The 72,089-nt window shown below is 45.2% G+C and overlaps 1 long non-coding RNA gene across 1 annotated transcript; it reads right to left on the reverse strand.

The window, feature by feature from the left end:
* Positions 1-20,105: 20,105 nt before the first annotated feature.
* Positions 20,106-38,947, reverse strand: LOC309646005. The gene is made up of 4 exons (XR_014255159.1): positions 27,583-38,947; positions 27,050-27,095; positions 25,397-25,571; positions 20,106-24,323 (listed from the first exon to the last, which is right to left on the reverse strand). It is a non-coding gene; the product is annotated as an uncharacterized lncRNA (long non-coding RNA).
* Positions 38,948-72,089: the final 33,142 nt, after the last annotated feature.

Raw genomic sequence — 72,089 nt, forward strand, 5'->3', positions numbered from 1 at the left:
CCATTACTCCTTTCTCTTAGGCTTTTCACAGCTAATTTTCCTCCTTCTACGTGACTAACAATCGCCAAGGGGATTAGAGTTTTTGAAGAATTTTACATCTTGACATGCAACCTGACTTCTGCACCCAGGATCTGAAGCAAGAACTATCATCATTCCTCCTTTACAAACGAAGAAGTTGAGGCTCTCAGAGAAGAACTTGGAACCATCTCCCAAGTAGGTGTCAGACCCAAAACGCTGACAGCGAGACCCTATAAAATCGGTGCCATGAAAGCTCATGATAACTGAGGGTAAACGGCAAAGAAATATCCCTACCTGTTGCATCAGTGAATCAAGTCTCACTTTCACATTTTACAAATATCCACTGTCGACCTATCCTGTCCCAGTTTTGCAGACAGCAGGGACACAGACACCAACTCTACCTTCCACCCTCTTCACACTGTCGGCTTCTCCATCAAGGCCTGGAACACATTTTGACTACTTCCTCCTTCCGCCCCTCCTCTAATAGTCCATGCATATCAGCTCGAGGAAACAGAGGCCTGGGAGGATCACCATGCCACTGGTTCTGCCACCAGCCTGCCTCCAGGGCAAGTTTGACCTCCGTTGGAGCCTTCCTGCTCTATGCTGCTATAAGGAAAATCTTTGCAAAGCCTCAGGGAGCCTCCGCCCTCTACAGGTGGAGGGATGGGGACACTTAGATCCAAGACACCAGCGACTCTCATTTTCCACTCTTGACTCACAGTGCCCTGCCCAGAAAGGCCACTGGGCCCCAGACTACCCACAGGTCAACATGCCAGGATTTAGTAAACATGTTTGTCTGCGTAAGATAAGCCAAAGAATGGAAACTCTGGGCCCATCTAGGGGGAAAGTCTATGAGAGACGTGCTTTCTCTGACTTGACCTGATAGAAAAAGTTGGGAGAGGTCAGAGCTGGGAGAGGAGAGATCATGATCTCTTTAGTCAGAGAAAGCAGCTGTACATATGCAGAGAAAGCCAGCTGCACCATCACCAAGAGGAGGGTGGACCCATGGCAAGGGAAAGCAGGCTGCAGAAGTTACCTTCATAAATTCCTTTGTTTTCACTCGGGGTTTTAGCAACCAATGATTAGTTTTATAGAAAATGGAAAAATCCAAGTTCAAAGACTCTAGTCCTCCTACAGCCTGCTTCAGGCAATTCTAGTCAAGTAATAAGTGAAAGAATTAACATCAAAAAGGGCTAGGAAGTTCAGAATGGATTCCAGGTTGACCTGGAAAAATCTTCTGCTTCCCTTGAACTTCACATAGTACTTTCATTTGCTACTCTTAGCTCTGAACCATCCTAACAGTCTTTCAAGAGATGCCCTATTATGCCCATTTTGCAGATGAGGAAACTGAGGCTCAAAGAATTGAAGTGACTTACTCAAGGTTACATTTTACTAAGCATCATAACTGAAATTCTATTCCAGGTCTGCCTAAACCTAAGGCTTCTAGCCACCATACCACATGCCTCAAAAGAAACCAGAGGGATTTATTATACCTCTGATTCAAAGAGGTTAGGTAATTTGCCCAAGGTTGCACAGAAAATAAATTCAAATACTAGGAAGTGAACCCCGGTCTCTTAGCACCAGAACTAGGGCTCTTTGTGTCATGCCGCACTGTCCTTATCACGTCTCTCTGCTCTGATCCATCCCTCCCAGCTGCCAAAGCAGCATCTGGTATGTAATAGGTGCTAAGTAAATATTTGATGGATAAACGAGTCCTTCTTTGAAGTGAGATTTTATTAGGAAATCAGATAATGCTCTTAACTAAGTGAGATAGTGATTCATTTTGCTCAAGGCTTAAATCTGAATTTGGAGAAAAGCTCTTGACTTAGCTGTAAAATATGTCCCTGGGCTCCTCCCCAATTAAGGATGGGAATGACTGGAGAAAGAACCCACTGTTCCTCTCTAGTATGAGAATAAAACTGTAAATGAGGCTTTTATGTTTTTCTTTTCCAGGACAATCAGGGAATAAAGACAGTTCTTGACTCCACTGTAACGTCCAAGAGAACAGGCCTCTAAGCGTCCAAACACTACTTTTCTTCCCATTATCTGTCATTTTGTTAAGGTGTAGTGATTCACCGACTGAAAATTGTAGAGCAAGAAACTGCGGCGCTTACCTCTAGGGAATATTCCTTATACATCTATCTTACACATTCTCTCAATTACTGGGAAATACATGCAGGGGAGGCAGGGGAGGGTAAGGGGCTGCCATGTGCAGCCTCTCCTCCAGACAGGATCCTGGGCGTCCTCTCAGTGAGTCTGCAAACGGGGATCCCCAGTCTACAGCGGAGGAAACTAAGGATCAAAGTAAGTGACAGAGACAGGATTTGAATCCAAGATTTCCCCAATTCAGAGCCTGTGTTCTTTCCGACTTACCACAGTTAGAGTCTTCTAGTGAAAAGTATCACTGCAGAGGAAACTGCTCTACAAAGAGGTCTCACTTGCTTTATCTCGCAGTATGTGAGGATCAAACAAGAGGGACAGAGCAGGATGATGCCCATTTTATAGATGAGGAAACTGAGGCTTAATCTATGTTGAAAAATGATACATGTATATACTATATACTACATATAATTCTTATTTTACAGAAGAGGAAACTGAAGCTCAGAGACAACCAAGTTACATACATATTTACATATAATAATATTATGCTTCTATGATGTACAGGTTCCAGCCTAACATTTATATCTCTCCAAACCTCAATTTCCTCTTTTCTAAAATGGGGATGAGTGACTGAACTAAAAGTGATCATCTGGAGAGCGTTGCATTTGGAATTAGAATCTGGTCTTTCTGATTTTAGAACTTATTAAACTGTTGTCTGTTACAAGGATCTCCAAGTCTTTAACTGAATCTTTCCTTCTACCTTGATGTCATAAAATATGTGGCTCTTAAAAGCATCTAAATGTAGAACATTTTACCAATTGCTAGCCAGGGTAGATACTTAGACAAATACCTCACTGAATCTGTGCAAAAAGTCACCTCTGACGTTTATATGAATAATTCATTTGTGGAGACAAAACTATACATTTTACCAGTGTAGGAAGATGGCATCTAAATAAATCCTGTCTGGCGTGTCACCCATGAAATGGTGGGAGGGAAAGAATTTGTTATTAACTTCCACCAAGAGCTGGACCAGGAGGCCCTTCATCAGTGCTCTATACCAAGTGCTTAAAATTAAAATGGCCTTTGTCCTCTTGAAGTGCAAGAAATGCTATATCGGACAAAATCATGGAAGATAGAGAACACTTGGCCAATCTCTGCAGAAAGGTTTCTTTCCAGCCAAGATTGTTGAGCACCAACCCCGTGCTTAGGGAAGGTCAGTAGAATGCCTGGGTGAGCACTTCTCCATGCCAGGGCCCAAAAACAGAAGAGGGTGGGGCTACTTCGCTGGGCCTTGAAGAGGAGCTGCATTTCAGAAGTTTCAGAGAAGCCCAGGCAGAAAGTCTGGTCTGAGAAAAGACTTGAGTTTGGAAACTGAAATTGGAGGCTAGGGCCACATTGGGAAAGATCATAAATGTCTGCATCAGAAATTTGGACTTAACCCACTAGACAATGCTGAAGGTTTTAGTAGCAAAGAAATACAATCAGAAAAGTTTTAGGAAAACCAGTCTTTTATTCATTCATCAGACATCTATGGGGCACATGGCTAGCCATGGCATCTTTTTGTTACTGCTTCGCAGGGACTGGCATGCTGGAAGACTAGTGCACAAACAGGCACTTGATGGTTTTAAATGTGGTTGCAGTGGAGATGCATGCCAGCTGCAACAGGAACCAAGGACGTGTCTCAGGCTGTGCTCTCCCAGAAGCAGATCCAGAGACAAGGGCTTGAGGGCAGGTAGTTATTTAGGAGATGATCTCAGGATGCATTCATGGGGAATTGGGGAAATGAGACAGGAAAAGGAAGCTTATACCACTGGGGCAACTGGGGCTTAATCTCACTGGATGCTCCTGGGAGACTGTGTAGAACACCTTTCAGAGTTGTTCCACCTAAAGAATGAGCAAGCTGGGGTATTTACCTACCAACTCCTATATTTCTTAGCTGAGGGCTGCTCCCTAGAGACAGGACCACCCAGGCTACCCACAGGCTATGTTCTGTGGCCAGAGCAAGCCCTGAGGCAGATGGTCCCAGAGGCAGTGTGTATGGGATTGGGAGTCCTGAGGGGATCTGAGCAGCAAAGGGGACAAGTCCCTCCATGGTTCCCAGGGCATCACTGCACAGGTGGTGCTTGAGCTGAGGCCAGGAGCACCAGCACAGCAGGGTCCCCAAAGGGCAGTAGAGTAGATAGTCCCCTGTGTCCGGTAGGTGAAATGAGGGAGACAAGGAGGAAGAGTGATGAGTGATGTAACAGAACAAGCAGGCAAGAGCCAGATCATGCAGGACCTTGGGTTCCCTATAAGAGTTGTAGATTTTCTGCTGTGCCCAACAGGGAGCTTTTGACAACGTTTAACTAGGATGTGACATCATCCTAACAGCATGCTTCTTGGAGGAAGCATGGGGAGGCCAGATCTGGAGGTAGAGACCATTTAAGAGGGGGCAGTGGGAAGGGTTCTACTGAAAAACCCACATGAGAAATTACAGGCTTGAGTTAAAGCAGGGCCTGAGGGATTTGAAACAAGGGAACTGACAAGAGAGAGATTTAGGAAGAAGATGCTATAGGTTGCCCTCCCTGAGTCAACCTGTAACTATCCCAGAAGGATAAGTAGAGTTTTCTGCTGGACAAGTTAGGGAGGGGGAACAAATTCCAAGTAAAGAGATATTTGGTAAGAGTATAACAAGTAAGGAAAGGAGCTGTGGGTTAGAACCCAGAGGCTCCACCACAGCCACATCCAGGGCCTGGAGGCACAGGAGCCAGCCACAGAGCCAGTGAGTTTTGAGGACACCCCAGATGTGTCCTTACCCAGAAGCCAAGGGAGGAATGCAGCTCAACCAACACCACGAGTCAGCAGAGCCCAGGGGCAGAGCTCAGGAAGCAAGAGGCCATGCCAAGAATGCAGGTGGTGGTCATTGGGAGGGAGCTCACAGATGACTCTTTTACTTCTTCAGTGAAAGATCAGTCAGGTGACAGCCTGGTAGCAGTGAAGATTGGTGAAGATAAGGAAGCCAGTACAAGCAACCAGATGGCAAGAAGTGTGGCAGTGAGTAGACGAAGAGAGGCAGGTAGCTTTGGGGGATGATGCTGTAGGGTGGGCAGGACAGGGGAGGTGTGGCAAGTACCACAACCTCACATGAGGCCTCTTCAGGCCAAGGAGTGCAGACCACGCTGTGACCTGAGGAAGAGACCAGAAGCAGAAGGGGTTGAAGATGATGAAAAAGGAAGGACTTCTTGCAGGGGGAATCAGTATTTTAATAGAAAGAATTAGGACTCTTTTAGTAAAGCCATTACTGTCATTTACTCTCTGGGTGACCATGGTAACCAGCCTCCAAGATGACCACCAATGATCCCTACCTCCTGGTACTCACACCCTTGTGTGGTCCCCTCCCACACTGTACCAGTGGTGGTCTGCGTGACCAATAGAATATGGCAGAAGTGATGGTATAGCATTTCCAAGATCAGGTTATAAAAGATGCTGTAGCTTCCCTTTAGTGCTCTCTCTCTCTCTCTCATTCTCTTGCTCTCTCATTCGTACTCTTTCTCTCATCACTCACTCTGGGGGAAGCCAGCAGTTATGTCAAGAGCAGCCCTACAGGGATACCCACATGGGAGGAATGAAACCTTCCCACCAACAGCCCGGTGAGTAAGCTTGAGCTTGGAAGTGGCCCACCCCTCCCCCACCGATGGCTTAACTACAGCCTCATGAGAGACTCTGAGCCAGAACGACCTAGTTATGCCCCTCCCAGGCTCCATAGCTTCAGATACCGGGGGGCGGCATTGGGGGGTGGGGAGATAATACCTGCTTGTTCTTTTAACAAACACTGTGTCTTGGGGTAATTTGTTACACAGTGGTAGGTAACTAGTACAATGATCATCCGGGCCTGGTTAATGGGAGGGTAATATGAAGTAAAGAATGGCCTGGCATAGAGATTCATGAAAATACAGAGGAGAGAGGCAGAGGCAGACTCAGAAGCTTAAGTGGGTGGAAGGGCCACCTCTCCTTCTGACCTAGGAGGGAAGAGCAGAAGCTCTCCTGAGCGCCGTCCTGGCCGGGCCCAATGACACCTTATACAGAGCACCTCACTGCACCCCAGGTCCTCCCTGCAGGACGCACACATCACACGGCTTTTCCCAGAAAGAGACCACAGTTGACAGAGGTCTGTTTACTACCTGCATGACAGACACAGAACTGAGAGGGGAGAAGGGGAGAAACGGAGGTGCTCGGGGCTTGCTCTGGACAGGGAGGGGGTAGGGGGCCTTGAGGAGAGGTGAGAGGTGTGGAGGAGCCGGGGGAGGGCATGAGGAAAGTGAGCGCGGATCAGCCAGCCCGGGCAGGAGGCCTCTCCGCCCTCCGGGGCAGCTGGCTCCCTGAGGCAGGAGACTTCCCACATGTCTCTGATTGAAGGTCTGGCTCACTTTTTATCCTTTTAAAGTAAAAACTCAGGGAGGTACCCAGGCCATCTGTGTTTCCCAGAAAAGGCCATTTTTTTTTTCCATCCCCCTGACGGCCAGGAAGGCGTTCTAAGGAGGACCAGAGCGTGCCTCCCCCCCCCTTCGCCTCCTCCTTGCTGGCAGGCCCAGCCTGGATCCACGTGCCTCGGTCCAGAGACTACTAAGTGCCCTTTGTAAAGGGCTGACATAGGTCTCCTGAGGCATTCCACCTAGTCCTGGAGACCCCGGAGATGGTGGCTGCAGTCTGAGATATTTCCCTTTTTAAGTAAAAATGATGTTCCCCAAGACTAACTGGACATGTTAGTTCCTGTCTTCTCTAGAAAGCAACCAACCACATGAGATACCTTTAGTTAACAAACACATAATAAGAGCGAAAAAAAAAAAAATCAGCTGTTAAATTGACTCATTTCCAAATTGTCTTCGTTTTTTTAACGTTATAGAAATACAAAGGTACTTGTGGCTTAGGCATTTAAGTAAATGAAACCAAAAAACCTAAGGATTTTATTTTTATAAAAATAAAGCAGGTTTCATTTATTGATACTCTTTTTCTATCTGGAATCATTATTTTTCTCAATGATAATCACACCTGACAAGTGTGCATTTGTATGTGTTTTGCAGTTTGCAAAACCATGCCTTACTTAAGCTTCACACCACCCATGTACACACAGCAGGGCAAGGTCATCCATCACTCCCTGACCAAGGAAGGAACTGGCACTCTGGGAGTCAAGATGGTAGTAAGGTAGTATGGTATGGAGCTGGACAAGCCTGGGCTTGAATCTGGTCTCTTCTAAACGCTGGCCCAGGTGAGTTTCTTAGGCATGTTCAACTTCAGTCTCCTCATCTGTAAAATGGGTGTGGTCATAGTACTGGCTTCAACAAGTTAAAATTCTTCTCATAGTGCTTAGAATGTAATAATTGGTGACATTTGTTTATGAGTTGTTGTTTAATCTAGTCTGTCAGCCAACGAGGATTAGAGGCAATGTTTATTAAAATGCTGAACACAGTGCCCAGAACAGAGACAGCATTAATTTTGAAGAGGTAAAGCTGGGATTGTGAGTCAGCAGCTTCCAGTTGCTTAATAATTAATTTTTTCTCTGTATCCCAGTTACCTGGCCATGGGGTCAATGAGACACATCTCTTAGCTTTGAGAATAAGTCAACTAAATCTGTGTTGTAAAATAAATAAATTAATTAAAGGAAGGAAGGAAACATTTTACTGTCAGCCCTAACATAATACCTGGCTACACCCATGTTTTTGAAGATTCAACGCATTTCCCCATAGGAGCCCTGAGTAAAGCAGGGATCATAAATCTGCAATATGTCAGCATCTCCCCATCCCCTTAAGGACAGAGCCATCTCCTTATCCTACTCAAGCTCTCCCTAAGTGGCTCCAGCCACAGTCCCTCTGGGGAAATCTCCCCCCACCCCGTCTCACCCTCCACCTTCTCAAACCTCCACACCTTTGCCCAGGCTGTAGCCTCTGCCTAAAATGCCTTCTGTTTTTCACCCACTGAAAATCTACCCACTCTTCAAGCTCTGCCTTTTCCCGGGGACCTCCAGATGGGGCTACCTTTGAGGAGAGGGGCAGCACCTCCTCCTCTCTGTCCCTTTAGCAGCCAGACCTGGTCTTGAACTAAGGAGATGCTCCGTGTGTTTGTTAAAACACACCACCGGGAATGAAGCCATTGACTGGAGTTCTTTTCTGGCACCGGGGGTGGGAGGGGCCAGTCCTGCAGCGCTGGAGGGAACGCTCTCCTGGAAGAAGGTGCTGGAGACAGCACGGAACACTCTGTTCCTCTCTTTGCTCATCTCCCAGATGTCAGGAGGATGGAAAAAGTGGATCTCATCCTCGTCATCACAAATCATCCGGGTGTTGCTCTGGTTTTTCTTCAAAAGGATTATGAAAAGGGAGGGACCCTCCAATTTCAGCCATGTGGGGAAAGCATCACACATTTCAAGAGAAGAGAAAAAGTGCTCTGGTAACTGGCCTGGCTTTGGTCCACAGCCTATCTCCCTCCAGGTCCTAGAAATGCTGCCACATGGGGAGGCAGGTCAGGCAAGTGATGCGCATTGGCTCCTATGGCACACAATGCAGCTGCAGGTGTCGAGCAGGGACATGAAAGCATCATGGAGAAGCTGCTCCCAGGACGCCTGCCTCCTTGCTTGCAGACCTGGTGGCCTTCCCCACTCAGAGTCTCTCTCTTTGCTGTTTGGCAAACACTGAGTTAGTAAAAACAAACTTTCTGCATTGTGGTGCAGATTAAAGGAGACCATCAGCTCCACGAGGACAGGTAGTTTGTGACAGCTGACAAATTGCCTCCTTCCTGGTCCTCAAGGAACAGTTGTTGGATGCGTGAATAAAGAAATCATGGTAGCCCTAGGCCCATAACCATAAGTTACACTGATGCTAGTTTCCCCTTTCTCTGCCAGGAAAAAGTGGAGCCCAATAAATACTTATGAAGTATTTGTCCTGAATGTGCTCAGTGTGGTGGAGAATACAAAAGAGATACAACGTGAGCCCTCCTCCAGATGCTAAGATGATGTCAACATCAGTAAAACACAAGATAGAATGAGGTAAGCGGACGAAGAAGGCTATGGGAAGTTGGCTTGAGTCGGGGGTCAGATCTGGTTGATCCAGCTGGAAAAAAAGAAGTGAGGAAAGGCTTTCTGGACAAGGCTGAATGCCAGTGCACACACAAAAGATGGCATTAAGAATGATTGTGGGGTTCACTTGTTTTTTATTAGACTAAGGGATCCAGGATTGCCTAGGCTCTCTTACACGTGAAAAACCAAAGCCGATATTAATAGCTGGACTTGGACGCAAACCCTCCAAGGGGAGTTTGCTGGAGCTTTTTCTGAAGCTCTTGAGCCCAAATTCAGATCTTGGGATCATACCACCAGCCAGCTAACTGTGGGGGACAAGAGGCCAGAGTTGAAAGTCCTCGAGCATATGCCTGAAGGAAAGGGGAAGAAGCTGGGTCTCCTCGTTGCAGGCTGGGCCCTGGCTTCCCTCCTGCTCCTGGATCTAGGAGGGCAAAGCAGAGAGCCACACTCCCATGCATGGCCTTTTCATATACAGTGATCCCCCCAGCACTGTTCATCAGTTTACCTCCCTGTCTTGGGATCTGAGGAGTGGATGAACAATTTACCCACAATGCTTGGAGAGGGGGAGGAGAGGAGGTAAGGAGGAGGGGAAGAGAAGAAAGGTCTCCCGGCTGAGCCTCACCCCCACTTGGGGTCTACAGTTGGGTGGGATACATCTTATTGTTTTCTGGCTCTGTGCTTTTGTACCTACCGTGTCCTCTGTCTGGAATTTCCTTCCCCTTTGTTCTGCTAACACCTACTCATCCTTCAAGACTCAGCCAGGATCACTTCCTCCAGGATGGCCTCCCAGGTGCCCTATCTGAGTCAGCTGCTCTCTCAGAGAGGAGCACAGGGCACCACCATGCCCAGGCAGAGCACTTACTGCATTGGCTTGTCATCTTCTGTTTACTTATCTGAGACCCTCAAACATCAGTGAGCTCCTTAAGGACAGGGGACCCACCTTCTTTTTCTTTTCTAATCAGGCACGGGAGCTATCACATGTTGGTTGCTCAGAGGATGAATGTGGAAAGGGGAGGGGAGGGAGGAGGGTTTTCCAACAATGGAAAGTGCTCTTCTAGATAACAGTGAAGTCTCTACCACTTGCAGTGGGCAGATATCCTGTGCATCTTGTGGAAGAGGAACCTCAATGGGGATTCCTGCAACGCTAACCCCAGCCAAGACTTGAACCAAAAACTTCTAGGAAAGGCAAGGTCTAGAGTTAGGGACCCACACAGCAGCTTATGTGCTTGCTTCTCTCTCTCTCTCTCTCTCATACACACACACACACACACACACACATACACACACACAGGCATCACAATATATCCAGATGGCCCCTGATAATGAGAACTACTTTTCCTTGCTAATATCTTACCCCTTATTATGCATCTTCCCAGATATTACTTTGTTCAAGTAGTGTAACAGTACTGCTCTGAGCAGAGGCAGGTCTCATCCTTGCTTCCTACATGGGCCAGTTTAATAAGATGGGAAAGATTCTTGAACAAAAGTCAGAAGACTGAACTTGTATATTTGGAATCTATTGAGATGTGCAACAGATTGAATGTTTATGTCCCCCCCCCCAAAATCCATATGTTGAAACCTAATCCCCAATGTGATAGTATTTGGAGGTGGGGCCTTTGGAAGATAATTAGGTCATGAGGGTGGAGCCCTCATGAATGAGATTAGTGCCTTTGTAACAGAGACTCCAGAGAGCTCCCTTCCCCCTTCACCATGTGAGGACACAATGAGAAGATGGCCATCTATGAACCAAGAAGTTGGTGCTCTCCAGACACCTAATCAGGACAGCACCTTGATCTTGGACTTTGCAGCCTCCAGAACTATGAGATAAGTTTTCTTGTTTATAAAACACCCAGGCTGTGGTGTTCTGTTATAGCAGACCAAGCGGACTAAGACAAGATTCAAGGCTGAGAACTTTAAAAAAATTACCTACCCTTTAAGGCCAAAGCAGGAGTTCCTGGGAACGTCAGAACTTGCCCCTTGTGGAAGGTCTGTGTCTCCTGTAGACTGTAAGCTCCCTGGAGCAGGGCCTATACCTGCTCTGTTCAGCACTGTATCTCCAGGACCTAGCCCTGTGCCTGGTACATGATCAGAGCTCAAATTAATGAACAAGTAAGTGAAAAGTGAACGTTCTTCTCTGAATTTCAAGTGGCTGTGCTTAGCAATGTCGGAGGCCCAATGGAGGAGCAGGGGTGTGGTCACAAGTCCTTCCAGGCCTGAACTCCATGAGTTACCTTCACCGCAGACATGTACACAGCAGGTTACATGAACCACAGAGAGCCTTGATCCTCGTGGGACCTCATGGGTGAATGATTTATCCCACACTAGATGCCAGGTTCATTGAGGACAGAATCTTAATTATTTCTGTGTCCCAGGACCCCGCCCCTATTCTGGCATATGACAAATTCTCAGTAAGTTCATTCAAATAGGACTAACAAAGTAATGACCTGATGCTCAGAGAAGTAGCTTGTTCTGGTCACACAGCTTTTTGGTGACGGAGCCAATGCGATGCCCAGGTCTCTGTACTTTCTACCATATTATAACAAGTACTGTGCAATTTCATGCACGAGGCTGTGAGCGACACTCAGAAGCAGGACCTCAACCCCCTGCCTTACTGGCCACTTTGCTCTTCAAAGGCCAAGAGGACAGGTTTCTGCCCTGCTCGGGCAGGGCTCCACTGGGACTGATGCAATGGCTTGCTGCAGGTGTCCTTGGGAATATCTGAGCTTGGAACACATCTGCCTCCAGGTGCAAAGAACATAAACTATGGGGACTGTTGTGGGATGAGTCACGTCCCCAAAAGATAGGTTGTAGATCTAATCTCTAGTACCTGTGAACATGACCTTATTGGGAAATAGGGTGTTTGCAGATGTAACCAAGTAGAAATGTGGTCACACTGGATTATATCCAACTGGTATCCTTATTAGAAAGTCACGTGAAGACAGGAGAGAGAGAGAAGGCCACATGACAACAAAGGCAGAGATTGGAGTGATGCATCTATAAGCCAAGGGTGGCCAGAAGCCACCAGAAGCTAGCAAGAGGCAAGGAAGGATTCTTCTCTAGGGCCTTAAGAGGGAGTACAGCCCTAATGACATTTTGATTTCAGACTTCTAGTTTCCAGAACTGTAAGATAACAAATTTCCATTCTTTTAAGCCACTCAACTTGTGGTACTTTGTTACAGAAGCCATAGGAAACTAATACAGTAACAAATGCTTGAAGTAAGAGGTGTTTCTCTGCAGTACAAGCAAGAGGAAAGGACATGAGAAGAGGGTTAGTGGAGAAAATAAAATGAGATGGAGATATAATTCATAGTTAACATTTGAAGAACCAAAGTTAGATTCTTGTTACATACAGTTTTAGAAGGTTTACATGTTTATCAACACCATCAGATGATATCGGCAGAGAACTGTGTGTGTGTGTGTGTGTGTGTATACTTTATATTTACACAATTAGGGAACAGTGTTCTTTTCAGATCAGAACAGTCATCTGATTTGTTTGTTCACAATTTGGAGAAAGGTCCATCCAGTCAAATGGTCAACAAGTGTTCACTGAGGCTGCTCCCTGGGGCTGGTACACAGAGACTCAGTATAAATGAGGGCCCTGCCCAAGGGGGCTCACAATTTACTTTGGGAGACATTACATTGGATCGGGCACACACACAAGCATTTGACAGAACTCCTTGGGGCACACAGAGGAGGCCGGGCAGGAAAGTTTAACAGAAGAGGTGTTCATGTGAGCTGAGTCATTGAGGAGAAATGCACTGTGGGGTTGCTTAAAATACAATCAAAGTGATAAATGAAAGAGCATTCATGAAACAAGGAAGCACACATGCAAAAGCCAGAGCAGGTCCCATTAAATGGTATCCTTTGATTTGGCTGGATCCAGCAAAAAGGAAGGAGGCAGATAAGACTTGTTGATTACCTATTTAGTATATGTGAATTTCTTACTTTATATATTCAAGTGTATAAGAAATGCAACTTATTTTTCTACAGAGTACCCTATTTTCTCTTCTAAGCCCATATTCTGCCCAAGAGCAGAAATCCTAGTATAATCAAACTGAGGTTTTTCTTAAACTAACTAGGTTTTTCTCAAATCAAAATTTCTTCTCTCCCAGACCAACCCCAAGATGCCAACTTAGTCCTGATGCAGTGAGGAATGTTGGAATGGAGGGGCTGGTACGTGGTGTCAAGGCACTGGGGAGAGGGCCGGGGAGGCAGATATCTCATCCTCAGCACCATCCTCCGTAGAGACAAGTGTTGCCCATGTGACCCATGCAGACCCTGCTGCCCTTCATCCCTGGCCCAGCCTTGCAATCCCCAGACCTGCTCCATGTCAATGTCATATCAACCTCCACTGCTCTGGACAACATGAATGTTGTGGTTTGTAACTGTGTCAACTTGACTAAGCTACAACTACATTTCCCAGAATAGCTTTCTTATACAATTTCAGGTTGGAATTGGTCAAAAGAGAAAAGTATGCAAGATTTAGAAGTGGAAGTAAAGCAGCAGCCATCACTCTCTTAAGGTTGCCGTATTTAGATGAGGTGAGAGACAGATGAGAGGTCCTGAAGATCTAGCACATTCTCCCTCACTGGTCTGCCTCCACTGGTCTCAGAAGTGTTGGTTAGAGACTTTCCTCTAATCCTCCAACTTCCCAGTTCAGACCTTTATTTCCCCAGCTTCTCCCCCAATTTTGTAAGGTCTTGTTTCTAAAATAAATCCTTTATTTCATAACAGTTATAACGGTTCTGCTTCCTTGATTGAACCCCGCCTGATTCAATGGGGAAATATCTGCTGTTTTATGTGGGTTCTCTGTAGCAGGATTACTAATTGTCCCCAATATCCATTCTACCCTGATTCCTATTAATTATAAGGTCCCACACCTATAAGTTTCAGCCTGTCTAATAACCATGCAGCTAGGGAATCCATTTCCAAGCCTTTCTTGCAGCTGGGGATGACAATGTGACAAAGTTCCAGCCAATAGGATGTGAAAAAGACATATAAAACTTCTGGTCATGCCCTGAAAAGGAAGCAGCTTGCTTCTCTTTCCCCCCTTCTTCTTTCCCCCTTCCAGCTCACTGAAGTGCAGATGTGGTAGAGGAGAGCTAACCACAGCTCTCATGGTTGAGATGGTTCGAGGAGACCGAACCATCACCCTAGGACATAGCAGAGTAACAAGAAAGAAGGACTCATGGAACAGAGCTGCCTTTCCTTCCTGGACCAACTAGTCTAAACTTCAGGTGACAGAAATAACCTTTTATCTCATTTAAGTTACTGTTATTTACCTGTTGCTCAGTTACAGAAGCAAGCAAATATCCCATTACATCTTCACTCCACTCATCCAGGACAAAGTGAAGGAAGATCCTTGTAGGGCTCACGACGTCCCAGAATGAGGAGTCAGATGCTGGCCAGAAGCTCCCAGGTCTCCCTTCTTTGGGATTCATCAAACACATCTGGGGATGCATTCACTCTCTGTCTTATATCTTCAACAGGGACAAGTTAACACTTGGACCAGAGACTCATTCTATGGCCCTCCTCTCCAGCTCTTCCATCTTTCTACGCACTCAGAAAGGTTTGAGCTCTTTTTATGTAAGACAACAGCACCACCCCTGGATCCTCAGTTGTTTAACGCGTAAACTGCAGGCCCTGAGTTGGTCCAGGTTTTGTCCTCTGTATAGACTCTTTGCTGCTAGGAGCTTCAAATGCTTACTTAGAAATCCTAATGGTGACTTTTTAAAATCAGTGTTTCTTCCCTAACAACCATGCTTCAGTGAGTCTACAACGTGCTGGCTGCTCTCTGAAAAGAAGAGGGGACAGCAATTAATACTTGACAGCATCATCTCCAACACCTGTGATGTGCAGAACATCATGCTAGACCTGATTCATTTCTTCTACAACCCAGCCCTGAGGACTAATTTCTTCATTTGTGACATGGACATAATATGACACAGACCAATGAAGTAACTTGCTTGAACTCACACAGATAGGAAGTTGTGGAACACAACCTAATCTGAAATTCATGCTTTTGCAGCTACACACCTTTGCATAGCTTGTGTGAGCCAGCTGGTGGGAGATGTGGAAGGCACTCTGGGCAAAATCTAAGTGACAAGTAACCTTGAAAATCAAGGAAAATGGACTTTGGTTTCTCTTTCAATTTTTTTTTCTTTTCAGTTTTAGTTTATTTTTGATGATTGCTTTTCGTTCATTTTTTTAACTAAAGGGGGCTTATATTAAATTCATGTTTAAACCAATCTGTTAATGTTTAACTACTTTTTATGTACTAGGCAGAAATCTGACCAATAAATAACACAAATATTAAAGTCATATTCTCTTTCAGAATAATGAAAGATTAAAACAAGCACGGAGAGATTTTTCAAAGACATACTCCTTAATATTCTTTGGACTTCTAAACTAATATTTATTGTTTTGCATTGATAATTTTCATGATTTAACTATAAATATTGAAATCTGTTTTCTTGCATATTAAATGAACCTCAAGAAAAGGAATTTGAAAATCTTTGAAAACCTTTGAAAATTTGTGAATTCTACAATTATATAGAAATGTTATTAAATGTTTTGAATGTTTTTCTGTTGAACTAGAGTTCTATTACTCTTCCCTAAAACCTCCAAAATGATTCCTTCTTCTTCTGCAGATTTAAAGGTGAGGGTAGGAGGGAGTCTTCGAAGCAGGGTGTAGTAATTTCCATTTGCTGCTATAACAAATTACCAAAAAATTAGTGGCTTTAAAAACAAAATTATTCTTTTACAATTCTGGAGGTTGGAACTCCAAACTCAGTTCGACTGAGCTAGAGTGAGGGCGTCAGCAGGGCTGGCTCCTTCTGGAGGCTCTGATGGTAAAATCTCCTTGCCTGTTTCAGCTTCTAGAAGCCATTTGTATTTCTTGGTTATCAGCCCCTTTCTCCATCTTCAAAGTGCGTCACTCCCATCTCTGTTCTGTCATATTGCTTTCTCCATGGACTCTTAACTCCTCTGTCCCTCTTTTTTTTTTTTTTTAAACATCTTTATTGGAGTATAATTGCTTTACAATGGTGTGTTAGTTTCTGCTTTATAACAAAGTGAATCAGTTATACATATACATATGTTCCCATATCTCTTCCCTCTTGCATCTCCCTCCCTCCCACCCTCCCTATCCCACCCCTCTAGGTGGTCACAAAGCACCGAGCTGATCTCCCTGTGCTGTGCGGCTGCTTCCCACTAGCTATCTATTTTACATTTGGTAGTGTATATATGTCTATGCCACTCTCTCACCCTGTCACATCTTACCCCTCCCCCTCCCCATATCCTCAAGTCCATTCTCTAGTAGGTCTGTGTCTTTATTCCCGTCTTGCCACTACGTTCTTCATGACCTTTATTTTCCCTTAGATTCCATATATATGTGTTAGCATACTGTATTTGTTTTTCTCTTTCTGACTTACTTCACTCTGTATGACAGACTCTAACTCCATCCACCTCACTACAAATACCTCCATTTCATTTCTTTTTATGGCTAAGTAATATTCCATTGTATATATGTGCCACGTCTTCTTTATCCATTCATCCGATGATGGACACTTAGGTTGCTTCCATGTCCTGGCTATTGTAAATAGAGCTGCAATGAACATTTTGGTACATGACTCTTTTTGAATTACAGTTTTCTCAGGGTATATGCCCAGTAGTGGGATTGCTGGGTCGTATGGTACTTCTATTTTTAGTTTTTTAAGGAACCTCCATACTGTTCTCCATAGTGGTTGTATCAATTGACATTCCCACCAACAGTGCAAGAGGGTTCCCTTTTCTCCACACCCTCTCCAGCATTTATTGTTTCTAGAGTTTTTGATGATGGCCATTCTGACTGGTGTGAGATGATATCTCATTGTAGTTTTGATTTGCATTTTCTAATGATTAATGATGTTGAGCATTCTTTCATGTGTCTGTTGGCAATCTGTATATGTTCTTTGGAGAAATGTCTATTTAGGTCTTCTGCCCATTTTTGGATTGGGTTGTTTGTTTTTTTGTTATTGAGCTGCATGAACTGCTTGTAAATCTTGGAGATTAATCCTTTGTCAGTTGCTTCATTTGCAAATATTTTCTCCCATTCTGAGGGTTGTCTTTTGGTCTTGTTTATGGTTTCCTTTGCTGTGCAAAAGCTTTTAAGTTTCATTAGGTCCCATTTGTTTATTTGTGTTTTTATTTCCATTTCTCTAGGAGGTGGGTCAAAAAGGATCTGGCTGTGATTTATGTCATAGAGTGTTCTGCCTATGTTTTCCTCTAAGAGTTTTATAGTGTCTGGCCTTATATTTAGGTCTTTAATCCATTTTGAGTTTATTTTTATGTATGGTGTCAGGGAGTGTTCTAATTTCATACTTTTACATGTACCTGTCCAATTTTCCCAGCACCACTTATTGAAGAGGCTGTCTTTTCTCCACTGTATATGCTTGCCTCCTTTATCAAAGATAAGGTGACCATATGTGTGTGAGTTTATCTCTGGGCTTTCTATCTTGTTCCATTGATCTATATTTCTGTTTTTGTGCCAGTACCAAACTGTCTTGATTACTGTAGCTTTGTAATATAGTCTGAAGTCAGGGAGCCTGATTCCTCCAGCTTCATTTTTCATTCTCAAGATTGCTTTGGCTATTCGGGGTCTTTTGTGTTCCTATACAAATTGTGAAACTTTTCATTCTAGTTCTGTGAAAAATGCCTCTGGTAGTTTGATAGGGATTGCATTGAATCTGTAGATTGCTTTGGGTAGTAGAGTCATTTTCACAATGCTGATTCTTCCAATCCAAGGACATGATATATCTCTCCATCTATTTGTGTCATCTTTAATTTCTTTCATCAGTGTCTTATAATTTTCTGCATACAGGTCTTTTGTCTCCTTAGGTAGGTTTATTCCTAGGTATAGAGAAGACTGTAGGCTTTGAAGCTGCTCACTTAGCTGTAGGGCCTTGGTCACGTCATGCAAACTCTCTGAGCCTCAGTTTCTTCATCTGTAAAATAGGGATAATAATATTGCTCACATCCCCATCAGGGAGATTCTACATGAGATGAGATAACACATGTGAAGCACTTGGCACCAGGACTGAAACAAGGAAGGTCTGCAACAAATACTCCCTTTCCCTTTCAGGTCGGTGTTTCAGAAAGAAGGCCCTGAACATCCTAACACTCAGTCGCTATATTATATGACACTCGTATTCCCTAAGTCAACTTTCACCAGAGGCTAACAGGCTGTTTTCTTTCAGTTCAAGCAAGATATTTTCCTGGCTGGGTTGTAGGTGGAAAGAAAAGCAAGAAATATAGGATACTGTGAACTTGGGAAATCTTTCCTGTAAAAACCCTGGCAGATTTATCACAGATGTCTGGCCTACTCATGGCCTCCTCCTGAATTCTATTAAGAATAATAACAAACAATCAGGAAACTGAACCCCGAAGCCCAGAAAACAGTGTTCTGGGTCTCTGGCAAAGTGGGGTCATGTACACACACAAGAGACCCGAAGCCCTCCAGGCACTCCTTGGTTGCCGGGACCAGGAAGTCGGCAATTACAGAGCACCCCTGACGGACACTGTGCTGGGCCCTTTCACATGCATAAGCTCTTTTGGGTCCTTGAAAAGAGCTCTGGGTCCCCCGTTTTTCAGATAAGAAAGCCTAGGGCTGAGAGAATGTGAGTTTTTTATGCCAAGGTGTTCAAGCGTGCAAGCACACCGGAATCACTTAGGGAGCAGAATTTACACAGAGGTTCTGATTTGGCAGGTCTAAAGTGGGGCTCTGGCATGAGTAATTTTTATAAATGTCAGAGGGGATTCCAATGTATACATTCTGCTGACTAATAACCTCTATAGCACAGGCTCTGAGTCTGCAAGACTTGGACTCTGTCAATATCTAACAAGCTCTGTCAATATATAACAAGGTAGCACTGGGCAAGTTACTTAATCTCTCTGAGCCTCAGTTTCTACCTCTGTCAAATGGGGATAATTAAACCCAATCCATAATGTTATTTTAACCAACAACCTTACCATAATAATATTAGTGGCTAATTCACAGGAAGTGCTCAATAAATCATAGCAAGTAGTATAATTATTGATTAGTCGTGTGGCCTTGAGCAAGTTTCTTAACTCTTAGACTTAAAGTTCTCTTCTGTAAAATGAGGACTTTAGGATAGAATCTTTTTTTTTTTAATATATTTTTTAATGTTTATTTATTTATTTATTGGCTACATCGGGTCTTAGTCGTGGCACACGGGATCTTTCGTTGCAGCTTGTGGGCTCTTTGTTGCAGTGCATGGGCATCTCTCTAGATGTGGCATGCAGGCTCACCAGTTGTGGTGCCCGGGCTTAGTTGCTCCGCAGCATGTGGGATCCTAGTTCCCTGACCAGGGATGGAACCAAAGTCCTCTGCATTGCAAGATGGATTCTTAACCACTGGACCACCGGGAAGCCCCAGTATAGAATCTTTAGGAAACATTTTGCCCCACGTAACCTTGATGAGTTCCTATTAATATATGGCCCTCCTCCAATGAGGACAAACCCCACTGGCCGTTTAAGAGATGAATCAATTCTGGACAAAGAGAGTAAGTTGAGCAAGAAAACAATGATTTCTCCAGGCCACTGTGTTTTTGTTCTGTCTTCTGAAGAGCTGGCTCATCTACCCCAGGCTGTATCTGTAGCCGATGCTTGCTGAAAAGTCTCCCCATGACTCCCAACTTGCCCTTCCCGTAACACTTTCCTCATGCTGCCTGGAGTTACATAATGAAACCTCATGAAGCAGGAAGGAGCACGACTGAGCCTGCGATCATGACAGTGAGCTCTGGTGCCTGGTTTTTTTCCTCCAATTTGCAGCTATGGGTGAACGAAATGTAGGACCAGCCATTCGTTCATTGCTTCAATATGAATGGAGCACCCACTGTGGGCCAGACACAGTGCTGGGAGCTGAAGATGCTGAGACAAGACACCAGGCCTGTACTAGTGCTCACGATCAAAGGAGAGAGGAACAATCATGATGTGGGGCCAGTGCTGTGACTGAGGGAAGGACAGATGCCTGAGGGTACACCAAGGGGTTCCTGGAAGCCAGAGCCCTGGGCTGCTTTACTCACTGATTCCTTCACGCATAAGCATTGCTGTGTGCCAGGCTCTGGGCTAGTCACTGGTTCTCTTAGGTCATCATCACATCTGCTCTCAGGGTTTGAGCTGCTTCCGGCTCCGGTCCCTGACTCTCACGTGCAGGACACAGCACTATCCCAGGAGTATAGCTCTGTACTCCTATGCCCCTGCAGCTCTAGGCCTCTGTAGGTAGAGCTCTATACCAAAAGCTGAGAACACCCGGGGTGGGGGGGGGTTGGTGATTGCGCCACAGACACAGTAATCTCTATCCTGAACCTGAACCAGGCATAGAAGAAAATGGTGAGATGTGGCCAGCCAGTTGACAACAAAAAGCAGGGAGCTCGGAGACTCCAGGCATCCTACGAGAAGGAGGGAAGGTCAATTTCTTTCTGTCTGACAGATTCTCGAACAACGCTATGCCAGGCACTCTGAGGAATAGAGACACAGCCCCACCTAAGGAGGTCAGTCTAGGCCTGGCCGGGGGCAGCAGCTGAGCTAACCCATGACCTGTCTCAGAGGGGTCAGGAAGGACCTTGGCCCCAACCCCCAGGCCCAAAGGGCCACATTAGATGTTCCATGTAGGTGCCAAAGAGGTGATATGTACAGCCCCTGACATGCTCCAGCAGGATTAGAAACAGGGGATGATCATTGTCTGACTTTAAGCACATCCTATTTTATAATGCTGTTTGTCTTTTTTTTTTTCCATTTTTTATTGTAGAAACATCTCAGAGAATGACAATAATTGAGGCCCCTTGGAATCTCTGCAAAACTGCATCTATGAGCAGCTCTCCACGTCAGAGACCCCTTGAGCTGCCCAGCCAACCACGAGGCTGTAAAGATGGTAAAGGCAGAGGGAAACGAAACTCGAGGAAGTGATGGGACTCGCCTATGGCCACACAGCTGCCAATCCAAGACAGGAGGCAAGCCATGGAGTCGGACAGCAGTCTGTGTACATGGGGCCATTTCATCCAGCCAAGAACGCTGGCCTTGGAGATGGGATGGTGGACTCCAAGCTTGTCTTAGCACACTGGGTGCCCATAAGGTAGCCTTCTCACTGATCTCTCCACACTCTCAATCAACGGGGAAAAGTGGGCGACATTTCAAGAAAGAGATTTCAGATGGAGACTGAAAGAATTTTAGAGTCAGCCTGGCCCAGGAGAAAGCACAAGGTCTTTGGAGTTAGGTTATCGGGGTCCACACCTAAGACCACTGCTCTCTGTGGGAGAATGAGTTGCGAGGATTTAATAAGAGATCGATGCATGTAAAGCACCTGATACACAGTAAGTATTAAATTATAACAATAATAATAACAACATTTATCTAGGGCTTGTTATGTGCCAGGCACTGTTCTGAGCATTTCCTGTATAGGCCTCGCATCAACTCTATGAGGCCAGTGATAGCAATATTCTTCCATCTGACAAATGAGGAAAGAGGCACAAAAACGATTAAGAGAATTGCTGAGGGTCACACAGTTAGTAGGGAGCAGAGTGGCTAAAATGTGAACCCTGGCTCAAGAGACAGGGCCCTAAACCAGTGTGCTATATCATGCCCTTTTGTAAGCTGCATCCCTGGTAAAATAGAACTAACTCCCTTTTACTTCCCCTAAAACCGACTTTAGCAAATTTCAGAAAGGATCCTGGACCTAATACCGCAGGCTTTGGTGGCTGCTCCCTAAGCCAGAGTCTTCTTGACTTCCCCTCTCAGCCTCACCCGTCTCAGCTGAGGCCATCCTGGTGCCCCCGGCCCACCCACCGCCTACCTTTCCCAGGCTGGTACAGAACCCCTCTCAAGCCAGCCTGCCTGGATTCTATTTGGACATTCTTCTCGGAAGCAGATAGCACAGATGCTTTGCTGAGTGAGAAGCAGGTACGAGTTTACCCCAAATGTCAAAGGACAAGACAGATGGGTGCCCCTCAAGGTACTCTCGTCCCACCCAGCAGCAGGCCACCCACCAGCCTCCCATCCAGCCCTAACCCCCTAGGGGCCCCACCAAGCTGGTGATTCTCTCTCTCTCCTGGTCATCATTTCTCATTTCTCACTCTGGGGGGGAAGAAAGGTCAGTGTTGGTGGGAGATAAATTTCCATGCAGACATCTCCATTAGTCACTGCGCCCACCCAGAGGACTGAGGGAATTAAAATGTATTGAGCATCTTCTGAGAGCAGGTCTCCAGGTGTGGTATGTATATACTCATGTATATTCCCCATCCATAAAATGCAGATACCTATTGTACAGTGCTGTTTGGGGATGAGATCAAATAAAGAGATATTTTTATGCAGAAGGACAGCCTTTGTCACTCACTCTCCTCAGATAATATGCTTTTTTAAAAAAATTTATTATTTATTTTTGGCTGCTTTGGGTCTTCATTGCTGTGCGCGGGCTTTCTCTAGTTGCAGCGAGAGCGGGGGCTACTTTTCGTTGTGGTGAGCGGACTTCTCATTGCAGTGGCTTCTCTTGTTCCAGAACACAGGTTCTAGGCACGCAGGCTTCAGTAGCTGTGGCACGAGAGCTCAGTAGTTGTGGCTCGCAGACTCTAGAGTGCAGGCTCGGTAGTCGTGGTGCACGGGCTTAGTTGCTCCGCGGCATGTGGGATCTTCCCAGATCAGGGCTCGAACCCGTGTTCCCTGCATTGGCAGGCGGATTCTTAACCACTGCACCACCAGGGAAGCCCAATAATAAGCTTTCTATTGTGTCTTAGAACTGATCCTAAATCAGAGTTCAAAACGTCAGTCACTGGATAGAAAGAAAGCCCTCTGAGCCCTCCCCAGGGCAGCAAGATGCCTTGGAAAGAGCCCTGGCCTGGACCCAGCCCAGTTCAGCCTGTCACTGGCCATGTAACTGGGCAAGTCCCCTCTCTGCCTATAAATACGACAGCACTAATAACAACAATAGCAAAGGCTCGCCCGGCACCTGCTATGTGCTCAGCACTCTTCCAAGAGCTCTCGTATGTTAACTCATTTAAATAAAATAAATAAGATAGGATGAAGCCCGGATCTCCGCGTTTCCTCCCAGCTCTGCCTGTCGGGGACTAACAGGCTGCTTTGGGGTTCTGTAATTAAGAAAGGTGTTAATGGCCCTTATCTGTCCCCCGATCATCAGAGCAGATGGAGTCCAGCTCTGCGTTGTCTGCACCGGCCACCAGGGGTCCCTGCAGCAGTGTGGTGGGCCTTCCTCCTAGAGCCCAGGGTAATTGACGAGGCATGGAGGCAACGACTGGACAAGGAACCAATGAGAGAGCGGATGGGGCGGGTGATTTCACAGGCAAGGAGGGGCGGGCCACACTCAGCCTCCTCAGAAGACCCCTCTTTGGAGGCCGTCCAGATGGGATACATGATCCTCCCTGAGCCACCTGCCAGCTGGGTCCTTTCAAGGGCAAACCTGGTTCAAATGGGAAAACACTTTTCAGTGGCCTCTCTCTTCTGATTTTTAGATTAGAGGGAGACAATGGACTTGCCCAGGGAAAAGATAAAGTTTGTTTCGTATATGAAGTCAGGTCTAGTTGCTAACGTTCTGCCTGCCTTCTCCCTCACACTCTCTCCTGCTGCCATCCTAGACCCCTTACGTTCTGCATGAGCCACAGACCTCCGTCCCTCCCAACTCTTGTCCATGCTGGTCCTTCTACCTGGAGCACCTTCCGTCTCCTCTCCACCTGGAGAGCTCCTTCTTATTCTTCAGGACTCCAATTAAAGAACACCTCATCATCCTTCTAGAAGGTTCCAGGACCCTCCTCTGCAGGCTTACTGAACCAAAGACTTAGGTTGAATCCTAGCTCTCTTCATACTGTGCCCTAATTACCTGGTTTTATGTTAGAATACAAAAAACTGTCATCCATCAGAGACCAGGGTTCAAGCCTGGTCTAATGCTTATACCTGCATGACCTTGGGCAAGCTGACTAACCTTCAGCCTCTGCTTCCTTGTCTATCAAATGGGCATAACGACTCATACCTGGGCCAGCTGCAGTAAGGAGCAGCTGAGACCACGTGGGGATGAAGCCTGCAGTGTGCTTGGCAGGACGCCAGTGCTCGTGGCAACTCTGCTCAGCGTCACTGCTATTAAACGACCTTCCCCAGGCTGTGAAAAGAGAGAGGTTGAGAATCTTATACTTAGGAGATCTGGGTTTAGTAAGGGCCCCCCCGCTCCTTTCTTTAGAATAATTGTTTTTATTCTCTTAGTAAAGAATTTCAACTGCCTATTTTGAGTTCTATTTTCTCTCTGATTCAGCCCTTTCCAGCAGGCTGTCCTGAGTGGTTAGAGTGATCTGCCTGGACTTGGGGCGGTGGAGGGGGGTACAAATTAGCAGTAGGTGAGATTAGGGGCATCTCTGTAATGTGTCAGTCTCTGAGCCATGTGCTTCCCATGCCTTTCGTCTCATCTATGAGATCAATGTCCTCATTTAACAGATGACAAAACAGAGGAGCAGGCGGTCCGGATTACCATCCACCACTCAGTGGTTGCATGACCTGAGGAAAGCTACTGAAATTTCAGAGCTTCTGTTTCTCACCTGGAAAGTAGGGATGAGCATGTGAGGACTGGATGAGAGGATGCAGGTGGTGGGTTACGTAAGTTGCCTGGTGCATAGGAAGCCCATGGCACGTGTTGTTGTGGGTAAACCTAAAGTTCGCCCTTGATAAATGTCAGCCCTCTCCACCTACATTAATGTCAAGCCTTCAAGTTTCCCTTCAGCCATAACAGATTTAGGTTCCTTGATTCCCCACACTCTCTCCCCTTAAGCTCTTCACCCGCGCTGTTCCCTTTGCCTGAAGCATTCCTCCCCTCCCCACTGATGACCAACTCCAACTGATCAGATTAAATGTCACCTCCTCCAGGGGGCCTTCCCTGTTACCTCACACTGGCTTATATGCTCCTCCTACAGGTAGCCTACACTTCCCGTATCATTTCACTTCACAGATAATAGGTAATTTTGCTAAATTCAAGGTTCAAAACAACATAAAATGGTATAAAATGGTGAAAACCTGGCTTCTAGCCCCACCCCATCCACCTACATTCCCTCACCTCAACAGGTCATCACGTTCATTTGTTCCTTGGGCATCCTTCTAGAGTTACTTCAGGCAAACAAAAATATGTATTCTTACTTTCCCCCCTTTCTAACATGAAAAGTAAGACACCCCATACTCATTTCTCACCTGGCTCTGGCCACGTCACACCCCGCCTTGGAGATCATTTCTTATCAGTATGTACAGCACTTCCTTATTCTTTCCCACCGTAGCCTAGCATTCTATTGTATGGAATTTACTTAATCAGTCCCCACTGATGAAAATGCAGATTGTATATCGTCTGTGTTGCAGGTGTGCAGTACATCTAGAAGATAAATGCCCAGAAATGAGGAAAAGGCAGTTATAATACAGTGTAATATCTTCCCCGATTCCAATGTAAGCCTCATGAGGGCCAGGACATCTGTCTTCACCAAGCACAGAGCACAGGGCTGAGTCCTCTGCTGGGGCTTTGCATCCTCCAAACACACAGCCCCACTTGGAAAGGGACACCGATGCCAGTGCTTTCCTCTTTCTGACCCCTCTCCCCATATGCAGTGCTCAAGGTACTTCCTTAAAAACTACTCCTGCAATACCCAAAGGCACCTCAAAACTCCAGGAAATGATCTATTTGAATGTTCATGTCAGGTTGCCAAATACTAACCTATCCAGATTAGTATTTGAATTTCCAACAAGACAGTGAGGATGAGGAGCCTTAGAGGCTGGCCTGGTTCTTTGCCATTTGCCCATCGCCTCCCGGATGCATTGCCAACCATGTAACTTTCCAAGGCTTCTGAGACTAGTCAGCAATAGTATTCCCAGCTCTGTGAAGGGCACTGCCATTAACATTGCCACATCAAGCTAGCCTTGGGAACCATTCACTCTCTCTCCCCTTTTTCACTCTTTCGTATCATCAGTCATCAAGTCCTACCAATGATACCTCTTAAAAATCCCTAACATCTCTGTATTCTCTGTATCTTTTCTGGACTACAGCCTTATCCTGAATCTCTCCTCTGTTAAAGTGCAGTAAAATTTTCAGAAAGTTAAGATAAAAATGATTGTCAGGCTTCCTTGGCAGAGCAGTGGTTAAGAATCCACCTGCCAATTCAGGAGACACAGGTTTGAGCCCTGGTCCGGGAAGGTCCCACATGCCGCAGAGCAACTAAGCCTGTGAGCCATAGCTACTGAGCCCGCGTACCACAACTACTGAAGCCCATGTGCCTAGAGCCTGTGTTCCGCAACAAAAGAAGCCACCGCAATGAGAAGCCTGCGCACCACAGTAAGGAGTAGGCCCCGCTAGCCACAAGTAGAGAAAGCCCGTGCACAGCAATGAAGACAGAACATAGCCAAAAATAATTAATTAATTAATTAATTAATTTTTAAAAATATTAAAAATGACTGTCATACTAACATAAAGTTAACGTGTGTTCAAGATTTATTTAAGTCATTAATGAGGGAACCTGATAGTAAAGCTGGTTTGGAGAATATTTGAAGAGCTGAGTATTGATATTACATAAGTGCTGCAGAGAGAATATTGGAATAAAATTTCTTGTTAGATACAAAACTAATTAATGTCCTTCAGGACAATGAAAGCAGAACCTTTGGAATTATTTTTTCTATCAATCAGACAGAAATTATTTTATCTCTGGCAGACAAAAATCCACAAATCAACAAAGAATTTCACAGAGCCTCGGTCTAATCAGTAGTAAATAATATGCCCAACAAGAGTACATTCCCATAGAGCAAGATGGCGGTCACCTTTTGTTTTTGTAAATAAAGTTTTATCATTCATGCTCATTTACTTACATATTGTCTTTTGCTGCTGCCCTGCTTCAATAGTATTGTTGAATACCTGTGATGGAAATCATATGGACCACAAGGATTCTCACTTCCCTCCCAGCCATTCCCCAGACTGTTACCAGAGCTCTCCTTCAAAATCATACAACTCACATTGTTGATTCTCTGCCTAAAATCTTTCTGAGTCCCCATTGCTCACTAGTTATCTTGACCTTGTACGAAACCCTGAACCTTCCAACCCCCAGTCACCTTTACCTGTGATGAGCTCTACCAGGAGATGTGTGTGAAAGCTCTGTGGACCTGAAAGGCTGTGCACAAGGTCTGTAATTGCATCTGCATCAGCAGGATTCATTTTTCCCCACATCGCGGGGCACTGGGAAGACTTTGGGCATTTCTGGTTTGAGGGAACTAGGGCTGAAAAAAGATTAATACCAACCACCCCTGGAGCTTCTGGGGAGAATTAAAGGGGAAACTTGTTTATAGAACTTGGCACCTGGTAAAGAGCTCCATAAATGTGAGCTTATTCTCCTATAGTCCCTTACCTCATGTTGATCTGAAATGAGGATTATGCTTCTGAGTGGGAGAAGAGGCAGAGAGGAAGAGAGGGAAGCTGAGGATGGAAGGGAAAATCACAGTGAGGACAACATCTGCTTTTTATTCCCCAGACTCAGGGCCCCCGGCCGCCCTCCTGGTGTAACATTTCTCCATTCTGTATAAACAGAAAGGATGATTCTCGTAATCTCGGCAACAAAATACGCAGGCATAAAAATGGGTCATATTTTACTTTAATGGGAGAAATGAGGGCCTGTTTCCTTCACACAGAGAAGCCTGGGTTGCTGTAATTAACACCAAATGGGCCTGAGGCTGATTTCTCAAATGTGAAGAGGTTGTTGGGATTGGAAGAAACCTAGGGCCTCCAGAGGTGCTAAGCATTGCCAGCCCTCCACTCCTCCCAACCCTAACCCCCTCCTCCAGCCCCCTCCAGCCAGCTGCCAAGGCCTGAAAAGCAAGGGAGGATTAACTTTCATTAAGCACTTACTAGGTGCTTCATAAGCATACACACACGGGAGTGCATGAACACACATACACACACACACACACACACACACACACACACACACACACACACAGATGCAATCAGGAAAGGCATTTCCAGATCAGAAGACTAAGGCTCAGAGAGGTGAAGCAATTTGCCTAATCTCTCCCAGCTTGGAAGTGACGGGATCCTTCACCATCTGGCATTAACCTCTCTTTCAAATCTCACCTCTCCCATAACAACCCTCCTGAAGTTTACAATCCAATCACATGGGACCCTTTCCCATTTCCCACTTACACCTGAGTCCTGCATGTTTGTGGTCTGGTGCCTCAAACCGATCACCCTCCCTTTCCTTCTTTGCTCTTGAAATCTTGGTTCACCTTTCAAAAGTCAACTCGAAATTGAGCGCAGCATGGATTAGTGGCATAGAGCATGCATATGGACATTGGGATCACCCTGACCATGTTCACGTGCCAATTCTGCCATCTCATTTACCTCTGCTCTTTGAGTCCCACTTGCCCATTTGTAAAATGAGGATAACAACACAGAGGTGTGGTAGGAGTGAATGAGTCAACATTTATAAAATAACTTTCACAGAGCTTGGCACGTGATTCTTGCCTTCTATACCTCTTGGTTGGAAACACTGGCAACTTTGCCAGTCATCAGGAAAGAAACTTAAACAACAAAGGCATTTCAAAGGTATCCTCTCATGATGAGACTACTACTATCACAAACAACTATGACATGTCCCAACCCACTCCCCCCACCAGAGATACATTCTCCCACTATGCCTACCTGCCCATCTTTGTTCGGGGGCTACTCCAATGATGACAGACTTGGTACCAACTCCCTTAGCTAGCCCTCGAATGCTGACCCTAGGCTTACAACAGAAAATTGTCAACACCAGATAGGATATCCGACCTGTAGGAAAGTAAAAGTATGGTAACAGTGACAAAATCAAACTATTGTTCCCCCTTTTGTAAGACTTCTTTGGGGGGAACAGGTTGACATGCCAATATAAATAAAGAAGAGAGGTTTGGGAAGATAAGAAGATGGGAGGGAAGATTTGAGGGAAAATTCTTGGGGGATTCCACAGAATAATGACCTGAGCATGTGCTCAGGATCCTTTCACTGTTCCAACTCCCTGGGATAAATCAATCACGAAAATAAACTTGGCTGGTTGTAGTAGCCTAGAGGACAAGCCAGATATGGCTGACACCTCAAATACTAGGAAAAAAGACTTAGGATGAGGTATTCATTTATTGTAATACCAATACCCAAAACCCCACCTGAAAAGAGGCCTGTCTTCCTAGAATAATCTGCAATGAAGACTTCAATTATGAGGTCATAGGAAGAAAGCCTGATGAATCCTTTAGGATCAGGGAGAGGTACCATTCCTCTAACTACTTCTATGTAGCTCTAGGGGAGGTCACCTATTCTCAGAGGTGGCTGTGTCAGAGGGGAGTATGGGGATGAGGACACCCCATTTCCACTGGGACATTAGATCAAAGAGGCCTCCCTTCCTTACCCCATCTTAATAAACCTGTCATCAACAACCTACTGGAAAAGAAACTTCTCCCTATCTTCCACTGCCTATCAACCCCCCTTGACCCAAAAGACCCCCCCCATGCTTTGTGTGCATACCCTCCAAAACAAGCATTTACAGACCAGATATTATTAAAGGGATCAAAAGCCAGTGAAGGAGGGAGACCATTCCCAACAGGTGGTTTTTAAGGAGGCAAGGTATAGTTAGGATTCTTAACGAGATATTGTGAAAGTACAAAAATACCCTTTAGTACTAGACACATGATTTCTAAATTTTAAAATTCAATAGAAAAAATTTAAAACTGTTAATTTTTTTAAAATATAGCATTTTGGAAAATTAAATATAAGAAGCAATCCACAATACAGAGCAAAAACTACATAAATTGAAGACCATAAGTGAGAAGGTAAGAGACATGAAAGACATAAGCAGGAGATATTGTGTAAGAATAGAGGTCCAAAAGGGGAGCAAGAAAGGAAGGGAGAATTAATAATGGGAGATAGAATTAAAGAAAATTTCACTGAGAGGAGGAAAGATAGGAAACTTCATATGGAAGTTGTCTTGAGCAGGAGTAATCTTAAGTGACATGCACCTAGACATACCCTGGCAAAAGTACTGAACTCCAGAAAAAGAAGAAAAAATATTTATAAGCTTCTTGTGGCAGCCATGAAGATGTGCCTCTCAGATCTCCAACTGCAGGGAACCTAATTAACTGATGGCCCCATCTGCAGCCCCTCTGAAACTACCACCAAGTTCACACCAAGGCCATGCTTCCTGCAGACAGCTCCCAGCCAGTGACTAAGCATGCAGGGGTCCTAGGGCAGGCCCATGCCTGAGAGATTCGAGACGCCTCCCAGAGACAATTTTGGTTTAAAGACTCCTGAGAGGCCTGGCCAAACCTTTCTTAGAGCTGTGCTGCTATCAGAGGAAACTCCTGCCTCACTTAACCTTCCTTCTTTACCACTCTGCTTTCACAGGTTTCAGATCTCCACTGTGGTCAAAGTTTCTCCTGGCTTTCACCTCCTCCTGCCCCAATAAATCTCTTATTTATCTAATCCTATCTTTGTGTCATCTTAGCGGACCTCAACTAGCACAGATATACAGGTAGATTGGTAGGTAGATAGATGAATGGTAGATAGATATATAGATGGATAGATAGATGATAGATAGATAGATAGATAGATAGATAGATAGATAGAAAGGTAAATACACAAAAATAAAAATCTGACTTTCTATATGCCTCACTGGTAATAGAAGACAGTGAATCATAATTTTTAGATCATTGAGAGGAAAAAAATTGCACTTCAATTCTATATTCTGCCAAAACATCAATTTTAAGTGGAGGCTCAGTTAGATACTGATGGTGCTCACAAGTATTTCCAGTTCTCTGCCTTCCAGGCACATAGAGGACTTGGCATGACTCTGTTCCATTTGCAGTTTGGCATGGTGACATTCTTCAGCCAATGAAAATGAGTGTGTCCCTTCTGGGCAGAAGCATTTAATGGTGGTATGAGACTTTCCAGCACTCTCTCCCTTGCTGCTGGAATCTGGGCAGCTTCTATTTATATAGACTCAAAACACAGAGCCTTCACGTGGTAGACAAGCTCCCTAGCAAGTTCCCTGGGACCAGCAGCAAACTTTGCATGAGCAAAAAGGAGACAGGTTTTTTTTAAGCCGTTGAGGTTGGGGGAGGGGTGCAGGGGTGTTCATTCCTGCAACATAAACTAGTCTATTCCACCGGCGCAAAGGCCAGAGAAAAAAATGTAAGCTCCATGAAGACAAGGCCCTTGACTATTCTCTGTCATACCCGTTTTGCCCGGGAACAGCATGAACTATTACAAATATAGTATTCCTCTTGTTGCTATTGTTATTGAAAGAAATTTTCAAACATTAAAGAAGTCAAAGAGTTATGTGCCTAAAAAAAAAAAAAAAAATCATGTCCCTAGCTAAGAAAATCACTTGAGAAGGATTCTAACCCTAACCAAATGAAAATTAAATTAAAACAAAAGTCTCAAGATGGAGAGGATGACAAGAATAAGAAAGAGTAGTGAGCAATGAATCTTAGAGTATCTTATAGTTAAATCTGAAAAAAAATGATGAATGCTTGACTGGGAATTGCAATATGAGTTAAGTGAGGATTATTGAAACAGAAGAGGCATATTGTAAGAAAATATGGGATAATAGAATGAAAGTGCTGAATTTACTCAGCAAAACTCAAGAGGTAGGGGTTGGCGGTATAGGGGGAGAGGTTTCATGAGGGACTAGGAAAATAAAGAAGTTAAAACGTTTAAAGGTTTCATCACTGTGGAGAGCACAGGGCCAAGTAAAACATTGAGGGGTGGAAAGAATTAGGAAGAGTTATTGAATTTTTACATAGCAATGGAGGAATATTTAACTGTAAAGATGGGTAACATTTACTATGATTAAGATGCCTATTCTTTGATCATTTATTCAACAAATAGGTATTAAGCATTTAGAATATGTGAGCTATTTTTCTAGGTGTTGGGGATACATCAGTAAGTAAAACAGACAAGGTTCCTACTCTCATTCTCAAGAAGAAAGGCAAGCAATGGACTGGTTATCAAACAAACAAGAAAATTTCAGATGGTGAAAACTACCATTTCTTTTCCTTGGCTGATACCTTAGGAAAGAATAGAAATTATCCATGTTTAGCTGAGGACAGCATGATGTTCCAGGCAGAGAAGTTAAGACAGTGATAAGCTTGATATGGTCAATCATTAAAAGGAAGGTCAGAGCAGCTGGAGCTCGTGTGCTTGTCCAAGGGTCAGGGTGGGCAGTGCAATACCAGTTCACAAAAGGGACAGATCCCGTAGGACTTCAAGAGGCTGAGTGCAAAGGTACAATTATTCCAAATGTGTTGGGAAGCCATTGGGGAGTTTTAGGAAGGGGAGTGTCATGATCTGATTTGTTTTAAGAAGATCACTGGCTGATGCTTGGAGAAAGAATTGTAGAGGGCAGGGCAAGAATGAAAGCAGGGACAGCAAGTTGGACATGATGGTGGCTTGACCAAGTGGTGGCAGTGGTCCCAGGTGAAGGGAAGGGGGGAATCAACGTTGACTCAAAAGTTCTGACTTGTGCCCTTGAGTAGAAGAATCAGAGACAACATATGGGGAACTAGGGGCAGGTAGGTTGTAAATAAAGCTATGTTTATGCAAGTTCAGTTTGAGATGCTTACTAAACCTCCAGGGGAGAGATATATCCAAGCTCACGCTTGGATATGTGAGCTTAGTGAGAACTCAGGGATGGAGAACACTCATCAGAGAGAAGGCCACTAAAGCCAAAGGAGTACTCAGGCCACTGTATTTACGTAGCCACGATATAAAGCACCTACTCTGGGACTTAGCATGTGGTGGGCGCTCAGTAAATGGTTCCCTCTCCTTTTCTTCTGAGGATGATTGATGACAGTCTTCTAGAATGAATACTGGGCCAAGTGTCAGGAGACTGGATATTAACCCTGACATAGGCAGGACATATCACCTTCCTGTCTTCAGTTTTCTCAGTGATTATAAAAAAAGGAAACAGATCAATAGTGATCATTTGGGCATGGGATGGGGTGGGGGATGGGAATGGATTACACTGAAGCATGAGGAAACTTTGGGGGGGAAGGGTATGTTCCTTATATTGACTGTGATGTGTGTTCTTTAGATTCACATGTAGGTGCATGTCTCAAAATTCATCAAAATTGTACGCTTAAATAGGTGTAGATTATTGTATGTCAATTATACCTTAACACTGCTAAAGTAAAAAGGAAGGGAACAGTTTCTGCTTTATTTATCTCCCTGGGTCGTCGTGTCCCTAGGATTAAATAAAGTATAAAAACACTTGAAATAATAAAAGTAGACACAACATAAGACACATGGAATGCATTCTATTGCTGTGACTTTTTGCTCTCTGCAAATAGCCACTGTCTTATCTGGGAGTGGATAGTAAGAACTAAAAGATGTATGAAAGAAAAATATGAAGATTTTCCTGAAAAACTGACAAGGCAGATGGGAAGGAAACCGTATGAGTCAGGGTTCTCTAGAGAAAGAGAACCAACTGGATGTGTGTGTGTTTGTGGGTGTGGACACGGGTGTGGGTGTGTGATTTATTTTAAGGAATTGGTTCACACATTACGAAGGCTGACAAGTCCCAAGGTCTGCAGTTGGCCAGCTGGAGGCCCAGTAGAGCTAATGGTGTAGTTCTAGTCTGAGTCTAAAGGCCTGAGACCCAGGAGAGCTCAGGGTCTGGATTCAGTCCAAACATGCAGGCTCAAGACCCCGGTAGAGGTGATATTTCAGTCCTGAGCCTAAAGGCACGAAAAAAACAACGTCCCAACTCAAAGGCTGTCAGGCAGGAGGAGTTCTCTCTTACTCAGGCTTTTTGTTTTACTCAGGCCTTCAACTGATGGGACGAGCCCCCTCTCATTAGGGAGGGCAATCTGCTTCACTAAGTCCACCAATTTAAATGTTAATCTCATCCAAAACACCTTCACAGACAGCATAATGTTTCACTAAATATTCAATATCTTGGCATCCTGTGGCCCAATCACGTTGCCACATAAAATTAACCATCACAGGGACTAGTACTTACTGCAAACCTCTATTACCCACCAGGCACAGATAAAACCCAAAGGGACAAAGAGTGATAACCATTTGCCCAAGAAAACAGGGCTGCCAAAATGATAGACATGGATTTTTAAATTTCAGTTCATCTGAGTCTACTGACCAAGCCCCAGTTCTTAGAATCCCAAAATTCAGATTTGAATGAGCCTTTACAGATTCTCTAGTCCCATCTCTTGTTTTACTGAAATCCAGAGATCAGTGACAAGCTGAGGTCAGATAAGTAGTGATCCAGAGAGCTGGGGGTCCAGCTTCTGTCTAGTTCTCCTCTGCCCACGTCACCCCTGCTGTTTTGCTGTTACTCAGAATCTGACTCCATCTTTGGCCCCTTGTCCCAGCCTAGCCTGTAGGGAGAAAGAGCCTGCTCTGGGATCATGTTCTGCCCTCCAGCCCTCAACAGTGCTGGAGAAGTTTTCACAGGCAAGCCCCATTCCAGCCCCTCACCATGTGCAGCCTCCCCTTCCCAGGCTGCCATGGTCAAGAAGCCCAGATTATTTCACAAGGAGCCCATTAACATGTTTTTTCCTCCTCTGGTGGAAAAAATGACACTCAGACTTCCTGACTTCAGAAGTGTGGGGCTGCCTAGTGGGGTAGTCTCCTTTGTAGGAGGCCAGTTGTCCTTTGAGGAAACTCATTTCTTTAAGGCCATAAATGATTGGATCCAAGGATGCTAGTGAGCTCCAGAGAAGAGATAAAGAAAAGAAAGCCGAGTGGGGAAAGGGAAGGAAAGGAATGCTTTACCAGAAACAGGCTACCCCAGGGAAAATTCTTTATAACACTGCTAGCCTTTGAGAACTTACTGAGTGTCAGCTGCTAGTCTAAGTGACTCAGAGTATCTCGGTTATCCCAATCACCCAGCAAGGTAGGTACATTCTTTTACCCCATTTTACTTAGACTAAAAAAAAAAAAAAAAACTAAGGCACAAAGGTGCTAAGTAATGTCCCCAAGATCACCCAGAATAGCTGTGGAGATTATTTTTTACCTCTGTCAGTCCAACTTCAGAAGCTTGGTACTAACCCTTATGCAGAAGTTTACAGTTTACAAAGCGTCTTTGCACCAGGTAGCTCATCGGATTTACACAGCACGCCTGTGAATTAGAGTTTGCTATTTGCCTTGGTTTCCTTCCTTGTAAAATGAGGTCCACAGAGCAGAGAGACTTACCCAAGCCCACCCAACAAATCAATGGTAAACCAGGAAGATATTGGTCTACCATTTTGATACTGTCAAAAAATGTTAACTGAATACCCACTCTGGGCCAGGCAGAGTCTCTGCCCTCAGGGAGCTGCAGACTAGCAGGAGGCACAGGCAATTTCATTACAGTCTTTTTTATTCTTTTATTTTATTTTTATTTTATTATTTTTACTGAAGTAAAACAATGCAGTAAAGTACACAAAGTGTACAGTTCCATGTTAAATACAAACATATATATACATATATATGTATAAATGTGTATTTATGTAGAACCACCTTCTGAATCAAGATATAGACTATTTCCAGTACCACGCAAGGGTACCTAATACCAAGGGTCACCATTATTCTGACCTCTTTCACCATGAATTTATTTTGCAGTTTTTCACTTTTATTCAAATGGAATTCTATAGTGCATACCCTTTCATACCTGGCTTCTCCCATCCGACATTCACATGTTGCCTGTGTTATAGTTTGTTCTTTTCATTGCTGTACCGTATTCTACGGTATGAATTCACCATACCTTGCAGGTTCGTTCTCTGTGACACCAACTCCGAGACAGAGATTAGCATGCAGTATAGTCACTAGGAAGTGCCCTTGGGATGACAGCTGTGGGACTGAGGGATGGGGAGCAGGACTAGCAATAGGGAGAAGTCCAGAGCTCTGTGCAGACCCAAGCACTGTCTCAGCCAACCCCACAGGGAGCCCTGAAGCTAAAATGGTCTTAGCTGTATGGATATGTGGATGCGTGTGTCGGCTGCCCCAGGAAGGGCAGCCTTGGGAAAGGCGACTTTTGGCAATCGGGGCAATGCTGGAAGGGGCTGACAGCCTGAAGTTTCTCTGCCAGCAACACTCCCAAAAGCTGGGGCAACAAGTCCCGCTTTGAAGGGGAATCTGGGCAGCACATGACCATGTCCCTCATTCTTCAATGTATTTCTCCATTCTTCTGTTGACGGACATTAGGGTGGATTCCAGTCTGCACTATAATGAATAATGCTGCTATGAACATTCTTATAGATGTCTTTTGATGGACATAACCACTTGTTTCTGTTAGAAAAATAACCCGAAACAGAATGCTGGATCAGTCATAGGGTATATATCAATTTATACTCTCACCAGCAATGTATGAGTGTTTTAGCTGTTCCAAATCCTAAAATTAAAGTGTCTTTAATTTTAGTCACTCTTGTGGGTGGGTATTTAGGGTATCTCATTATGGTTTTTCTTTTTTTTTAAAGGTAACCATTGTTAATATTCCCAATGTTTTCTCAAAGAATTGCTTCTTTTTTTTTTTTTTTTTAAACCAATTTGGTCTACCAATGGATAGGTTAACTGCCTAGTTTTTTGTTGTTTTTTTTTAATTTTTATTTATTTACTTATTTATTTATTTATGGCTGTGTTGGGTCTTCGTTTCTGTGCTAGGGCTTTCCCTAGTTGTGGCAAACGGGGGCCACTCTTCATCGCGGTGCGCGGGCCTCTCACTATTGCGGCCTCTCTTGTTGCGGAGCACAGGCTCCAGACGCGCAGGCTCAGTAATTGTGGCTCACGGGCCCAGCCGCTCCGCGGCATGTGGGATCTTCCCAGACCAGGGCTCGAACCCATGTCCCCTGCATTGGCAGGCAGATTCTCAACCACTGCGCCACCAAGGAAGCCCATCATTATGGTTTTGATTTGCATTCCCTTGACTGATTAAACCACAGAACCATCAAATATCTGCCCAAGCTCTCATGTCTGGTCTAGGTGGAGCCAAATTTGAGCCCAAGGTAAGTTGGGTCTAAAGATGCCATATTTCTCCCTGTACACAATGTTGCCTATACAAAGGCAGGAAGTATCTACGCAAAGGCTGAACTACTTCTGAAATAGTAATGACCTTGAGTCAACCCACCCTCCTGCTGGGCCTGTGGTACGTATGGGTTCCTTTCTGGGGCAGACACTGCGGGATATCTCCTCATAGCCAGTGCTCGCCCTTTCCTTGCTCTCATACACTTTCTGATCAGGTATCTGGTGGCTCTGTGCTTAGGGGAGAAGACAATGAAACAGGAGAATATGCTATTGGGGCCACTGAGACTCAGCTCGGGGTCTTTGACAATGTCATCAAACAATTCAACCCACTAAGCCCAGAACCGCCCATAGTTCTAACGTCCCAAAATATGAAATGACAACTTTTCTTGTCATTTCTTGTCATTTGAGTCAGGTCTTCTTTACTTACAGCCAAAAACATCCGAAGTCTCCCTTTCCCACACCTCAACTTAAATAGATTAGAACTTTTCTTCCCAGTTTCTCCTTACAATGTGGTTTGATGGAAAATACAGAAGCCTCATCCTTATAATATTTATAACAACACAGATTATTTTCATTCTTACGCAGAGCAACTCTGAGAGGTAGGTGTTAGTATGAACTCCATCTTCTAGATGAGGAAATGACAGAATCAAGTCTCTGCTTCCTGAAGCTTGAACATCTCCAAAAGCCCTTCCAAGCAACGACCTCATTTTCTTTCAGAAACTACAGCCAAGACGAAGACAGAGGAAGTATTTTGCTTGTGGCCACACATCCAGTAAGTAGAACAGCTGAAATGTGATGGACTGAAGTTCATGCTCTTTTCTTTAGATCTCTACGCAAAACAATTCTTCCCTTAAAAGAAATTAGCACGTGAGTATTAAAACCGGCACGTTGGAAAGTCCAAGTACACAGTCTCCCCAGGTTGTAACTGCTCTATAAACAGTCCTCGGCATCAGAGGATGCAAAGCTGAACCTCTCGCACGGATCTCACAGAGGACACGTATTCTGACACCGAGGAGAAAACGAAAGCAACTCTGTGTCCAAGACTCATAAAGTTAGCACCTTTGCATAGATGGATGGTCTTTCCTGAGGCTGGAAACTCACTGAAAGCCAGCCCTGCCGTGCAGAGAAAAGGAGAGCAGAGCTGAGCTGGAGGTCCCTCTCCTCGGCCTCAAGGCCGGGGCAGGGGAGAGGAGACGGCTCCTTTCCACACTGCACACATCACAGGGCTCAGAGTCACCAGAGAGAGAGAACTGCAGACCTTTCTCCTACTCTAAGGTCTCTGACTCGCCTCTAATTCTGCCCTTTCTTGCCATGGTCCTACTTCCCTTTCTTCTCTGGCGCTGCCAGCATCCTCTTTTCCCTCTGTAGGGCTCCGATGGCCTCATCCCCACGCTGGATGCTGGAGAAAGCACCATCTCCCAGCTCCACAAACACACTCTCACCTGCTGCCCCAAAGTTAAGTCCTTGGCCTTTTTGTTTTATAGGTCTTGCTGTGGGCTTTTTTTTTTTTTTTTTTTTTTTGGCTGTGTTGGATCTTCGTTGCTGCACACAGGCTTTCTCTAGTTGTGGCGAGCGGGAGCTCCTCTTCATTGTGGTGCACAGGCTTCTCATTGCGGTGGCTTCTCTTGTTGTGGAGCACGGGATCTAGGCGCGCAGGCTTCAGTAGTTGTGGCATGCGGGCTTCGGTAGTTGTGGCTCACAGGCTCTAGAGCGCAGGCTCAGTAGTTGTGGCGCACTGACTTAGTTGCTCTGCGGCATGTGGGATCTTCCCAGACCAGGGCTCAAACCCACGTCCCTGCACTGGCAGGTGTATTCTTAACCACTGCGCCACCAGGGAAGCCCTTGCTATGGGCTTTTAATGCAAGGGAATAACTGAAAATCACTTGGCTTTGTTGAGAGAAGAAGGAACGGGGCCACTGCAGATGAAGATAGATGAGAGGACAGGCCCCACCTCAGGCAGGAACTTGCAGGCTTTGTTACAGAGTTGGGACTTATCTCGAAAGCAAAGGGAAGACATGGAGGGATTTTAAGCAGGAGCACAAGATCAGATATGAGTTTTAGGAAAATCACTCTCATGGCCAAGGGGAAGGTTGGGGAGGATAAGAAAGAGACAAGACTAGAGACCAAAGGCAATAGTCTGAGCTGCTGTGTCAGGTAAGGAGCTCCCTGTCACTGGAGTATGCAAACAGAGAGAGAGAAGTTGTAGGAGGATTCCTATGATGGATACACAGTTGGACTAGCTCATGCCTGAGGCCCTTCCAGCTCTGAGACACCAAGATTCTCTGCAAGAAAACTTACCTGATGAGGTCCAACCTCCACTCCCCCAAGTTCACGGGCCAAGAAACTGAGAAGTGCCATGGACTGGAGGTGGGTCTGGGATGGCAGTGTCTCAGTCCCAGCCTGAGTAGGTTTCTGTCTCCATGGCCTATTTGAGGTCCCATAGCCAGTGCCCACCAAGGGGGATGAGGGGTGCTTCCATTTTGTTGTGCAACAGCTCATAAATCCAGGAATTACAAACAGAGGGGATTCTGTTACAGGTAAATACCATTTGAAATACAATCTCTGTAAGGGCTTTCTGTTTGTCGTGAATTTTATAAATTGTTGCAGTAATTAACAGGGCATAAAACAGGCTTCCTACCCCATCCAGGAAGGCCTTCCTGAATGCCGCATTCAAGATGTACCACTCAGCCTCTTAGAGTGGCAGTGACTTGGGTGATCCTGGTTGTGGGAGGAGGGCGGGGGCTCTCAACCCTGGGAAAATCGCCTCCATTCATGAGCTGGTAGTTTAGTTAATTTTAGTAGTTTAGTTTAGTTAATTTTAGGTTGCTTAGAGGAGGACATTGAGATTTACCTCCTGGGTCCTTCCCTCAATAAATTAGAACAGACCCTGGGGCCTGGGAGACAATCAGGACCTTCCTCTGCATTTCAGGCAGAAGTTGGGCAATGAGAACCATTTTCTCCTTTGCTGTGACTGCATGCGTTTGGGGAATTTTCCCACTTTTTTCCACTTGTTTTCTTTCTCCCTTGGAAAACCATCAAACGCCGTATGGAAAAGAAAGACCCCAATTCATGAACACAGTTTTGATTTCTTTCTGGAAAACTGTATGTTCTTAAAGTCTCAAATGACCTGAAGAATTGATTCAGGGCCCTCCTGTTCCTGCCACCCTGGAGGATGCTGTGTCCCCTTCCAGACAGCTTGCAGGATATCAGGACACAATCAAGGAGCACGGTGGCCTTGGTACTCCCTCCTCATGCATTTTTAATTAAAAAAATATATTTTAGGCAGACACAAAGTATAACTGGTATAAATAATATTTATGAACCTACTACCTAGCTGAAAATATAAAACATTATAGATCAAACTGAAGCCCCTGGCCCTTCTCCTATAGTCCAATTACGTGTCCTGTGGGATTTTAGCAGGAAATGACATGGTCAGATGAGATTTGGGGAGCTCACTAGGACTACTGCATGGATTGGAAGAATCACGCTGGACTCAGAGAGACCACCAGACCAAAGACTAGAGTGCCAAAGGCCCTGCCCTGCACCCCTTAATGCTAAGCATGGAAAATCAATAGGCAAACAAAATTTGTAATAATGGCAACTCATACTGGTTTCTCACCTTCAATTCATCCAGTATTTTTCAAACTGACTAAATCACCAAATTCTATCCATAACTCTTCATTTAATCCCAATTTTACATATATGCAAGTGAAACTAAAGGGAATTAAATAATTTTCCCAAGATCATCCTGCTGGTTTTTAGTTCTGGCTAGTGCCCCATAGCCAATTTCTTTGACTTTGTGTCAACCTAACGCCTGGGACAGAATCTGGCTCAGAGACCGTTAGTGCTTTGTCAATGCTTAGCGTATAAATGAATCACTCCTACTACACATCCTCTCTGTTCTTTGGAGATTTAATCACATAAAGCCCAGTGCCAGTTATTTTGGAATTTATGCACATAAAATAATTAGCAATAATACATTTCCTAACTTGGTAGTAAACTCCTTGAAGGAAGAGGAAGGAAGGTTTCTTAGCTCCTGGCACAAAGTAGGAATTTATCATTATAATTATGTAACAGGCACATAGACTTCTACAACCAGAGGAAATATTTGAGGACATCTAGTTAAATTCCTTTACTTTACAGATGAGAAAACTGAGACTTGAAGAGGAAAAAAATGCCTGGCCACGGTCCATAGAGGGAGGCAGGAGAACTGTATGTGTGTGCGTGTGTGTGTGTATGTGTATGTAGTTTGGCCACTTTCTCCCAGATTCTTTGGCAAGGTCATATTTAGAAACTCTCTGCTATGCCAGGCTCCAGGATGGACACTGGGATACCACAGGCAACAAGGCACAGTTCTTGCCCTGCAGGTCACAGGGGCTCGTGGACAGCCCCACAGTATGAAGCCATATCACAGAAGAAAACAGAGAGAGGGAGAGCGCATGGAGAAAGGGAGAACCTGTGGCCAAAGAAAGACATTCAAATTCCATTTTTACACGCTGTTTCAACAAAACACAGCACATTTGGAAGCAAAATTTGACCATTTGGCTATTGAGGCCTTAGCTGTGTGCCCCTGGTCTGCCTAAAGAGTACAAGTCCATCATTCCGCACTGCTCAGGGTGATTCAGAGTCAAGGGGCATGATGGCTAATTCTGCTATAGATGCATCCACAGGGCCCTATATGGCATTAAAACATTCATTCATGGGATTATCCTGCCTTGATACTGACCACAGAGCCCACACTCCACCTGGGATCAGTTATTGGATGGTCACCTTCCAAACATGAATCTAGAGTCATAAATGTCTAACCCAGTCATTGTGCTTCTGGGAATCTGTTCTGAAGAAATCATCCTCAGTCTTGGAAAAGCCCACACGATGTTCACTGAACCATGGTTTATAATGGAGAAGATCTGCCTACAGTAATAATAATAATAAGCAAGTGTTAAATACTTAGCATTTAGGTAACATATCAAGCATTGTGCTAAAGTACTCATAAATATGATTTCCATCTCATTAGTTTTCACTATCAACTCTATGAAAAGGCTATGATTGTCCCCATTTTACAGTTGAGGAGACTGAGACTCTGAGAGGTAATTAGCTAATCTAAGGTTGTAAAGCTAGAAGTGGTGGAGATATAAGACTCATCCCAGGCCCAGTGATCTTACACATTAGGCTTAAGATCAAACAGCAGAACAGTAAATAAAGTTCTGCATTCAAAGTAATATTATCCAATTTTTGAAAATTATGTTTATGAAAACAGCCTACAGTATCCATAGCAATGAAAAAAGGAGTTTGAAATTTGTATGTTTACAATAACAACTATGGTTATATGTATGTAAACATACTCACACACCCTGGAAAGAATATAAACCAAAATTTTACCAGTGGTTGCCATGAGGTAACATTAGGGTGATTATTTTACTCTGTGTCTTGATTTTTCAAACATTTTAGAATCATCATGGTAAATTATTTTGAGAGTAAGAAAAGTATATTTACTATATTTATGAATAATAATTCTAGTAAGTGTCTACCCTCCTCATATCAATTTTCTGTGGAATCTTCTGACAGAAAACATCCATCCATGAGCCATGCAGAGTATTAATGTTCCAATGCTTTGCCCAAAGAGAGAGAAAAGAAACAAATGGAAGAAGAATAATTGTGCACTTCTCTGTCATTTATTCTCATCATTTTCCCTGTCTTGACTTCAGTCTTTTTGAAAACCAGAGGAAGAGAACCAGAATCTCATGGAATCCCTGATTTGGTAGGAAGCCTAGAAGTCGTCTGCCCATTCCCCACTGGGTACAGAAATCCCAGCCAAGGCACCACAGAGACTTCTGAGGCTTGGCGCTCACTGTTGTTGGGAGCAGTTCTCCATGAGTCCCTGATGTTTCTGCGTATCTTGTAAGCAGAGGCACCAACTATCTCTTCAAGGACGTTTGTAGAGCAAACAGTCTTGGAAGCTAGAGATAGTGTGTCCCTCAGAGGCAGAGGGCAGATTTGTTTGCTGTCCCACAGAATAAAGACAATGTCTCTCCCCAGGGCAAAGGTCAAGTGGATTTGCATGCAGCCATTATAAAAGATTTGTCTAGAGTTATATGTGCACTCTGATTAAAGGGAGCTAGGATGGCCACGTTAGCAACGAGAGGAAAAGCCCAAGGGCTGCAGACCCCGTACCCCTGCAGCATCTTCCTGTCAAAACAATAGGATACAAAGTAAGTCTTTATGCTCCAATATTAAAAATCATGGCTTTGGGAAGCTATTGAACCTCTTTGTGCCTTGATTTCTTTATCTGTAAAATGGGAATAATAATAGTAACTACTTTGTAAGGTTATTGTAAAGATTAAATCAGTTAACACATGTAAATATAAAATACTTAGAGCAATGCCTAGTTCATAGTAAAATATCATGCGTTAGCTATTATTATCATTTTTGTTAATACCCTCATCTTCATTTAACCTCAAGAGCCAATGACTTCTTTGGCCATTTGTCAGCACCCACTGGTCTATTTCAAGCGTTCACAGATACAGATAGAGCCCTAAGTAGTTATTTATGCCATACCGTTGACTCCAAGCGAGATTGTTCTCCACCAGATTCAAGATGGCAGCTCATTTGGCTTTTTATGAGACTCACTGGAGGGCTCTCTACACCAGCATCACAGAAACATGCAATAAATATTTACAAATAAATGAAAGCCGTCTCATTCCTATAAATTTGTATCTGGCTCATGACTACAAACTTTCACCGTTTTATATGTAGATGGTGGAGGGCTGGGTGGATATGCATGCCTATGTTTTCTTAAAGACTCTACTCCATATCTAAGAGGGAAAGAGGGTGCTATTAATATTTATACTGGATCAATAGACAAAAATAAGGACAATGCCAGGCAAATCAGGTCAGATGGCCAGATGGGAATAACACATACAAAGGAACAAAATGGGTTGTCTTAGGAGCTAGTAGGCTCCCCAATGTCAAGGTCTCTCAGTAAAGTTCACTGGGTTGTGGGCGGCAATCAGGGGTCCCTCTTGTTAACACGCTGGTGCCCAGGCCAGACAACTTAATAGCAAAGTAGCATTTCAGTTACAAAGCAAGAACTTTCCAATTCTGGTGGATTGGACAGGGGGTCAGAGGGGGTCTCTGAATCTGTACACTCTATAAAATGCAGGACATTTTTATGGCCCTGGGGGACAATAAATGTGAAAACACCAAAGGTGGCAATATAACCAGTTTGCAAAATATCCTGAAGGGTCTTAAATCTCAGAGAAGCACAGCTTGTGTTTGATTGTCTTCGAGTCCTAACAAGTATAATGAACTGTCCAAGACACCCTCCAGCCAGGCGTAAGGGAGGAAGCATTGAGCATGTCAAGTAGAAAATATTCTTCTTTTTAAAATTCATTTGTTTCCTCACAAAACCTGAGCTGTCTTTCGTACTCCAAATGTGTGCCTGTACCCTTTGTGAACAGAGCAATTGAGATGGATACCAGCATTTGTTAAACAAAGATTTTTGAGATTCAGGCCCCCAGGGCTGTGATCTGCAGTACACAGCCAGCTGTGCAGAGGATTTGTTTCTTCTGAAAATTGCTGGTCAGACTGAGGACTAACATCCTGTGTACTTGTCACTCTGGGTTCCCCTGACCAGACGGGCTGCAGGTTTTTCATAATCAGGAGAAATAATAATAATAACAGTTGTGAAAGCTCTTACAATTATGTCTACCATATCCTGTACCCTTACTATGTAGGTATGTGTGTCTGTTAGTTCCTCTGGGAAGCAGACGCTGAGACTCGTTAGGGATACAAGTGGTATATTGGGGGTAATGTCTATAAAAGTTCCAAGGGGGAGGAGGCAGGCTTGGAAGGGGAAAGCCCAATGGACAACTAGGGATCTGACAGCTCGAAACAGAAGGCAGGGAGGAAGCAGGATTGGCAGGAAGTGACCCCAACAGCAGCACGGAACTGACAACTGACTCCCGACACCACAGGGCCCTTGGCAGCAAAGATGTCCCACTGGAGGACTCCCACACTGGGCACAAAGGGCCAGGCCATCGGAGCCCCAAGAGCTCAGTCACTGGCCTTGGGTCAAAGGCTGAGGCAGACCCCGGAAGGGTGGCCGCTGGGGGTCGTCACACCTCTGTGGCTGTCACTGTATTATTCTACCTGCTTTATCACCAACCGGAAAAGTGAGGCCCAGAGAGAAAATTGCCCAAGCACACACAGCCCGGAAGATGTGGGGCAGAAAGTGAGCTCATACAGACCTGCGTTCAAAGGCCCACCCTCTTATAACCATCAAGGAAGACCATTAGGAAGAGGCAGCATCTCATGAGGTCCCCGAAGGATCGTCAAGACTTCGGTCCCTGGGGATAAAGGATGACGAACGTTTCAGGAGGAGGGCGCTGTCTGGTCACCCACACAACCATCGCTTCTTGGGAGAGTAGAGGAGGCCTTCCAGCAGTACGGCTCTGTCCAATGTTGGAGTCTGACTCACACCCACCATGTGAAAGCCATGCCCACCGGGGCGCTGTTACAAAGGGCTCCTAACAAACTCCGCGACTCCATAGAATCACACAGTGTGGATTCAGCAAGCTGCCCTGGGAGCAGCTCTGGCTCTGCCACTCTCCAGAGCCAATCACATGACCTCTCTCGGTCTCCCTTGTCTTGCTGTATTCACGTGTTTGGTAACAAAACTTCACAGAGGGCCCTTGGTGTTGTGTTCCCGGAACCCTGCTGCGGCTGCAGGTACCCAAGGAGGAGACACAACCTCTGTCCCTGGAGAGATGGTTTCAGGCGAGTGTGATAAGTGCTCTGAGTCTGGAGGCATGTACAGACTTAGGGAGGGTAGATCTTCTAAGCTCCACAAGCTTACATCAAGGGCTTAGCATGGCCAGCAGATAGAGGTGCCCAGGAAGTGTGCAGCTGGCAGAGTGTACAGAAGAGCTGTGAATGAAGGGCCCAACACCAGCTTCCTCCCAGCTCCATGTTTCTACACTGTGCTTGTCTTCCCCTTGAACTTCTGGAAACCCAGTGCTTGACTGGCCCCAGCCTTCCCCATTTGGCTCCAATTCAACCCCCAGCCTGGAACCTATGTTTCAGTTCTCTCCTTTAACACCTAGACCTGCAAGGACAGCTGAGAGCCTCAACATTGTAAAACCATCCCTGTGAGGCCAAGGGATGCGTATTGGACCCAACCTCCCGCTGGAATGCAGCCTGGTCATATATACCACACGAGCCCACCCCTTGCCCAATACGCTCAACTAGAAAACGCTTCAAGGCAGAAGAGATGGCTGGCTGAACTGAAATGAATTGGATTCAGCATTTCATGGGCTCCGTAGTGTTCAGCGGTCAGAACTAAAATGTCTGCTCTAGAGCTGCTATCAGGGAACTTACCTTCACACCCAGAAGGGTGGAATCTGACCACTGAGCGAGATTCTCATGAGGGATGCAGACTGAGGGAAACAGTGTCAGCTTGGAGTCAGAAGGACTTGGCTTTCAATCCCAGCTCAGCCATGCCCTCATGGGCCTTGGGCAGACCACTTAGTCTCTCTGAGCCTCAGTTTTCCCAACTGTATAATAAGAATAACAATGTTTTAAAGACTTAAGAGCTAATGTACAGAAGCTCTTAGTCACCTTGAGTCACAGGATTGCTCTAAGGTTTAGTGAGAAAAAAATACAGTATGTCTAATAAAATACCTAGAACCAGGGAGGTGCAAAATAAAGTGTGCAAAATAACCTTAAAATTAGGGTTATTTACTCTTTGCCCACAGCAACTTTTCTCATCAATAACCCCACAGAACGATGTCTGTTTCATAAAACATTTACAAATCCATTATCTTGTTTGATCCTTTTAACCCAGTCGAGAAAACACTCCACACCTCCATTTCACAGAACTGTAAACTGGTATTTAAGTAACTGGCCCCTGGTACCTTGTTCAGGGTCACACTGCCCCATAGCAAAAGAGCTAACTCACCAGATCGTCTGTCCCACAAACCTGGAAACGTTCCCTGGGTTCCTCTGGCCCCAGTCACTCCATAGCTCTCTAAATTCCATAAGACCAGAAATCCCATTTCCCATTGCATTTGGAAACTCGGAGAACTAGGTGGTTAAAGGCAGGCCTCTGGTCACACACAAGCCAGAGTAAGAGAAGGAACCTGGTTTCTGTCTGGGTTCTGAGCCAGTCTCCTGGACGATGCTGTGAGGGGAGCTTGGCAGCATCTCCGACAGCCAGGTTGAATCTGAGAGGCGACCTTGGGAATAAACCCATTTTACAGATGAGGACAATACAATGCTGAGGAGAAAAGGGGATGCACTGTGGGGATGTGCAAAGAGCCCTGGCAGGGAATCAGGAGCTCTGGATCGAAGTCTCAGCTCAGGTGCTGACTGACTCACTGTGAGGCCACGAGTAAGTCACTGCTCTCTTCAGACCTTGGTTTCCCACTTCAGGACAGACCTACAATTTACTCGAAAACCAGCCAAGGGCAAGCCCCTCACAATCCACACAGAGCATGGCCTCTTATAGAGCTCCGGGCCCTGGTGGCTCTTACCTCCTAGGGCTTCTAATGACGCTCTTAGGACTTGAAGACCCAGAGACCATGTGAGTCTCCAGGTCCCTTATCCAGGACTTCCTGCCATTCAAATATACAGTACCAGTTAGGGGTAATCAGTCAGTCTTCCGCTCCCCATCCAGCTCAGAGCAGAAGCCTGATTACCGTTAACACCTGTAACGTGAAGGTGAAGCTGTAAATGGGATCCGGGCCACAGGGGCTGGATGAGAGGCCACCAGACCAGCCAGGGTGGCACCTGGACAGAAATGAAGCCGGGATTCTTGCTTTTCAATAGGCTCAGATCCTGTGGGATGTGTCTTCCTTGGGGGGCTGCTAGGGAAAGCTAAGTGCAGTTATGCGGTGGGTAATCCCTGTCGACTGAAAGAGAAATGCACAACGTAGGAGCTATGAGTTGAGTTTTATTCAGTCCTTAATGAGTCCTATAGCCCGGGAAACAGCCTCTCAGTAGCTCTGAGGGGACTGCTCCAAAGAGGTCAGGGGAACGGCCAGTATGTGTATGATCTTGGCTAGGGAGTACCTGCAGTCAAGCGTGCATCTCAGAGAAGAGTTCCTGCTCGTCACGAGGAACAGGTATCTTAGCTAATCATTTTAGTGCTTTCTATGTGTGGGAAGGTGCAAGAATCTGGGTTCATAAAATTTTTTCCTAAGATATATTTAACTACCTAAGGGGCCAGTTTTTCCAAAGCACACACAGCCTCAGCCTGTTCTTTGTCCTGAATTCCTGCCAGGGTGCACTGTCGATTAGTGACTTAATCCTTATAGAACCAGAAGGTGGGCCACACGCTTGGTTTTACACCCCCGTCTGCCTGAGTCCCAGCCCCTGCACAGCCTCAGTCCTATTCCTGCCACCCCGGCCTGGGGGACCTCTGGAAGGGCCCATAGGGGCCATCCTAGAGGGTGGCTTGCTGCGAGATCTTGCCAGAGAAGCAGGATTCATGACACCGTTCTTCCCTAGATCTTACTTCACTCTGGAGGTCTTGACAGCTCAGAGACACTTGATAAAGGCAAATGTGCCTCAGGATTTCTCCATAGTTTACTCAGAAACCATCCACTCAGAGACCAGCCCTCACAAGCCCACAGACCTGTATAACTTACAAAGCTCTGGTTATTAATATTTCCATTTATAAAAGGGTGAACTGGGGCTTGCTGGCTCCGGAATTCATGCTTTTACTCTTTATACCGTATTGCCCTCTGTATCAGTCAGCATCAGCAAGGAGACAGAAACCTGATGGGAACAGGGACAGATGAATATAATAATTAACTAGGAAAAAATAAAATAAAATAGGGAATGACCTGGCGGTCCAGTGGTTAGGATGCCACACTTTCATTGCCAAGGGTGCAGGTTCAATCCCCGGTCAGGGAACTAAGATCCCACAGGCCGTGCGCTGCGGCCAAAAATTAAAAAAATTAAATAACTAGGAAGAGTGCTATCAGGAAAGGTAGACCCGTTTCATATTCTGTGTTCTCTCTGCCATGTAACACTGCAGAGGCAGGCATTAACAAGACAGCCAAGCTTGCATCCATCCTCCAACGTTAGGGAGAACCTCCCCTATGCTGGGCCTGTGCTGAGGTGTTGGCAATTCAGCAGTGCACGATACAGATGCGGTTCCCACTTTCACAGAGTTCAGAATCTAGAAAAAATGCCTCATATCTTATGGGCAAGGATTGAGAAACACCAGCTTAGACAATGAAACTAATTGGGACCCATTGGAAACACCTGGAATGCCTACAGAAAAGGGAGTGGCATATCTGAATCCTACTCCAAAACTAATTAATCAGAATTTTGATAAGTGCTTGGAGAACACACAAGACAAGCACTTGAATCTGACTCTCTGAGTTGATGGGGAAAGGGGCCATCAAGGAACGCCTTCTAAAAGACTAGCAGTAGAAGAGCTCACCGTTAACGCTGACCAGCTAGTTGCAAGAGACTGTGCTAAGCATTCTGTGTGCATCACCTTCTCTTGTCCTCCAGCAACTAATTACCATTCACTTTATTAATCACGTCAATCTTTTGAGTTATAATTATTATGATCCCAATTTTACAAATGATTAAAATGAGTCAAAGAGAAGTTAAGTAGCTTGTCCAAGGTCATACAGCTAATAAGTAACAAACCTTTTAGTTGTTTTATATATATATATATAGTTATCCAACCTGGCACCTTAAAAGTCAGTGGGAATTTTCCCAAAACAACAGTCACCTCTCTCTGCCCCCTGCCCATGCTGCAGCCTCTTCCTCTGACCAGCTGAAGGAATAGCATGTGCAAAGGCCCAGAGGTAAGTAAGAACATAGCCCAGACCATTTAAGGTGGTGAGGAACAGAGCGTGCTATTGATGAGGCTAGAGTAGAAATGCTTAAGTTAAAAAGCATGCTACAAAATCTAGACCCAACAGGTGGAGGCTTTTAACCTCAGTTTAGCCCTTTGACCTGCCTAAAAATGTGCTCGTCTAAGTCCTATCTGAGTGCCCCTGTCCTTGCCTCCACCATAGCCATGGCGTAAAGACACCTAAGAACCCAAAGTCAGGAAATTGGCAAAGTCCACACTTCAAACTCCCCTCTGACCCTGGGAACACCCAGCTCAGAACCACTGATGTCCAGCCCCTCTTCCTCATCACCCCTCTGCTGGGGTCTACCCGGTGAGACAACAGCCAGCAGTCCAAGCCCAGCTTGTACCTTTCCCTCCTGTCATCAGCTTGTCTTGTGTTCTTCTTTTGTTCACTGAGCTACTAATGTGATTAATAAATAATATAATTAACTCACTTCTTAAGAGTGACAAATACTAGCAAGAATCAGAACAAACTTGTGTTTGGATCAGAAAAAATGGATTCAAATTTTGGCTTAGCTCTCTGAGCCTTACTTGCTCCAACTGAAAAATAGGATAATACTGACTCCCCAGAGTTGCTGAGAGGTGAAAATAAGATGTCAGTGAAAATCCATTTGAAAACTCTTTACAAAAATTATTTCAGTAAACTTGAATTTGGCCACCTAATGCCTGTCTGGTCCATTAAACCTCCTACTAAGGCTAAATGAGGGTAGGGGTCATGTCTGAGACCTTTTCTTAAGTTTATCCAAGTCAGTGGCCCTATTTGAGGCTCTGGGATCAGAACTCCCTGCACCCAATTCAGGCTCTGCCACTTACTACCTGTGAGACCTCAGACAATTTGCTTAACTTTACTGTATCTCAGTCTTCCCATCTGTACAATGGAGATAATGATAGTACCTTGCTCATGGGATCGTTGTGAGAATTAAATGCAGTAACACAAAAAAGTCCTTTTTGTAGTGCCTTACATACAGTAACTGCTCAAAAAATAGTTACTTTTTAAAAAATCTTCACAACATATTTATAAGGGCTGATTATTATCTCCAATTTACAGATGAATAAACTGAGGCCCAGGGAGATTGAAATCTCAACCAAGAAAGTTCAGTGAGTGGATGACATTGTTGAACTTTGAACCCAAGTCTGCAAAATGCCAAATTCTGCTCATATCCCATCTGCCTCATTGTCTCTCGTTGGGGAGCTTGGCCGACAGCTTCTCAGATTGGATCTTGAGTTCCTATGTGAGCTCATTGGTAACACTATCTCTTAGTTAGGCTCCAGTTTAAATGTTCTCCGCTAGAGAAAGGGTAAGATGGGGACAGGATTCTTCTGAGCAGCAGAGATGGGGATGACGGCAGCAAGAAGATGGGGAGGGCTGTGAAAACCTTAGAAAGTGTGGCGAGGGCAGCCTGAGCCAGGACAGTGGCAGGGAAAGGGGAAGCCAGACATGGAAGGGGCACGGAAGGCAGAGGAGCAGGGGGACCCTGCCAAAGCCTGGGAGGTCTGGGCCCCGCCTCCCTTTTCATCTCCCTCCATGTTTAGAGGGGACCTGTCTTTTTTTTTTTTTTTTTTACAAGCCTTCACCCCAGAAGAAAGAAAAACTGTATTAGGAGACTCATTTCCTCTCATCTGGTGGAACGCTCAGTCCCCATTGCAAAGGATAAAACACACCACCCATAAAGAGCCCTGACTTCTCCAAAAACCCAGGAGCTGGCACACAGCAGCCACCTCGCATCAGTGCCACTGATCCTGCCCCTCAGGACAGAAAATTCTGCCCCTCTCCTAGGGGTACCAAGGGTCAGATTCGAAAGGGTCCTTAGAAATCATCAACTGGAAACTTGGTGGGGAAACTAAGGCCAAGGGTGGAAAACTATGTGAAGAGGAATACACAGCCACCTCTGCAGGCCTTGGGGAAATATTCATATCTTCTCCCACCTCATTCATTCACTCATTCATTTATTCATTCAATACCCACTTAAGAAGATACAGGCACTGTGCTCAGAATTAGAAGTAGGAAGCCACCAACTGACAGCCCAAAATTGTGATCTGGGCTAGAGTATTGATGGCATGATCAATAAAGCATGACCCACTAGTGTATTTTTAATTTTTAAATTAATTGATAACATTTTAAAAATGAGTGAGACCTTGGTGAAGCAGAGCGTGTGGAAAGAAGCAGAATTGGATTCAAATCCTTACTCACCAGCTGGGAAAGAAAACTTACCCTGGTGTCTCAGCTCTCTGAACTTGATTTCTTTTGTCTGTAAAATAAGTATCGAAGGAAGTACTTCTCATGTTTCCTCCCAGTATGAAATTAAATCACACATCTAGCCCAATGCCTGCCACACAGTAGGCAGTGAATAAATGCTCATTACAATTCACCTCCTTGCCTGGCCTTAGGTGCTGCAAAGCTCTGAAAAAAAGCACAGGCCCATTGGAGCAATCTTTTGATCTGATAGACTAGAGTGATTTCAGATTTACTCAGCCTTTCTGGGGATGGCTACAGCCCAGGGGCCTGTCGTGGTCCTACAGATGTGTCAGCTCCTCTGATCACAGATAGAACCCGGACAGCAGGAGAGTAACTGCAGCCCTGGAGCAGTGAGAACAGACTGGTGTGGCCTTTGGCCTCTTTATTATTTCCACCTGTCTGCTTGATCTGTGGCTTCAGCTGTATCTTTCAGCCTCTCCCCAACTGGTTCTTAACAGTCTTCTTTCTCTCTCTTTCCTCGCCTCTTCCTGCATTCTTCACTGCAATCATCTGTATGCAAAGCTAATCTTGGCTCAGGTAGCAGGTCGTGCTAAAAAGGGCACTGATCTGATCGGGGAGCCAGAAATTCAAGAATCCAGTTCTGAATCTGCACTCACAATCTGTGTGCCCTTAACTTTTTCAAGGCTTGTGGATTAGTTATCAATGGCTGAGTAAATAATTACCCCAAAATTTAGCAGCTTAAAACAACAAACATTTATTACGTCACCTAGATGCTGAGCGTCTGGAATCCAGGAGCAGTGAGGTTGGGTGATTCTGGCTCAGGGCCTCTCATGAGGCTGTAACTATCCAAAGGTCAAACTGCAGCTGGGAGACCTGTTTTCACAAGAGTTCACTCATGTGGCTGTGGGCAGGAGGTCTCAGTTCCTCACCACATCAGCCTCACGGCATGGCAGCTGGCTTCCCCCAGGGCAGGTGATCCGAAAGAGAACAAGAGCAACCAACACGGAAGCTTTTAGAACTGACGATCACAAGTGATGCCATCACTTCTGGTATCTATTACTGGCCAACCGCATACACAGGCCAACCCTGGAAGAGCGTGGGAAGGGACTACACCATGGTGTGAAACGAGGAGGCAGGATCATGGGGACAGTCTTGGGGGCTGCTACCTCTTATGGCTGAATGGTGACCCCCCCCCACCAACAAATTCATATGTCCAAGTCCTAACCCCCAGTACCTCAGAATGTGACTGTTTGGAGATAAGGTCTTTAAGGTAATTAAGGCAAATGAGGTATTAGGGAGGGCTCTCATCCCATATGACTAGTGTAAGGTCTTTAAGGTAATTAAGGTAAATGAGGTATTAGGGAGTGCTCTCATCCCATATGACTAGTGTCCTTAGAAGAAGAGGAAATTTGGACACAGATGGTTACAGAGGGAAGACCTGTGAAGACACAGGAAGAAACCAGCCATCTACAAGCCAAAGAAAGAAGCCTCAGAAGAAAGCAACCCTGCTGATCTCAGACCTCTGGCCTCCAAAACTGTGAGAAAATAAATTTCTGTTGTTGAAGCCACCCAGTCTGTGCTACTTTGTAGGGCAGCCCTAGGGAACCCACACATGACCACACCTCAGTTGCTTTCTCACGCTTCCCTCAAGGGCTGCTGTAACGCTGACGTCTGCACCAAATGGCCAGCACAGAGAAAACCCTCAATGACGGTGGTCTCCATGGATAGGATTCCACGTCCTCAGGGGTCCCAGTGGGCCTCAGTTCACCCCAGTGTGGGCTGTGATCCTCCTGGAAAGCTCATGGAATAATTCTAGCTGTGGGCTTTGGAGACGAGAAACAGGTGGGGGCTGGCAGAGTAACGCTTTACCTTCAGGGGCTGCTAGTGCCTTCGAGCAGATTACAGGGTGAGAGCTCTAGAGCCCCCTCTTTCCCCAGGGCCAGGGAGGGACCAGGCTCACATGTCAAGAGCCCCTTCCCTCTGCCCCCACTTTGCCAACACTGTCTCTTTCCCTCCTCCCAACAGGCCTCAGATCTGGGGATTTTCAGCCCCATTTCACAGACAAAGCTCAGGCACATGCCATAACATGTGCAAGCTCATACAGCCAGGGCAAGGTCAAGTGGAGCTTTAATTCCAGGTAAACCTACTCCAAAGCCCCGGCACCTGGTCCTCCTGCCCTGCTGCCTCACAGCATAGTCCTGCCTTCCAGGGCTTATGGCCTCCTTCTCCTCTGTGTCCCCAGCACCGTGTCTGACATTGATGAGCTGCTTGATTCATACTTGCTGTATACGTGAAAGAATGAGTGAAAGAAAAATCCCATGAAAACATGGAAAAAGGTATAGAAAACAGCAAGCTGGTGGCTCTATTGAAAGGGACATCCAAGTTTCACCTCCTCCAGGAAGCCCTCCCTGACCACCCTGCTGACAGAGACCTGGCCTGGTGTGTGCCCTTCCAGTGCTACTTAACAGATTCTGTCAGCAATGGCCATCAGAGCTCAGGGGGCAGGGAAGATCAGGCAGGCAGGGGGAGGCCCTGGGGACTATACAGAGATGCCCTGAGGACTTGCCACGGGGCAGCCACAGAGCTGCATGGCCTCCATACAGTTCATTTAGCCTTCCCAGCTCCAGGACAAGGAGAGAATTCTTAACATTGCCATGTTCAGTTTCCATACACATGAGGGAGGTAAGTTACTTGCCCAAAGTCACAGAGTCACAAACAGAGAGCACTCTGACTGACACCTGGGCTCTCCTCTAGGGTAGCCTGCCCCTCGGAGGGAAGGCCATCCAGGCCAGAAGGCCAAGCACTACAACTGGAGGTCAAGGCAACAGGGAAGAGGGCAGAGCTTTGAGTGCCTTGCTAAGGAGGTGGGCTTTTTCTTGAGGGCACTAGGCAACCACTGAAAGGTTTGAAGCAGGGGAAGCAACGTGGACTGATTAGTGTTTTGGAAAATTCATTGTGGCAGGAGCAGGGAAATTAATGGAAGGGGAGAAACTATATCAGTGGTTCTCAGAACATGGTCCCCAGACCAGCAGCATCTGCTTCACCTGGAAGCTTGTTAGAGACACCAAGGCTAAAGCAACCCCTCCCCACACTGGATCTACTGAATCAGAAACTCTGGGAATGGGTGGGTCCAGCAATCAGTTTTAATAAGCCCTGCAGGGGATCCATCAACAGGTGAATGGATAAAGAAGATGTGGTGTATGTATATGTATACACACACACACACACACACACACATACACACACACACACACACACACACACACACACACACACACACACACACACACACTGGAATATTACTCAGCCATAAAAAAGAATGAAATAATGCCATATGCAGCAACATGGATGGACCTAGAGACTAGCATATTAAGTGCAGTAAGTCAGAGAGAAAGACAAATATCATGTGACATCACTTATATGTGGAATCTAAAAAGTGATACAAATGAACTTATTTGCAAAACAGAAATAGACTCACAGACTTAGAAAACAAACTTATGGCTACTGAAGGGGAAAGCTGGGAGGGATAAATTTGGAATTTGGGATTAACAGATACACACTACTGTATACAAAATTGATAAACCACAAGGACCTACTATATAGTACAGGGAACTATAGTCGATATCTTTTAGTAACCTATAATGGAAAAGAATCTGAAAAAGAATATATTTATATATATGTATAACTGAATTGCTTTGCTGTATACCCAAAACATTGTAAATCAACTATACTTCAATTAAATAAATAAATAAGCCCTGAAGGGGATTCTGATGGTCCCTAAAGTTTGAGGACAGCTGGACCAGAGCTCACATGATCAGCTAGAATTTTATTTAAATACTTTGGAGAAGAGAAGGTGGGAACATAAACCAAAGCAATGTATTACAAGTCTTAAATTACTCGTATTAAATTATTAGTCTTTATATTTTATTTAATTGCCATTATTTAAATCATGTAGAATTATCCACAATAATCCTATGGTATGTAAAGGATGATTTCTATTCTTCAGATGTTGAAAGGAAGGTTCCAAAAAGTTGAAGCAAAGGTCACAAATCCACAGGATGACCTTGCAATTTCTCACCCAAACAGGGACAACTTTGACAAGGGAAGGAGGTGCTAACAGTCATTACACAGGGTCAACAGGCCTGAGCTGGACTCGCCAAGGCAAACCAGGACGTGTGATCAGCCTGGAGTTCAAACCCAGGACCACAGATGCCAGTGTCTATGCCCCCTGCGGGTCTGCCACTGAGAATCCACTTCCTTCTGTGAGCCTGGGGAAATCAGGGATCTGGGACCCATGGTCTGGATGCTGCCTGCCACGGTTTCTCCTGCAGGATTGGGAGAGATGGGAGCGAGTGGTGTGATTCCTGCCCATCTGCTCCTTGTTAAGGTCTGGGCAACCTGACCCTTTTGTACTTTAGTCTAGAGCATAAGCAGCATTTCCTGGTTTTATTGGGAAATATCGCAAAGGTCAGAACTAAGAGAAGCATGTGAGGCTGCCCCGGGCCCTTCTGGAACACTCTCTCGTCAGCAGCTCTGGGCTGTGATCTGCTGCCACCACACTCGAGGCCGTGAGCAGCTCAGCTTCACAGGACCACCCAGCCCTCAGGGCTACACAGGCCACTGCCTGAGCGCTTTCGAATGCTCCACGGTTTGCAAAACACTTTTGTATCTGCTGTCCGGCGCTGTTTCCTTCAGGCCCCACGCCTGCCCTACGGGAGGAGTTGCACTTCCCCATGTAGCAGGTGAAGCATCTGAGATGCAGGGGAGCAGAGCAACTGACATGAAAGACACCAGCCAGGGCCTGCCTGGTCCTGCTTGTCTGTCTTTTTTTTTTTTTTTTTAATTAATTTATTTATTTATTTTATGTATGGCTGTGTTGGGTCTTCGTTTCTGTGCGAGGGCTTTCTCCAGTTGCGGCGAGCGGGGGCCACTCCTCATCGCAGTGTGCGGGCCTCTCACTATCGCGGCCTCTCTTGTTGAGGAGCACAGGCTCCAGACGCGCAGGCTCAGTAGTTGTGGCTCACGGGCCTAGTTGCTCCGCGGCATGTGGGATCCTCCCAGACCAGGGCTCGAACCCGCGTCCCCTGCATTGGCAGGCGGACTCCCAACCACTGCACCACCAGGGAAGCCCTTGTCTGTCTTTTGTAATTGTCCACTCTACCATTTATTTACTTGGAAAGAGAAAAACTCAGCAATTCGCCTGGAAGACAGTAAATCCGAATTCACACAAACTTTTCCTCCATTTTTAAGAGAACGAAAATTAGGAGTTGGTCTTTAATGGTTAGTTTAAGTCTGTCATTATAGTATCTCTGGTTTACTGAGCTGCAAAAGTGGAAAATCCTTCAGACTCCAAGGTCATTGCGCAGTCCACTGGGCTAATGCAGTGATAACGCCTGGGAAACGGCAATGGCTTTGTTGCAGCATCCACTATGTGCCAGGCACCAGCTGGGCACATACCACGGGTAACCTCATTTAGCCCCCTCTTTCCAGATGAGACACCTGAAGCGAAGAGGGGACAATGACATCCTTGAGGCCACACATCTTGGGAGGAGTGTAGCCAAGATTCAAACCCCATCAGATGTCAAAACCAGTGCACAGAGAGGGCAATGTTCCAGAAATCCAGTTCATTTCTATGCCTTGAGTCTTTTTAACATTTCCCCTGTGCTGATTCCTATACAAGGGACAAGGGGGAAAAAACTAGAGGTTACAGTCATCCCTCAGTATCTGTGGGAGGAATTGGTTCCAGGCCCCCCTTGGATACCAGAATCCACCGGTGCTCAAGTACCTTATATAAAATGGTGTATAACCTACACACATCCTCCAGTATGCTTTAAATTATCTCTAGATTTCTTATAATACCTAATACAATGTAAATGCTATGTAAATAGTTGCTGGAGCTCAGTAAATTTGTTTCGCTTTTTGGAACTTTCTGGAATTTTTTCCCAACTATTTTTGATCCGTGATTGGTTGAATCTACAGATGTGGAACCCACAGATACAGAGGGTCAACTATACTCCACACTTTCCCCTTTTTCCTCAAATCTCCACACCTCTTCCCTCTTCCTCCCTCTCAGCTAATGACCTTGCCATCTCTAGTCACTGAGAAAACAGATGTACTCTGAAGATAACTTCCACACACTCACACCCCCATGTCTACCCGCCCTCTACCCATGCTTATGGGTTCTGCCATCCCTCCTGTCACTGGAGATGGTCTGTCCTGTGAAGAAATTGCCTTCTTTCTCTTCTACGCTATCAAATTATCCCTGTGCTTTTCCCATCAACATGCAAACACCTGCATTCTTCCCATCTTTGTTACAAAACCCTGACTTGACTCTTCATACTCCTCCAGCCACGTCCCCATTTCTCTGCCCCCCTTTACAAAATAACTTCTCAAAAGAGATTCAATACTCTCCCTGGCTCAATGTCCTCCCTGCAATTTCACCTGGACCCTCTCCAGTCGTGCTTCCACCCCACATCCCATGGAAGACTCTGTCAAGGTCATGGATGACCCGCATGTGCTAAATCTTATGATCCGTTCCCTTGAGCCAACAGCAGCTTTTGACACAGTTGACTGTTTCTTCCACCGTGATGCTCTTTCTTAATTTGGCTTACAACATTTGTTTTATTCCCCTCCTATCTCATTGATGGCTCCTGTTCAGTCTCTTCCTCAGGTTCCCTCTCTTCTCCCTGCCTCCTAAAGTTGGAAGGCTATAGGGCGTCATTCTTAGTTTCTTCTTATCTCTTCTCTGGATAGATAGATAAATGATTGATACAAACATACACACATAGATACATACATAGATACACAGACAGATACATAGACACGTAGACACATAGATACACAGTTAGATACTTGATGATCTCATCCAGTTGTATGGTTTTATAGACCCTATGCTGACAGCTCCTAAGTATGCACCCTCATCCCAGACTTCTTCCCTAAATCCCTGACTCACATATCTGCCTACTCAATGTCTCCTCTTAGATATCTAAGATATTTCAGACTCAGCATCTCCAAATTTGAACTCCTGGTCTTCGTCCCAAACCCTGCTGCATCTCCACTCTTCTTCATCTAAGTTGAGGGAAACTCAGCCCTTCTGGTCAGACAGGACAGTAGCTTGGAGTCATTCTTGACCTCTTCCTCTTTCTCCTATCCCACATCCAATCTGTCAGAAAACCAGGCTGGGCTTACCTTCCAAGGATAGCCAATGTCTGACCACTTCCCACCACCTCTGTTACCACCCTGGTCTGAAGCATCATCCCCTCCAGCTTGGATTTATGCAGCAACCTCCTACCTAGGCCCCCCTGCCGCCAACCCTGTCCCCTACCATCCATTCTCAACCAAGCTGCTAGAACGATCCATTTAATTAAAAAGATGGGTAAAGTTATTTCTCTACTCAGAATCCTCAATTGGTTCCTCATTTTGCTCAGAGTACCAGCCAAAGCTTAAGAGTGCACTCTAGCCCCTGTGGTCCAGGTACCTGTCACTGCTCTGACCTTAATTCCTGGTGCTCTCCATCCGGCTCACTGCTCTCCGGCCATGCTGGCCTCCTTGGCATATTTGTCTCTCTGCCTAGAACACGTTTTCCAGATACATGTGTGGCTTCCTCCTTCAAGTCTCTGGTCTACAGTTAACTTCTCTTAAAATTTTAACTGTCCTACCCCCAGCATTCTCAGGCCCCCTAACCTGATCTATTTTTCCCATAGCACTTACCATTTCAGCCACATACTCAAAAATTTACTTTTTGTTATGTTCTACCACTACAACAGTGTAACTTTCAGGAGGGCAGAGTTTTGGATTTTTTTTTTTTTTTTTTCGTTTTGGTTCACCAATAGAGCCCAAACACCTAGAATAGTGCCTGGCACACAGGTGCTTTAGAAATATTTGTTGAATGAATGAATGAATGAATGAGTAAATTGACTGAGAAAGCAATGTCGCTGCCCTGAAGGATTTTTCAGACTTTCTGAGAGGCTCTAGGTCAGGGGCCACTCATATGGCAGATAACTCTGAATCCCTTTCCTCTTTCTCCCATTATTTCTTTAAACTCTTCCTTAACGATGCCTCTGCCACTCACCAGCAGGGCTGCATCTGGGAATTTGTTATTTCTTGGCCGTGCAAGAGCTTCATCAATAACCCCAACAACTTCTGTTTCTTGAGCAATGATTTTGTATAGGTATCACACTAGACATTTTGAGTATCTTATCTCTGGTTTTCATGGCTCCACTGAAAAGGAGTTTGTTTGTTTTTTTTTTTATAAATGCTAAGTTATTTATTTATTTATTTATTTTTGGCTATGTTCGGTCTTCGTTTCTGTCCGAGGGCTTTCTCCATTTGCAGCGAGCAGGGGCCACTCTTCATCGCGGTGCACGGGCCTCTCACTGTCGCGGCCTCTCCCGTTGCAGAGCACAGGCTCCAGACACGCAGGCTCAGTAGTTGTGGCTCACGGGCTTAGTTGCTCCGTGGCATGCGGGATCTTCCCAGACCAGGGCTCGAACCCGTGTCCCCTGCATTGGCAGGCAGATTCTTAACCACTGCGCCACCAGGGAAGCCCTGAAAAGGAGTTTTAAGTCTCTCACTCCTCATCTATAAATGAGGATAATGAAAGGCTGCAGAGCTTGGTCACATTAATAAATTAGAGTGATGACCTGAAGCTGTGTTCATTGGCCCCAAATCGTGTGCTCTTCCCACTCCTGCCTTGCTGGGATGGAGGGAGAAAGCCATGGCTAAACAGCTTCCAGCTTCCTATCCTGCTTTTCTTTCTTTCTCTGGAATCCACACTCCCTGCAATCAGCATCTTAGGAATATGAGATCTAGAGCTACACTCTCCAAGTTCAAATCCTGGTTTTACCACTTACTAGCTGTGTAACCCTGGGCATATTACTTACCTCCCCTACCTCTCACTTCCCTCATCCTTAAATGTCAGTATCAACAGCACTTATCTTATGAAGTTGTGTCTGGATTAAATTAGCTAACATCTGTAGAGAGCACTTAAAATGGGACCTGGAATGTGTTAATTAATATAGCTCTTGTCATTTGTTATTGTTACTATTATCCAAGCTAGATCATGAGACTGGTCACATGGAAAGAGGAAAGGGACTATAAAACACTTGAAAAGAAATGCTCCAAAATATTACAACTAGTGGCCTCTGGGGGAGGTGGAATTATAGGTACTGCTATCTCTGCCTCAAAAATGAAGGAATTGATAAATGACTCACTCAATGTCAGGAAACTGAAACCATTGTATAGAATCAGAACTCAAACCCCAGTTCTTTTGATTCCACGTATTGTGATCTCTAATTGAAGACAAACGTTTCCCCACACTTAATTTAAAGAACTATAAAATGAAAATATAGGTACTATATTTATTGAAAAAAAAAACCCATGTGTAAGTGGACCTGTGTAGTTTAAACCCATGTTGTTCAAGAGTCAAATGTATACAGAGAGAGAGAGGGAGATTTTAAGGAACTGGCTCACACAATTGTGGAGACTGGCAAGTACAAAATATTCAGGGCAGACCAGCAGGCCAGACCCAGAGAAGAGATGAGCTGCAATAGCTCAAATACAAAGACAGTCTGGATACAGAATTCCCTCTTCTTTGGAGGAGATCAGCCTGTTTCTTCTTAAGGTCTTCAACTGATTGCACTAGACCCACACACATTATAGAGGGTAATCTGCTTTACTGAAAGTCTACTGATTTAAATGTTAATCTCATCTAAAAAAAATACCTTGACAGTAACATTCAGACTGGGCTTTGAACAAATATCTGGGTACAACCCAGTTGATGCATAAAATTAACTATCATAGGGAATAATACCAATACCTCCCAGCAGGGCTTATGGCAAGTAACAAAGGAGACCGGGCATAGGAAAGCCTTTTTGTAAGCTGCAAAACTCACCTCACTATGGGGAATTACTACTCCTGAAAAATGCCAGAATTCGCTTTTTTTATATATGATGACACCAGAGTAGGAGAAAGCAAAGAGGCCCAACCCTGGGTAGACCTCCTATCATTCACACACCCTGCAGGTCTGACACGTTTGCTTTCTCTTCCTCCCTTTTTGGATGGGCAAAGTTTTCTAGGCTCCTGACAAATGTACTTGGTCACCCAAGCCATGTGGCAATAAGGGAGAAGTTTTTAGTTTTGAGCTAAACCTAAAGCCTTAAAATATTCCACGAGCCTGAATCTTGATAGAACAATATTGAAGACAGACATCCAGTCATGAAACAGAGTGACAGAGATGGTTCTTGAAAAGCTGCCTTTTCCGAGCTTCAGTTTCCCTTCCCGTACAATAGGAGCTAACACTGACTCCTGCCCAGCTCACTCAAGAGTCACTGAGACTCAGTGGAACCGTGGAGCTGACCGTACTCTAAATTGTAACATTTCCAAATGCCAGGATTTTTAAAAATCATTTAAGAACATGCACACTAATAGTAACAGCAAACCATGCCCTTTTCATTATCCTATAGGAGGTCTAACAGTAGGTATCACAGAGAAAAGATTAAGAGATAAAACTATGGGCTTCCTATTAAAAACAGAGTTTACCTGGAATGCATGCTACCACCCTCCCTCTTACACTCATGGCAGACATATCTAATTGATCACAGAGCTCTCTCAGGGACACAAGGACCAATGTGGTTGTCATGGTGGAAGAGACAGGGGTGGGGAAACTTGTTACTAGAACGAGCTCAGAGAGGGAACTGCAGTCAATATTCACAGTTCCAAGTCATCAGTCTGCTGGCCTAGACAGAGCCACTTATATTTCCTGATCCACAGACAGAAGTATTTCCCAAATCTGGATCTATGCTAAACCTGGGAGTGGAAGCTAAGAGACCCCAGGTTCTGCCTTTTGAAATCCTTTCTGGACCAACGATTTACATCTATCATTCAATCTATCCCCAGGCAGGACACTCACAGTGACACAGGGGCAGGGTTACTCCACCACCACCATCACTAACAGTAGCAACCACCACTACTGTATTAGTTCTCTATTGCTGTGTAACACATTATCCCAAAACCTAGCAGCTTAAAACAACACATATTTATTATCTCACACAGTTTCAGAAAGTCAGGAAACCAGGAGCAACTAGCTGGGTGGTCCTGGCGGGGTCTTTCATGGGTTGCAGTCAAGAGGTTAGCTGGGGCTACAGTCACCTGAAGTTTTGGTTGAGGCAGGAGAATCTGCTTCCAAGGTAGCTCACTCACATAGCGGTTGACAGGGGGCCTCAGTTCCTCACCAAACAGACCTCTTCTTATGGTTACTTGGGTATCCTCACAACATGGAGGCTGGCTTCCCCCAGGTGAGCAATCCAACAACAAGAGCAGGGATGAATCTGTGATACCTTTTATGACCTAATTTTGGAAGTCACACAGGGTAGGGGAATCAGGCTGCACTTATTGGAGGGACGAGTGTCAAAGAATTTGTAAATCTATTTTATTTTATTTTATTTTATTTTATTTTATTTTATTTTATTTTATTGGCCATGCCACATGGCTTGTGGGATTTTAATTCCCCGACCAGGGATTGAACTCGGACCCTCGGCAGTGAAAGCACAGAGTCCTAACCACTGGACTCCTAGAGAATTCCCTGTAGATCTATTTTCAAACTACCAAAACTACCACCAAAAATACCTGTGAAACATAGCAGAGAATTGGAGTGAGGTGGGGAAGTGTTATGTGAGGTAAAATGCTCTACCTCAATTCAAGCTTCTGTGGTCTAGATTTAATGCATCAACATTCTAGATTTAACATGTTCAATAATAGAGCATGCTTCATTTATGACTGAAAGTAGATGGATTTTACACTGTAAGTATTCAAGCCAGAAGGAAACTTCCAGATCATTGACCCAACTTCCTCATTTTACAGAAGGGAAAACTAAGACCCACAGAAGAGCAGTGACTTTCCCAGGACAACCCAGTGAGTCAGTGGCCCAGCCTTGCCCAGAAGTCTGATTCCCCGACTCCTGGGCAGAACTTTTCCCAACATTCCATATAGGGCCATATGTAACAGGGCTTTTCCCAAAATCATGCTGAGATATCCTAAGAAGAAACTGAGCTCTAGAGACGGTGATGTCAGGGAAGATAGAAACAAAATGAATTATAGGAATTCTCAGGGACTGCTGGGACCCTGAGGCCCTTCTGGTTCTGAGATGAGCTGCCCTCCTTCCAGGAATTGGCCAAGAATGAGGCTGGCAAGGAGAGGAGATGGAGATGCACTCCCAGCTGCCTCGCACTCCCCCACCCACTGCAGCTGGGGCAGCATCGCTGCTGGTCGACTGAGAACACTGATCCGAGAACCCCCGGCATGTGGAGAGTAACTCAGGGGTCAGCAGCTCAGGAACACGGGGATCAGCTCAAGTCATGAGCACAAAATGACAAAGAAACAGACCAAGGTAACTGAGAGAGTATTTCATGTTACGTTTTCCAGGTTGCTTACTCTATATTTTACGCATCTTTCTGCTCCCTAACAATTTGACATTGTTTATACATTTTATGCATCTTTATGTTCCATAACTGTGACATAACAGCACTTTATAGTTTTTAACTGCATAGGTTATATAGGATATTTTCATCTCCCAGGTCTTCTGTAGCGTTCCTAAGAGCTCTGGAGTAGGAATAACGGAGGTAGCCGTTCTTGTCCTTGTCACAGAGAGGTAAGGAGACATGGTGGAGGAACACCTGTTCTGGGGTCAGAATGCCCAGGTGGAAATCCTGCCTCTGCCAGGTACCAACTGGGACTTTGAGAAGGTCATTCAACTTCTCTATACTTCAGTGTCTTCATTGGTAAAATGGAAATGATCATAGCTGCTGCCTCATGAGATTATTGGAACGGATGAACAAGTCAACGTTTGGAAAGAACGACAGGGCTTGGTGCACTGTGGAATCTCAGTGTTTTTAGTACTTGGTATTCAGTAGTGAGTATTGCTAGATGCTTTAGTCACACGTTCCCTCTTAGGCACTAGGGCCCAGGTGTTACAGTTCAGTCCCCTGCCCAAGATCACACAGTAATCTGGTCAATTTTCCAAACCAGGGAAGTTGGACTAAAAGATCACTGAGGTCCCATTCAAATAATGATTCCATGTGCCTCAGAAGGTTGAGAATAAACTGTAACCAGATATCCAAAGTCAGTCATGTTTGGATTCCATTAAGTTCAAAAAGACCTAGAGAGGGAGAGTGTATCACTCAATACAACCACAAAATGGTCAAGTTTAATCCACAACAATCCTAGAAGATTGGTACTATTGTCATCCCCGTTTTACAGGCAAGGAAAGTGAGACACATAGAGCTGATTAGGTGACACAACTAGTAAGCAAAGAGCCAGGTTCAGACCGGGGCATTCTGGCTCCAGAGTCTGCTGTGCTTAACCACCTCACTGCATCCTAACTGACAGCTTTCCTGCGGTGACATCGCTGAGATGTTGAGTGAGATGAAGTGCTGGATGGAATCAGCCGGCAGCAGAGTGCTGATTCTCCGTTATATATTTGGCTATCTGCACTCACTTACCTCGTTGGGTGAGGTCTGTGCTCTGTGTTCCAAGCGCAGGGCTGGGAGACACGGGCATTAAAGAGCCAGAACAGCCACGTTATTTATTTTTTGCAGGCACTTAATGTATGGCTGCCCACACTTCCCTGAATCTACCATGCCCATGCTTTTGTGCCTTTGCCACGCTCTTCCTTCTGCCAGTAACGTGCTCTGCCTGCATCTCCATTTGGAGAATGCCTACTCCACCTTTAAGGTCCTGCTGACATCACCTCCTCTATGAAGGCTTCTCTGATTTCCCCAGGCAAAGTTGCTCTGTCCTTTATGACCCCTCCGATTTTGCACTTTCCAAAATTGTAGAACTTATCAGTCTGTACACAGCTCACCATGGTAACATGTGTCCCTTCTCTCCATAACCTTTCAAAACTGTGCAGCCCGAGGGCAAGAACTGAGTTTTATTCAACCTCAAACCTGCTGTACCCAGAATAGGATTGGCTCATGGTAGAGAACTGATGGGCATGAACTGACTGATTAAATGAATGAAAGACCCTTTTCTTCAAAGAGTTTCTGTGATTCGATATGATATTTTTCTCCAGAACTTGTGGTTTTCAGGCCAGAGAGTGACTTTCCCACCACGTTCTTTGCAAACAGCTCTATAAGAGTTTGACTTTCCAGAATGTTTCCTACATTTTCCTTTCGATTGTATCCCAATTGTTTCCTGTTCGTTCACACCTCATAACCCCTTCCTTCTTCCTCGTCTAATTGTGGCAGGCTGTTTCCACTTCACCCCTGCTTGTCAGACAGTTCTGACCTGGATTGACATCCCCTCATCAGACGGGCCCTGTGGGCAGCAAGTCTGGTTTGGGGCAGTTTCCTGAAATTGCAGCAGGGACCAAATCATGGGCTTTGGATTCTACCACTTATTCCCTGGATGAACCTATTACTCCACTTTGCTAAACTTTGGTTTCCTCACCTGTAAAATGGGATCACCCATCCCTTCCTCCATAGGATGTTGTGAGGATTCAACAAATCGTAAGTATGTGAAGTGCTAGTACATAGTAGGCACTCAATGAGTGCTCTGGTACCTCTCCCTTTCCCTGTGCAGACAAGATCTGCTTTTCACCGTAATGCAATGCATTATCCATAAATCAGCAATAAGAATACATACTGCACGCAGTTATGAGAAGTAAAATACCTAGAAGCTACCCAGTTCTTGCTGGATCCCTATCCAGCCCTCTCCCTTGACACCATGTAGTTAAGCAGAAACCCACAACACAGATCATCCTTCCCCGTGGCTCAAACCACATTGCACTGCACCTTCTTGTTGCACATAATCACGCCAGATGACACAGGGCAGAGGAGGAGTCATGAGCTCTGTCTGGGGAGGTGGGCAGGATGGGCTTCAGGGGCTGAGACCAACAGCAGAGGAGAGGGAGCAATGCATAAAGCATCCCTCCCTCCTCAGACCTCCAGACTGAGGGAGGAGGAGGGATAAGAATAGGGACTCAGGACTCAGCCTGACTGGAGGAAGTAAATGTAGGACAAAAAGAGGGCTTTGAGTCCAGAAAACCAAGGTTAAGTATTGGCAGTGCCATTAACGGTCAACCTTGGGCAAATCTCTGAGCCCCCTTCCTCCTCTGTAAATGAGCTGGATAATCCCAGCTCATTCAGTATCAGAGTTTTGCACAAAGATCACACGAGGTAATCTATGTGGACACACAGTTTAACTACAACATGGTTTACAATTGGGAAAAGATCTTTTAATAATCTTGTAGCCTGTTTTTAATCTCCAAGCCTTGGGGTTCCCTGCCAGCCCACTTTGCCAAGAATTTCTTCAGATACCATCACAAGTGCTTTGCCAAATCCAAAACTCTAGGAGGCTTTGGTAAGAAGACTGGCAACTAGGGAAATTTCTCATGCTCATTTAGGAGAGTTTGATCCTTAGCCATCTTTGCTGTTCCCTACAAAAAGATGAACATATAAGGACAGAGGGATGAAGAATAGTAGAAGAATTAGTAAGCTACACAATTATCATTCCCTTTACACCTTTGCCATAAAGGCTAATCATTTGTATTTTTTGAATTGGACATGGGCTCTTGACAGGTGGGTCATGAGTAAATGAAATTGTATTTGAACATCCACATATGTTGCATACAGAACCTTGGACTCACGCCCAGGCAATTCTTTCATGTGCTGCCATGCAAGAGGAGGTCTCATTTGAAAACTAAGAACTGATATTCCTTCCCTTCCAAGTGTAAACAGAACCCTGATCCAGGAATTTACTATTGTGCCTCTCTGGTGGGCATTAGCCAGTACTGAATAATTTAGCATGACTGATGGTCACCGTGTTAGAAAGAAATTTTCTTCTGTCCCCAAAACCTCATAATAAGAGTAGGCACTCAAGAAATTAAATCCGTAATTACGGGCTATACATTTCACTGATTTGTCTCTGATTCTTACAATGATACTGCAAAGTAGGTACTTTTGTGCCGATTTTACAGATGAGAATGGTGGTAAAGTTACAATTGAAGTGACCTTGAGTATCAACAACGGCAGAACCCAGATTGGGACTAAAGTCTGTCATCACAACACAGCACATTTTTTTTTTTTTTGAGTGTCCATCAAGTAAGAAAGTACTTTGCCAAGCATTAGGGATAGAATGATGAACAAAATAGGTCTTGTCATTGCCCTTGTGCAGCTCACAGCTTGGAAGTGAAAACAGATTCACTGGATTTACAATCATTTCTAAATTTTCCCAGAGGAAGTTATTCAATACATATAAACTGAGTCTTAAATGATGAGTAGGAATAAGCAAAGGGGGAGAGGAGATTTTAGAGGAGAGAGAGGCTTCCAGGCAGAGGAAGCAGAGAGGGGCATGTTCAAGGCAAAGGAGAGAGTAAAGGGAGAGGAACCTGGAGAGGCAGCCCCGGGTGGTGGGGAGGTGGCAGGACTGCTCTGGAGCTCAGACTTTATCCTGAGGGCACTGGGGGCCTCTGAAGGTCTTATATGGGGAAAAATATGCACTGATTTGTGTCCCCTACCTTGCTTCTTCACTCTCATCCATCCTCCAGGCTGCAGCCTGCAAGGTCATGGAACAATTCATTGCAAGGTGGTCTGCGGTCCAGGACAGGGATGCTGGTGACCGGGATGCAGGCTGTGGCAGTGAAGATGGAGAGGAGAGGGTGACCTGAGGGATCTCGAGGAGGCAGCCAGACCCTGAAGGCCCTCCAAACCCCAGCCCATTACAGTGCGGGCGCCAGATCCAGGATGTTATGAAGATGAAGAATGAAGATAAAGAAAAGGGACCTGAGGGACTAATAAGCAGGAGTGTTGGTTTGAATTATGTTCTTTGCCAATGTGTTCTTTTTTCTTTTCTTGTTCCTCCTTTTTTTCCCTAATCATATGCATGAAGATATAAACTAAAGTATTCTCTTTTAAAAGTTTATATGGGATCATAACCCTGTTTTATATATGGGAAAAGGCTGACTCCCGGCGGGTTCTCTGTATTTTCATATTGCCATAATTCAAACAATGTGATGAATCAACGCGCTGTAATTTCTGAAGCTGGGCCCAGAAAAGCTGAATTTTATGGGGACTTTATTGAGCTGTGCCCTGGGGCTGGGTGGCAGTCCTTAGGGGGAAAAGGTATTTCTAGTGGGATGAAGGAGGGAACTACCATTTACAGAGTGTTTCCTGTGTGCCAGGTCATTTACCCCTCAGGAAAGCTACATGAATGTTGTTTCACACAGGAGGAAAGCTGAGGGGTTAAGTGACTTGCCTGTGAACACCCAGCTGCAAAAGGGAGACCCCAGCTAACTCCAAAGTCAGGTTATTTCCCTGACAGCACATGCCTCCCAGGCATAAGAGACACAGCCCAGTGGACCTGGCTGGGAGGAATAAGGAGGCTTTACAGATATTCTCCCTGTCTCTCCAGCTTTAACAGACCTGGGTGAACCTGAGCAGGTCTCCTCACTGTGCCCTGAGCCCCCCTCCCAGGGATGAAAGGGAGGAAGTGGGGGCTATGTCCCTTGCAGTTAATTTTCTCTTCTGACCCCAAATCTTCCCAAGTTGGCACAGAGCCTCTGGCTTCTCGTCCTAACTCAAGGTCCAGTGCTCACGTCCCCACGGCCCACTCCAGGGAGACCATTCAACCAATGAGCCAAGGAATTATCTGTTCAGTGTAAGAGTCTCTTACAAACCCGAGCAGATCGATGAGAATATTCAAATCTGAGCCCCTCAAAGCCGCTGAGCAATCTGATCTGCCCTCTCTGGAGTAATCAGTACTATTATCCCATTTTCTGTGTAAGAAAACTGAGACTTGGAAAATTTGAGTAAATTATCCAAAGTATTTAGTAACACTGTCAGGCTGTGAATCTCGATTTCAGATATAAAAGTAGCCAGCATGATCTTCAGCAATAGCAGGTGTTCAAAATGTGTTTGCCTGCCTGCTTCCAGCTCTTGGCTTGACCCCTGTCCCTCATTCTGGAAAGCAGACGTCTACTGGCATTTCCCCAGAGTGAAAGCAGTTGTTGCCCTGTAGATCTGAGCCTCCATCCCCAAGATGTGCCATACGTGGACCCTCGAAGGAATTAACAAGCCCACATATGGCGCAGGGTAGACTGGGAGCCTGTACTAAGGAGTCATAAAAGATTTTTAAGAGAACTTTATGGGGGTGAGCCCTCCAGCAGGGTGAGCAGCGGGGTAGAGGGGGCCGGCAGAGAACTGGCAGATCCAGAGGTGGGAAGTCAGGTCTGGTGGAGGAAGAGGAGCCCAGAAAAGACCACATCCTCCTGGGGAGAGCAGTGAGCCCAGAGCCAGGGCTGGGGCCCAAAGACCAGGACTCTGACTAATTCACCATGTGATGCGGGGCCAGTTCCTTCCCTCGTGAAGTTTATCTGTGCACCAAAGAATCTGCATGTATGAAAATGTTCTAAAATGAAAATGAGAAAGGGAACAAGGATGGGAAGAAGGAAGAAAGGATGGGTTCAGACAGGATGGTCCACGGAGCCATCACACCCCTCCCTCTGCCCTGTGCCCTGTGATCAGGATACAAAGGTGTGTCCTCATGCTCCAAACCGACTGTGCACACTCAATACTTGTGCATATGCTGTTCCTGCTAAGGTAAATGTTCTCTCCTCTCTTCTCTGCCTGGAAAATTTATAATCTGTTTTCCAGTTCTCAGATCATGTCACCTCCTCCACGAAGCCTTCCCTGACTCCTCTCCCACTTCTACCCACTCTCAAACACAGGCAGTCATACCTCTGAGTTTTTACAGCATTGTATATACCCCAAGGACAGCATTTGTCACATTGTGTTTTTATTGTAGTAGTACTAGTTCTAGTAATATAAAGCTTTTATTTAAGGAACTCATTTTTTTTTTTTTTTGGCCAGACAGTGTTACAGTCTTTTTATAAGTTGTAACATTTTAAATTTCATCCCTATGCCATAAATTAGGTATTATTTTCCCGACTTTAAAAATAAAGAAACTAAGATCCACCCCATGAGGTCAGGAATCTTCCCATGTGTATCCTTGGGCAAGGGACAGTGCCTGTATCTGGAGGAGGGTCTGATACAGTTATACTTCCAGACTACTCATTCTGAACAAAGAAGTAATAATAGGCAATGACTGAAATAATAAATGAATGTCACCAGTGAGTGAAGGGGGCTTACATGTGACGCGTGGCTTTAAACAAGTATTTTATTTTGCTGCAACCATCCTAGAACACCCCAACTCAGGGACAAAAGCTGGCCGTAAGGACCACATAATTTAACCGCAGGGACATGAAGGCCCGGGCAGGCAAGGGGCTGGCCCAGGTCACAGAGCTGCCTTTGGCACCTGCTCAGTAGTATTTCTCAACTTCTGGTGGGTAACACTTTCCAAATCACTCCTTCCCAGAGCTCTGCACTGGCGACAGGCCTGTTTTCCTTCCCTGCAGCAGAAGCTTTTCTGTGCCTGTCCTTAGAGACAGAAGGAGCACCAACCCTCTGTATTTCTTAGTTGCGTTCTCCTGATTAAGCAAAGAAGACAACCGAAGACTCCACAAGTCAAACTCATTGCATCTTGGCAGGCTCTGTTCCTGCCAGCTTTAGCCTGGAGTCAGGTTTTACAGGTCACTTAGCCCCACATCCAGGACTTATGATGGAAACCCTGACAAAGCCGCACAGATAAGGCTGCAGAGGACCCAGGAGACCAGAAAACCTAGTAATTTTCCAGTGTCTAAACCCAGCTTCCATTCCGAGGGCTCCTTGCCAGCCGAGACTCTGAAGTGTCAGCCAGGAGGGCCCTGGCAGAGAGCTGTTTGTTTCCACTCCAATGCACTCCGGAAATTCAGTGTGAT

Source organism: Balaenoptera physalus (assembly GCF_965194825.1).
Source record: "Balaenoptera physalus genome assembly, chromosome: 1".
In the NCBI taxonomy this organism is placed as follows: domain Eukaryota; kingdom Metazoa; phylum Chordata; class Mammalia; order Artiodactyla; family Balaenopteridae; genus Balaenoptera; species Balaenoptera physalus.